Raw genomic sequence first — 72,089 nt, 5'->3', positions numbered from 1 at the left:
ACGACGCCATTTTCAACTAAATATTTCATAAGCAGGTAACTGTCATAGCCTTTAGAGTTGTGCGCTATGAATGTATACCCCTTGTATTTACAGTTGCGGTACTTCTTAAAAAATGCCTCAACACACCCGTCCCCTTTAGCGGACCAGCAATTTCCCACAAAGTCCAAACAGCAGATGTAATTAGCGATGTGCACCCCCTCATCTTGTCTGCATTCAAAATCATAGAACAGATACCTCTGTCAGGTTCTCAGGTGTTACTGGCTTGATAAAATACTGATGTTCACACCCAGGTGTCAAGTCCTCTTTACAAAAAACACACCTCGTATTAGGTGTACATTTATGAGCCTTTGGGTTATTTTTTTTTAGTGATGGTGTACCGTCGGCAACACTTGTCACAATACTTGACTGAATCGCACAAAGTATAAAAACCCCCATCTGGCTGCTGTTTTGGAGATTTTGTGCTGGTCAAAGCAGTACCGCGACCGACAGAAAGAGCCACAGTCCTCACAATGGATGTGCCTTGTGGTATGCTTATGGCACTCGGGACTGAGACATACGTTGCAGTAATACTTGCACTTGTGATGTGCTTTAACATTGAATGCAGCGTAACAATAATCACAGACGTATGATTCCCCAAAAAACGCCGTCAGGCTTTTTATGCCAAAATAATGTTGATCTTGAAGGTACAGAAAGATTGTGTCACGATCGCGGGCAACGGAGCGGTAAAACAGGCGATCTGAGCCAGGAAGTCGGGTACCAATGGGGTTTATTGGCGGAACAGAACAGGGGACGTGCGACGAGCAACATCAATGGTGAGTCTGGGGTACGGAGACGGAGACACGGACTAAATACACCAGACCAGGCAGACAAAACAGGAAACAGCAGGGCACAATCAGGAAACCACACGTGGAGAATCAGGGGCGTGGCACACACTAGGAGCGGACGGAGCGGGGCGCGACAGAACCCCCCCCCAAAGGCGCGCACTCTGGGCGCGCCCGGGAGGAGGCGATGGACGGGACGACGGAACAGGACCTGAAAGACAAGACAGAACGTCAACCAAAACCAGGAAACAGGACGGAGACGCAAAACACGAACAGGGACGAAAAGAAGGACAGGACCTGAGAGAGGACAGGGAAGGCGGACAGACAGACCAAGGAAAGAGGCAGAGAAGAGGAAACAGGCGGAACAAACGGGCCAGGAGAGAACGGAGGAGGAACACAGGGACCAGGAACAGAAACAGGCGGGACAAAGCCAAACGGAGGCGGAAACAGGGGAGCAGGAGGGAGCCCAGGCGGGCGACGGGCAGCGGCCGGAGGGGCCGCAGGGGAGAGGGAGAAGGGAGCAGAAGGGGACCACCCAGGGGCCAAGGGAGTGACGGAGGGGACACGGAGGGAGCAGGAGGGAACACCGGTGCAGGCAGGCCAAAGGGGGAAGCCGCGGCAGGCGGAGGCGCAGCCGAAGCCGGCGAAGGCGCCGTCCGACGCCCAGCCGGAGCAGGGGGGCCCGGAGGCGACCGACATGGAGCCGGAGGAGGGACCGAGGACCGGCACCGAGGATCCAGGGGGGGACCCGGCGGCGACCGCCGACCCCGAGCCGGAGGACCCGCAGGTAGCCACCGAGCCACAGCCAGGGGCCGAACGGGCGAGCCAGGGGGCAGGGAGGGCGGGACCCGGGCCCGACGCCTATGACCCCGTCCCTTGCGGGACACTGAAAGGCGGGGTCCTGGGGGGCGTCGGCCTTGTCGGGGTAAGGGTGAGGGAGTCATGAGGGAGGTTAGTCCTGGGCGGACAAGAGTCAAGGCCTCGAAAGAGGCGGCCGGCGTGGCCGCAGGCGGGGCAGCCAGAGCAGCGGCCTCAGGCGGGGCCACGGGCGCGGCCATAGCAGCAGGCGGAGCCGGCTGGACAGGTGATACAGGCAGGTCAGGTGCCGGCAGGACAGGCGAGACAGGCAGTTCAGGTGCCGGCAGGACAGGCAAGACAGGCAGTTCAGGTGCCGGCAGGACAGGCGAGACAGGCAGTTCCGGAGCCGGCAGGATGGGCGCCGCCGTCACGTGGCTTGCAAGAGGCGCCTCAGCGGGCACCTCCATCGCGAGGCCAACAGGGGGCGCCTCGGCGGGCCTCTCCATCACGCGGCCAGCAGGGGGCGGCGCAGCGGGCGTCGCCATCACGCGGCCAGCAGGGGGCGCCGCCATCACGCGACCAGCAGGAACTGTAGGCAGGTTAGGCGGATCAAACAGGACAGGCAGGACAGGCTGGTCCGCTGGCAAAGCGGCGGAAGCTGCGGCAAGCGGTGCCGCGGGCAGAGCGGCGGCAGCTGCAGCAGGCAGGGCAAGTGGGTCAGGCAGGACAGGAGGAGCTGCTGGCATCGTGGCCTCAGCAGCAGGCGGGGCCGCGGGCAGAGCGGCGGCATCAGCAGCAGGCGGTGCCGCGGGCAGAGCGGCGGCATCAGCGGCAAGCGGTGCCGCGGGCAGAGCGGCGGCATCAGCAGCAGGCGGTGCCGCGGGCAGATCGGCGGCGGCAGCAGGCAGTGCAGCTGCGGGCAGATCGGCGGCGGCAGCAGGCAGTGCAGCTGCGGGCAGATCGGCGGCGGCAGCAGCCGGCGGTGCCGCGGGCAAAGCGGCGGCATCAGCAGCTGAGGGCAGATCCGTGGCGGCGGCAGGCGGCGCAGCCGCGGGCAGATCGGCGGCGGCAGCAGGCAGCGCAGCCGCGGGCAGATCGGCGGCGGCAGCAGGCAGCGCAGCCGCGGGCAGATCGGCGGCGGCAGCAGGCAGCGCAGCCGCGGGCAGAGCGGCGGCAGCTGCAGCAGGCAGCGCAGCCGCGGGCAGATCGGCGGCGGCAGCAGGCAGCGCAGCCGCGGGCATTTCCGGAGCTTGCAGGTCCGGAGCTCGCAGGTCCGGAGCTAGCAGGAGGGATGCCAAGCGTGTAGGCGCCTTCCCTTTACGGGCTTTGGGCACCCGGGGAATGCCGTCCCTCACGGCGCGTATTCCTCCGTGTCCCAGACGCTCCGGCCGGTAGAAGTACGCTTCTAAGGGGGGCGGCTTCTCCGGCGGGAAGCTGGCCAGGCTGGTTGCGGCGGTGTCCTCCCAGGCGGGGAGCAGAGAGCAGGCTCCTAGGTAGAGCGTTGGAGGTGCTTCTGCCAGCCCTCTGCTCCGCTTCTCCCGGCTGCTAGCCAAGCGCTGGCTCAGGCGGCGAAGGCACTTACGTGCCCTCTGCAGCGGGTACTGCTGTCCGGCGGGACGCTCTTCCTTGAGGAGGTCCGCGCCCCGGGTGGCCAGCTCCAGGGCCACCGGATCCTCCAGGACCTCGGGCTGGGATCGCCAATGCACGAACTCTTGCAGGAGACCGAGCCGGTGGTGCTCGGTCTCCCGCGTCGTGTTGTCGGGGAGACTCACCATTCTGTCACGATCGCGGGCAACGGAGCGGTAAAACAGGCGATCTGAGCCAGGAAGTCGGGTACCAATGGGGTTTATTGGCGGAACAGAACAGGGGACGTGCGACGAGCAACATCAATGGTGAGTCTGGGGTACGGAGACGGAGACACGGACTAAATACACCAGACCAGGCAGACAAAACAGGAAACAGCAGGGCACAATCAGGAAACCACACGTGGAGAATCAGGGGCGTGGCACACACTAGGAGCGGACGGAGCGGGGCGCGACAGATTGTTTTATCACAAGGCACTGGGTTTGTCTGAAATTTCTTAATGTCAGACTTGTCACAGCGGTACCACACAACAATTTTGACCCCAAGTATTTGCTCAAACTCTGCTATGTTTGAGAATGATACCATGTCTGACTCAGTTAGACCTACTGCTTCCTGCAAACGCTTAGCTTCTATCTCAGCAACCAGATGTGACATGTCGGGGTTTAACAGACGGGTTACACAGTAAGCAAAACATAGAGTATTGTCAGAGTTTTCAGGAGCAATAAGACAGCTGAGCTTATTTTGCAGAATGTCAGACTTTAAAAGCTTTGTTAATTTCTGTCGATTGGTTGCACCACCATTTTGATTATGAATAATCTGTACGGCCAGCTCCAGCTTTTCATCGCTGAAAACCTCGGCATTGCTCTGCGAAAGGTTGTCTACCATCGATAGCAGATCAATTAGATCGATCTCGCCTCAAACATGTATATCTGTGTTATTGGTTACTGAAGCCCCCTGCAGTTCCACCTGTATGATATCCCCACGCCCCACTTAAGTGTTCACTCTGTCCACCAAATTTTGGAATGTCAACAGTTGAAGACTGGAAAAATGTTGCCTGGTCTGATGAGTCTCGATTTCTGTTGAGACATTCAAATGGTAGAGTCAGAATTTGGTGTAAACAGAATGAGAACATGGATCCATCATGCCTTGTTACCACTGTGCAGGCTGGTGGTGGTGGTGTAATGGTGTGGGGGATGTTTTCTTGGCACACTTTAGGCCCCTTAGTGCCAATTGGGCATCGTTTAAATGCCATGGCCTACCTGAGCATTGTTTCTGACCATGTCCATCCCTTTATGACCACCATGTACCCATCCTCTGATGGCTACTTCCAGCAGGATTATGCACCATGTCACAAAGCTCGAATCATTTCAAATTGGTTTCTTGAACATGACAATGAGTTCACTGTACTAAAATGGTCCCCACAGTCTTCTGCTGTTGTAGCCCATGCTGTTGTGCGTGTTGTGGCTGCACAAATGCTTTGCTGCATACCTCGGTTGTAACGAGTGGTTATTTTAGTCAAAGTTGCTCTTCTATCAGCTTGAATCAGTCGGCCCATTCTCCTCTGACCTCTAGCATCAAAAAGGCATTTTCGCCCACAGGACTGCCGCATACTGGATGTTTTTCCCTTTGCACACCATTCATTGTAAACCCTAGAAATGGTTGTGCGTGAAAATCCCAGTAACTGAGCAGATTGTGAAATACTCAGACCGGCCCATCTGGCACCAACAACCATGCCACGCTCAAAATTGCTTAAATCACCTTTCTTTCCCATTGTGACATTCAGTTTGGAGTTCAGGAGATTATCTTGACCAGGACCACACCCCTAAATGCATTGAAGCAACTGCCATGTGATTGGTTGATTAGATAATTGCATTAATGAGAAATTGAACTGGTGTTCCTAATAATCCTTTAGGTGAGTGTATTTATCGCTTTCTATATTTATATAGTCACAGTTTTTCATTTTTCATTCCATCTACCAATAATCTGTGAAAGGGATTTTATTGTTGCTACTTGCGTTTCAAACTGCCTTTCCAAAGTGATGGGTGTGGGGTGCAGTGACATTCCAGACTGATGGGCCATTGACAGTATGCAAACTACTACAGGTGTGAGGACACCTATCTCATCAATATTCATTGTGAAGGCCACTGACTTTGAGAAAAAGAGTGTCACTCTAAAGTGCTAACACTTTAGTAATCAAACCACATAAAATTTCAGAATGTCACTTTCACCTATGTGTAGCCAACCCCTGTGTCTATAAGCTTCAGAGCTCAAAAATCTTACCTAGAAATGTCTAATGTGATTTTTTACAATTTCTCAGCATGTCTGAAAATAGGTTTTTGAAAAGTATATGTTTAAAGTTGATTTTAACAAATAATAGAATACTAACATTCTAAGAGGTCTCAGATTATTGGTGCTGAGTTTGTGCTGAATAAAAGCAAATGTAACACTTTGGGATAAATGTTTTTTAGAGAGGTGAAATATTTTAAAATGTCAAGGCATGTCAGACTACCCCGAAAGTGGAAAAGAGGCCTCAGACCCCAGGGAATTAAGGGGACTTATTTGAAATAACATGGCGCTCCGTTTGTTGCTACCATTTTGAAATGGGGTGTCTTACGAATCATCATTCTTTGTTTGATGCATGGTTTCGTGTAAACATCCGCGACTGTTTATGACCACACCATATATCCAAAGTGGCCTGGGAACGGATGATTCTATCCCATGTTTAATAGACTGGTCATCCGTTCACAAGCTATCTCAAAGCCAGTGGCCTGTTTGATTCTACCCCCATGTTTCCTCTGGCAGGTGCGAACTTCCGTGCATGCCCGCTGTGATATGCTTAGACACATTTGATGTTTTTAGCCCTTAAAAATAATATACCCATTGCATTATTCTAACATGGTATGTTGCTAAATACCGCTCACTAGTTCCTACAGCTATTAAATGTATTTAAATAAAATCGGGGCATCTTGTTAAAATAAAACTAACAAAATACAACTAAATGCATCTAGGTCGCCATTTGAACGTGTGTCTGCGTCAGTGCGCATATGCAAGCTTTGGATTCCCCCACCGTCGTTCATTTGACGCGCAAGTTTTGAACAGGCCGGTACCACAACCTAAAACTGGTAAATATTGCTAAAAGTTTCTCTTCTTTAAACATGTTGGTTAAATGTAAAGGGTTTAAGTGCTTCCTTCTTTTAAAAACTTGGTTAAAATATTTGTGCTTGTTTAAAACTCAGCATTTGCTCTTGTTTCACTCGGGTATGCCTCTACTTAAATATTGTCTCTAGTTAAAAGACTTGGGTCGTTTGTTTAAAATACGGTGTTTCGCTCGGGCATGTTTGTACTTGTTTTAAATTCTGCCTGCTTTTTCTTTCTTTCTTTTTAAAAGTAACACTAAAGTTTTTCTTGCTTAAAACATTTTGGTGCTTTCTTCTTTTAAAATACGCTGGGGCGCTCGTGTCTACTGCGGACGGACGGAACCCCCAGGACATGTATGCCCTAGCTTACGTTCATCCTGCTTTATGTTTTATTATTCCTTAAAACGTAATTAAAAATAACACATTAATAAAATACATGTAATGTACTTTTATTCTATTAAAGTTTAAACGCCAACCATTAACACCCCAAAACCATATGTCCCCCTATCGGCAACACGTGGCATAAGCATGTATGGTACCGTTTGGCCAACCACCCCCCCGACCAATCAGATCAAAGGATACGCCCACATCCGCTTATGACGTCATAGATGGGGGATAGCTTTAAGCTCCGCCCAATGTACCACCTAACCCCTCTCACGTGTGTTTAAACTCTTCTTCATTTCTTGTTGTCTAAATGATTTATAGGCCCATTCATACTAATTTATAACACAAAGAGCTAAATGTAGCCTAAATTCTTGGCAGATGTACGTTTCTACACCGCCCACCTGCTGTTCGCACGATAAGAAATCACCCCCCCGCCTATCTGTATTGTCATGCAACGATAAGAATATTGTCCCACATGCCCTGACTAACAGACACGAATGATGTTTTTATCCCTTAAAACATTAATATATCCAAGGCATTATTCTAACATAGTATGTTGCTAAATAACATTCACTAGTTCCTACAACTTTTAAATGTAATTAAATAAGGGGTCCAACTCATTTCAAACAAAACTAAGAAAACACACCTAAACACGTCTTTTTGAGTTAGTGTTTTATTCCTTTTGATTACCCGAACATAGATGAATTCAGCTAAATGTCACTAAACAACCCGGGGCTGTGGTGTTAGAGCTCGACTGATTTAAATTAAATAGATTATTTTATACTATTTACAAATAAATCAGATTAACAAATAGAGTTAAAAGTGCATTCTGTCAGGATGGTGGCATGCTTCTCACAATCCAGGGCCATTGGTTAGCATCATGACAACACTTTCCGCTGGTAGCCATTTTGTCCCCAATTTGACAGCGAAGCGGCTCTTTAAAGAAAATAGTCTCTACATGCATGTGCTACAGAAGAGCGAGAGAGAAAGAGAGAGAGCGCATGCGCTCATTTTAACGAGGATTACCCGTGTTCTTCCTTGACTCTTGTTGTCGAAATGCTTGGGGCGTTTACTTTATTATTTACATTGGCAGAAAAGTGCTTCATTACTTAAAAAACGTTATGGTTAAAGGGTTTATTTGAAATATCAGGCGCACCGTTGTTGCCGCCATTTTGAAATTAGGTGTCTGCATGAGTGTGCATGCGCAAGCTTTGGATTCCCTAGGTCGTCATTTCGCCTGCATTGTTCAAACGGAGCGCACGCACATGGCCGAGCTGTGGGTCTATTCCTCCTAAATGTTTGCTGGTTAAATGTTTTCTTCAACCTAACACTGGTAAATACCGCTAAAGTATTTCTTCTTTAAACATGTTAGTTAAATGTGAAGGGTTTAAGTGCTTTCTTCTTTTAAAACGACGTGCTGTATGTTAATTGGTTCTACTTGTGCTTGTTTAAACTCAGCATTTGCTCTTATGACAGTGCTTCATTTGGGCATGTTTGTACTTGTTTAAATTCCACCTGCTTTTCTTTCTTTTTAAGAATAACACTAAATTTTTCTTGTTTAAAACATTTTGGTGCTTTCTTTCAAAATATGCCGGGGCGCTTGTGTCTACTGCGGACAGAACCCCACTGGACGTGTATGCGTTAGCTTATATTCATCCTGCTATGTTTTATTATTCCTTAAAAAGTAATTAAAGAACACATTAATAAATACATGTAATGTATTTTTATTATATTAAAGTTTAACGTCAACTCTTATCTCCCAAACCATATGGCCCCTTATCAGCAACACGTGGTATAAGCATGTATGATACCATATGGACATAACCCTCGACCAATCAGAACAAGGGATATGCCCCCCTCCCGCTGATGACGTCATAGAAGAGGGGAGCTTTATGCTCCTCCCAAGGTACCACCTAAACTTTTTTCTTCATGGTTAACCCTCTGGGGTCTAGGGGTAGGAAACACACTCTCACTGACTGGGGCATGATCACACATTTCTTCAAATATCATAAACTTAATTCATGACAAATAAATTATTTCTTATATATTTGTTTTGTCATCACACTCATCTTTATTTTAATATATTTTGTAAATATGTCAGATTTATGTTAAGTTTGAAATTTGACATCAAAATATAGACATTGCAAAATGCAGTTTGGAAAATTTGCAGAAACATTATAAAAGTACATAGTAAGCAATGCTGGCAGTTTGTTTTGATCCCAGATATCTGATCACCAAAGTCTTGGCTACATGAAGATGACTAAATGGTGTAGTTGCAACATTCATTTGGATAAATAAATAAGAAAAACCTAACTCATGTAACTATTTCTGGCTCCTTTCATTGAATATGTAGCAACTTTCATGTGTATGAATGAGCCATTGTCACCTGGCCACGTCCCCAACCCCCTTTTATGGCGCTGAAGGGGATGTATCTGGATCGCGTTTCACCGTTGCGCTGTTAATCAAATTACCATGCGAATGCGATTTGAATACGCGCTAATGCGGCTATTTATAATGTGAATAGCGATCTTCAGGTGAGAGCGGTATACACGCCCCCGATGCAGGTAAAACAAAGTAAGATGACAAGGTTTACTTTTTTGCCGATTTAACCTAATTAAAAAAACTTTAATACTTCCGACAATGGACGTTTTGAAAAGAAGACAGATTACGGATTTATCCAGCGTTTTTTTCATGATTCTACATTAAGATTTCAGCGAGATATAAACTGAAATAGACGCGAAAAATACGCGATGTCGCCGACAACATACTCGACCCCAGAGAGTTAAAAGCGGAAATATGCGCCTGGAGCTGAGATTCCACCAGCCGCTGGCCAGGACTGTGAAACTGCTAGTTGATGCGTGCTTTGACAACGTAATTGAGATTAACCAACGGAGAAACGTCTTGTATGATTACTACTAGTCATGAACACCCTGAGCTATCGAACATCCTCAGTACAAACCTATGGATGGCAAAACACTTTTATGGCATTTTAGCTTGTGACGAATTACCAGGCGGAAAACTTTATAAATTACCTGCAATCTTCATTGTCAATACACATCCGAGTTCGGCGCCCGGAGAACACTGGCTGGCGCTTTTCATCGGCGACGACACCACCACAGTGTTTTTTGACTCGTATGGGAATCCTCCGGATCATCCCAGCTTTCCGAGAGCCATAAAAGCTTTTATGACCTGGAACTTCGACCGGCTTCTTTACAACACAATCAGCTTCAGGGCGATCTCATTGTGGCCAACATTGCCTTTTTTTAATTTAATTAATCACTGTAGAGGCTTTTCTTTATCAAATTATATCATTTTATAGCAATGATTTAAAGAATGATGCCATGATTTCTCATTTTGCTTCTAATTTCGTGTGAAATGTGTTTACCAAAACGCAAATGGCGAGATGTTGTAAGGCTATGAATAAAGCATGTAACTGTGTCTGTTACATAAAAACCACAGACAAAATATCACTTTTAGTGTTTTGTTAATTATGTACAAAAATACTTTATAACACAAGCCAGTCTGGTTTGAAGAATTTTCGCGGGGTGCTAAGGGACCGTGGAGACAAATACTTCTGGGGGTACTGTCACATGACTCCTCGGTGGGATTCTTGTTCTTGATCGCTTCTGAGACGGCAGACATCTTGGTTGGGTATGAGGGTGCAAGGCATGTTGAGTCTTGCCAATCCTTGTAGAAACTCGCCCCATCCCACAGGTCTTCTTGCATCACATTACACGGGTTGGTAATGTTTTTAAGCAAATCAAGCATATGCGACCCCGGGATAGTCTTTCCAATAAAAGCAAACTCCCCACATGGGTGCCATGCAGTGACGGCAGAGTTTTCAAGCATTTTACCCATCATATATTCAACCTTTTTCTTGTTATGCGGTGCTGCACTTTTTATAACATCATCCATGATGGTGTCACCATCAGCTGTAGCATCAGCAACTGTGGCGCGTGCCGCCCCTGCATTATTCACTACGGTCTCTACAGTGGGAAGTGTCAAAGATAAGGTCTCATTATTAGAGGTCGACCGATATTGAATTTTACCGATACCGATAGCTAGGTTGGTCCGTACTTGCCGATAACCGATTAATTAACCGATAGTTTTTAAAATGGATACTGGATTAAAAAAAAAAAAAACTAAATTAAAACACAACACTACATGTAAAATAGTACTAAACTTTATTACAAAAACCAAACAAAAAAACAGTACTGAATCATGAAAATGTGCTATATGAAATAAATATGAATATATTAGAACATAAGAACATAAGAACTATACAAACGAGAGGAGGCCATTCGGCCCATCGAGCTCGCTTGGGGAGAACTTAACTAATAGCTCAGAGTTGTTAAAATCTTATCTAGCTCTGATTTAAAGGAACCCAAGGATTCAGCTTGCACTACGTTATCAGGAAGACTATTCCATACTCTGACTACACGCTGTGTAAAGAAGTGCTTCCTTAAATCCAGTTTGAAATGTTCTCCCGCTAATTTCCACCTATGGCCACGAGTTCTTGTATTTGAACTAATGCTGAAGTAACTATTCGGTTGAACAGCATCCAAACCTGTTAGAATCTTATAGACCTGGATCATGTCCCCCCTCAGTCTCCTTTGCTTGAGGCTGAACAGATTTAGCTCAAATAACCTTTCCTCGTATGACATTCCTCTAAGACCAGGAATCATTCTTGTGGCCCTACGCTGCACCTTTTCTAAGGCCGCTATGTCCTTTTTAAGATATGGTGACCAAACCTGTACACAATATTCTAGGTGAGGTCTCACCAAGGAATTGTATAATCTTAGCATTACCTCCCTTGACTTAAACTCCACACACCTGGAGATGTACCCCAACATCCTATTGGCCTTTTTTATTGCTTCCCCACACTGGCGAGAATGAGACATGGAAGCATCAACATACACACCAAGGTCTTTCTCATAATCAGCTACCTTTATTTCAGTAGGTCCCATAAAATACCTGTACTTTATATTTCTGCTCCCTACATGGAGTACCTTACATTTGTCTATGTTAAATTTCATCTGCCAGGTGTCAGCCCAGTCACTAATTAAATTAAGATCCCGCTGTAGCTGCTGAGCCGCTAGTTCAGTATCTGCTACACCACCCACCTTGGTGTCATCTGCAAATTTCACCAGTTTACTGTATATATTGGTGTCTATATCATTTATGTAAATTAGGAACAAAAGTGGTCCTAAAATTGAACCCTGCGGTACCCCACTATGAACGCAGGCCCACTGTGACATCGAGCCTCTTATAACTACTCGCTGCTTCCTATCCGTTAACCAGTTATCAATCCAAGTCGCTACAGTTCCTAAAATACCTGTCGCTTTGAGTTTAAGTGAGAGCCTCTTGTGGGGAACAACATCAAAAGCCTTTTGGAAATCTAAATAGATGACATCATAGGCCTTCTTATCATCAACTTCCTGAGTAGCTTCCTCAAAAAACTCCAACAGATTTGTTAAACAGGATCTACCTCTCCTAAATCCATGCTGGCTATCCCTCAAAATGTTATTTGAGTCCAGGTAATCTACCATTTTCTCTTTGATTATAGCCTCCATAACTTTACCAGTTATACAAGTTAGACTGATTGGCCTATAGTTTGACAAATTACTTCTATCCCCTTTTTTGAAAATGGGCGTTATGTTGGCATGCTTCCAATCAGAAGGTACCACACCTTCAGATAAGGATTTCTGAAACAGTAATGTTAAGGGTCGGCAAATAATATCCCTCATCTCTTTTAACACTATAGGTAAGATGCCATCAGGGCCCTGTGATTTATTTATTTTGAGCTTAGCTAGGCTTTGCAAAACATCAGCTTCAGTTATATATATATTAGTTATAGACGATGTTGAATTAGTAATAAGAACTGGTAAGTTACTAGTGTCCTCGACAGTGAATACCCGTGCAAAACTATCATTGAACTCATTTACTATGTCAATGTCGTTTTCAATTATAAGACCCTTACTATCCTGCAGATTAGTAATTTCAGCTTTTAGAGCTCTTTTAGAGTTAAAATACTGGAAGAAACTTTTAACGTCATCCTTAGCCTCCAATGCGATCTTCCTTTCGACATTCCTTTTAGCTCGTCTAATGTCATTTTTTAATTCAGCCTGTAGATTTAGATACTCTTGCTTTATTATGTCATCATCAGTTATTTTCCATCTCTGGAACAAAGCCCTTTTCCTCCTTACTTTATACTTTATGTCCCTATTAAACCACCTAGGTTGCAATTTCCTAGATTTATTCTTGCTAGAAACAGGTATGAAGTCCTCTTGTACTTGCAATAATGTGCTTTTAAAAAATTCCCATGCCTCTTCAACAGTTTTGTTATTTAACTCCATCCAGTTCACGGTTTCTAGTTTTAATCTCATACAATTGAAGTTAGCCTTCCTAACATTATATATTTTTGATTTGGACTTTGCTCTTCGGGCACTAAACTTAACCTCAAATTTAACCATGTTATGATCGCTACTGTCAAGTGGTTCTAAAACATCTAATTTACCAATCCTGTCCTGGTTATTAGACAAAACAAGATCAAGAATGGCATCTCCCCTGGTAGGGGTGTTAACAAACTGAGTAAAAAAACAATCCTGTACTAATTCCACCATCTCAAGTTCATTTTCAGAAGAGCCAGCAACAATGTCCCACTGTATCCCCGGTAGATTAAAATCACCCATAACTACCACATCATTTTTATTGCTCATAATCCTAATATCACTGTATAACAATCTGCTTTCCTCAGCAGCTACATTGGGTGCTCTGTAACAAACACCGACAATTAGGCTATTTGAGTTTGTAGCATCTAATTTTACCCATATAGCTTCCGTACTTTTACTTATATCAGTAAGCTCCCTTGCCTGCAAGATTTCCTTTACATATACTGCAACACCACCTCCCTTCTTACCTATACGGTCTTTACGGAACAATGTGTAACCATCCATATTATATTCTTGTCCATCCTTATCACTCAACCACGTTTCAGTTATTGCTATAATATCATAAGAGTCCGATGAGATAAGAGCCTCTAAATCATGAATTTTATTCCTAATACTCCTGGCGTTTAAATACAGACAACAAAGGGTAGGCTTATTACAGTGCCTACTTATAATATGATTTTTTTGGGCTTTCCGTTTCCCCCCAGTTACATACTTAACTAACCTCCCTGCCCCCCCAGTCCCTAGTTTAAACATTCCTCAACTACTCTACAAATACGCCTTCCCAGTACACTGGTTCCCCTCCGGTTCAGATGCAACCCATCCGGCTTGAACAGGTCCCACCTGTTCCAGAAGGTCCTCCAGTGCCCCATAAACCTAAACCCCTCTTTCCTACACCATCCTTTTAGCCACGCATTTAATCTCCTTATCTCAGCTAACTTAGCCTCACTTGCGCGTGGCACGGGGAGTATTTTGGAAAATACCACCATGGACGTTCTGCTTCTAAGCTTATTGGCGACTTCTATAAATTTATCCTGCAGAACAGCTCTTCTACCCTTGCCTATGTCGTTGGTGCCAACATGCACCACGACAACTGGATCCACCCCAGCTGGGGCCAAAAGCTTGTCCACACGATCTGGAAGGTCTCCTACCTGGGCACCAGGCAGGCAAGACACCGTACGGGACCCTCTATCACGCGTGCACACATAACTGTCTACTCCCCTAATAATTGAATCCCCCACTACCACAACCTCCCTCTTTCTGGGGGGGAGGGGGCTCCTCAGTGCCCAAGGGCCCACCTGCTTCCCCAGTCCCTTCCGGCTCTAAAGCTGGAAGCACCTGAAACCTGTTAGACACAGACACCTCAGGTGATGCCGCCTCTGTAACGTGTGTACGCCTTTTCCTGCGTCTACGACCTACGGTCACCCAGCTCTCTCGACCTCTCTGCTCTTCATTCTCCCTCCCCCCCGTTAGTGGCGTACACACCGTCTCCCTAAACGGCGTATCAACTAGCTCATCTAACTCACTGTTGCATTGGATGCGAGCCAGTTGCTCCTCAAGGTCGCGAACCTTGACCATGAGTGAGTCCACTAGCTTACATCGCTCGCAGATGAAGTCCGACTGGACACTAACGTCCAGAAGGGCAAACATCTTGCAAACGCAACACTGAGCTGGCCCCATAATTAACTAACACACTATGACCCCGTACTCCCAGCCCAGTAAATTTATATAGTGTATTTAACTATAAAGATTAATTTGCGTAACAATAAATGCAGTAACGTGCGGAGTACACTAAAATAAGTTATTACTTGTGTTAAAACGGAACTTAATTATTATTTTATTAAAAATTTTAAACCTGATAAACTTAATTACTACTACTTACCAGAAGAACTTCTGCCTGAACCAAGTATGAACTAAAAACAAGGCGAAATCAAAGTTGCTCTTGGGAGGTCGAAAAACCACAAAAACCCCCTCACAGCAGGCTACTGCCGGAGCGGGAAAAAAGTGGAAAATGTCCTCCCGGCCCCGACTGGCGACCGAGCAAAGCTCAGGAGCAACTGTCCTTTTCCGACGCTTGGTAGCGATACCGACGTTAGATGTTATTAGTTATAATCGCCCCGCGGGTGTTTGTTACGGAGTTTAAACGCGGACAGAAAAACGCCGCGCACGCGACACCCGCAGCTCTCTGTCGGTAATAATCGCGCTGTTGATTAACAGACAGGACAGACAAGCACTCACGCTGACCGAAATAAGAACAATAAATAGAAATAAACAGCCACCCACGTATTAATATTAATATTAATAAATATTGAGGTAAATTAAAGACATGCTTTCAAACTGAAAGAAAAAGTAACACTCCAAATAAAAATAAATGCAAAAAAATAAAAAGTTACATACAAAATGAATTATAATAATAATTATATAATTATATAATATTATAATTATATATAATATTAATTATATAAATGTATATTATATGTGTAGTCTCTCACTATATTTGCTTCTGTTTTGAAAACTTTTTTCTCTCTCCATAGGCAGAGGTTGACCAAACTGTTTGTGTAATCTGTTAACAACGCTCATTATATACCCGTCTTTTTAGGCAAGAACCAGATAATGAGTGTCACGTCATGAAATGGTTTTAATACGAAGGGAGCTGTATTACGTGATAACAAATTTAATAAAAACATCGTAAGTTAGGCCTATAATAGTAATGATTTCATTTCAAACAACAAATATATTATATAGAGAAGGTGAGCAAAGTATCAACAGAGCTTTTTGAAACTCCGAATCAGTAAAACACTGCGTCGCAAAAAGATTCACTGTTTCGAAGCGCTCCAGTCGGATCCCCCCATCCCCCCGGCAAATCGCACCCTGTGCCTGAAGATAAAAAGAACTGAAATCGAATGCATTCCTGATGGTAACAATCATTACATTAAACATTTGGGTCGGACTTGCGTGTATTTTTGCCACATTATTTTAACCGCTTGATGTACTGCTAATGTTAGCGTCCTTGTCGACAAACATACTGCTGTTCTTTCTCCAATGCAGAATCTAATCAACAAATGAATTACTTTTAACATGTACTGTAGTGTACTGTATACATACCTTTTCGCTGTCTGTGTTTTAAACGTGCATTTGAAGTGTCAGCGTTGTCCGTGCACCGCGCTCTCTCCAGGCAGCTTGCGCTCTCCTTGCAACTAACAGTATCACGTGTCAAAACAAAAGCATGTGCTTTACAGCGATTTTCGCCTATAGAGGCGGCTCTTGCCATAGATATATATGTTGGCTCTCGCACTGTATAAGGACAACGGACCGTTCTCAGCCGCTTCAGCTCTGACGCAACCCGGAAAAACTATCGGCGTGGATTTTTGCCGATAACCGATAGTTCCGGGAATCAACTATCGGTGCCGATTATTCGGCAAAACCGATACATCGGTCGACCTCTACTCATTATCACCTTGCCTGACCAGCGTCAAATATCTCTAACACCTCTGTGTACAAGCGTACCTTTTCGTGGTCAGCAACATCCGTTCTTGATAAAATTTTGTGTATTGCAATGTCCAGTCTTTAGGAAATGTAGCATTATGCAGTTTTTCAAGTTGTGATTTCGGTACCAGATACATTTTCCTAGTGTAATCCATTTTACTTAGCCCCGATGAAAAAGACTGGTGAGAAATGGTATGGCGATGCTTAGCAAGGGTAGAATGAAGCCCCCACTTGCTTGGTTAATAGCCTTCTTCTTTCTTTTTAACGATGCCCGTTTGCTTGCAAGTAGTTTAATACTGCTCTTTAAGCACCTGTGATTTGGTTAGCGGGATGTTACCGCACAGTACGTTCAAAGCTATTTCACAAAGAGTGTTCAGCAAACCCGGCAATGCCGTCTTTAAAATTTTCTTTCTCTGTCGAGTTTCTTTTTATACGAGCCGACACCGTTAATATTTTTTCTTGAGTACGTAAGTGACAGGCCACTCTGGAGGAAGCATTCCTGTTCTGAGCCTACAGTTCTCGGGTGTCACGGCTTTTAAATCCATGAGCAGGTACCCATAAGGGACTTTCATGGCGTCTTCGAAAGCTTCTAGAAAAAATTTTGAATGCCGCGGGTACATCTGACATGCCAATACACTCGTCTGTAATTTATCTCTGTGGTTTTTCAATAATACAATGTAATTGGCGTTAAGATTGATGGTCCAACTTTTCTTACCTTGGAAGAAAAGATTCTGCACCAGATATATAACACTTGGAATTCTGTGATGCGTGTACTTGGTGAAAGCTTTTTCGACCTCGTTATTGTCGCAGGCTTTTTTCTTAAGATTGTCAATGATGATTAAGTTGATTTTATTTGGAGGAAGAAGTTCGTCACAGAGACTCCGGAATTCCTTCAACAAATTTAATGTTCTTTATTTTGCACCGCAATTCATCATACATCGGTTGCCAGCCAGAATAGCACCATACATTTTCAGGCACTCTGGATAGTGTACAATCCACATTTTCCAACAGTCTTTTAATGAAATATGACTTGCCAGAGTTACTCGGGCCCGATATAATACAAGAGAATGGATGTTGAAATCTATTGTCGAACCCGTCACTAGTATCCATAAGGTAAGGTCGTGTAATCAGACTGTAGCTGTCGCTTGGTGTACACAACCTTGAAACACTTGCTGACTGCCTTATTTTTCAAAAGGAAGCCCCTTTTATCTCACACAATCTGCTGCGTGCATGTCCTGATCTCTCTAGGGGGATCACGTGAGTTACTCACATAGTCCTGGACCAATCCTGTGAGGGACGGTCAACTAGTTATGAACGGGCCCGCCTGATCAACTAGGTGTGAATGGGGCCGCCGGGTCCACTTAATGTAAATGAGGCCGCCAGCTCAACTAAGTGTAGACGGGGCTGCCGGGGAGGCTTCCCCTCTGCCCGGGCTGGAGGCCCCGCAGTGGCCATTCGCCTCTGGGACATTGGCAGAGTCCGTGGCCTATGCTTAGGCTTGTGGCGTAGACCTGTCCCTGTTGCCCTTGTCCTAAGGTTGGAGCTATGGTTGCCCATCTGGCCTATGCTTAGGGTTTGGAGCTATGGTTGTCACTGCGGCCTATGCTTAGGCCTTGGGCGGAGGCTACCCCTGTTGCCGGAGGTAGCGGGGGTGCTGGGTGCTGATGGTGGGGTGGTGGCGGGGGGGGGTGCTGATGGTGGGGTGGTGGTGACGGGGGGGTTAGGGGGGTGCTGCTGGTGGTGGGGGGCCCTCGCGAACGTTTTGCTCAGGGGCCCACACAACCCATGCTGGTGCTGGTGACGGACTTGGTCGTGCTGGACTGCGTAAAGCGCAGAAACATAAAAACAGAAACATAAAACAGATAAACATAAAATGATAATAACACAGAGCGGACTAATTCTCTATCATACAGATGTAAGGCAATCCACCTTCCTTTTAAAAAGCACTTTTATCCATTTGCTTGTATGTTTATTTGAGTGTGCAGGTAGAAGAGTGGGATGGGTAAGCCACTGCTGTAAACATCGATTATTCCCCGTTTCATTTTTTTTTCTTCTGCTTATTACTTTCAGTTATATTTTAATTTATCCATACTGCTTCCTTGTCAGCCATCGCAGTCTAATGCCTGAGTAATCTGCCACCTCACCGGGCCATCTTGGCTGTCCCCCGTCGGCGGCCGGCTCACCAGCATCTGTACCGGACACATCTTGGCCAGCTGACAGAAGAGCTTGTTCAGATCCAAGGAGTAAGTGCTGGTGACGGACTTATTCGTGCTGGACTGCGTAAAGCGCAACTGGAAGTCCAGGCTCTGGGGTAGTCGGTGGTGGTGGGGACCGTGGAGGAGGGGGGCGCCCCACGTTCAGGGGGCGACACCGAGGGTTGGGGGGGTGTAGCCTCAAATATGCTACCATCAAACAGATTTCCAATGTCAATTTCCAATGTGATGTTGGTAAGTGTGTTGACAAACAGAAAACATGCCTACCTTGAGTCACCTGCCAGCTTCTTCAGCAACTTAGTGGCCAGCACCACATTCCGCGACTGCTTCCGCTAGTGCTTGTCAGCAGGGACGGATTACCCCCAACCCCCCCCCCACCGTGCTAAATTAGGTGTGAATGGGGCCTCCTGGCCCACTAAATGTTAATGAGGCCGCCTTTTCAACTATGTGCAAATGCGGCCGACCTGGTCAAATGCATGTAAATCCGGCCGCCTTTTCAACTGTGAAAATCCGGCCGCCCGGTCAACTATGTGCGAACGGGCCCGCCTGATCAACTAGGTGTGAAAGGGGCCGGCAGGCCCACTGAATGTAAATGAGGCCGCCCGCTGTGCTTCCTTCATTAACCTTATTTATATTGGCATTATCTGTAGATAAAAAAATATGTGCATGTCTATGAAGCTGTAGAGAAGCCTTATTTTTTTTTCCCCCAGGTTTTATTTACTTACTTTTTATTTTGCATGTTCTGAAATATAGTTTATCTTTTCGTTGCCCTAGGGCAACGTTCTGCGATAAGGGGTAGATTTTAAGAGGCTTTCTTGACAGTGTGTTAGTATATTATTGCATGTACTTTTGCACATTGTAAGCACAATGTTTTTTAAATTATTTTCTAATTTAATTTTGCCTCGTTTTAACGCATTTTGGCAGAAAATGGACACAAGATTTTCCTATGGGAGTAAAACTCAGGATCAGCAAGTTAGGGATATCCCATCAGACAGTGAGATAGACTGCAGTGACAGTGAGGAGGAGTGGAATGCAGAGAAAGGTTTGAGCAGAAGTGAAAGTAGGTTTTAAAATATTGCTTCTCTGGTTGTCATTGAACTCATTTCTATAAACAAATCAAATGTGTTGATAAATTTTTAGATGTCATTCAAATGAAATAAAGGTTTGTGCAGCAGACATGGTATTGAGGGGTTAATCATATCATAATTTACTTACTAATTCTAATAATATGTCTAACATAATGTAGACATCAGATTTGGGAACTGATATTAGCCCGGTAGGACGGGGTGATCTCACCCCACCCAGTTTGGAGAAATTGGGAACTGACGGTACGCCAGCAGGTCAGGACGACCTGGCACGAGATACGAGGAAAACAGGAACCCACCATAGAACGGATACTTATTTTTGCTTATGCTTAACAAAAGAAGGAAACACGTACTTACTGATCAATTAGGAACATGTACTCACTGGCTAACTAGAGCGAATGTCAAGATGTGTTGTCGTCACGCGAAGGGAAAATTACAGAGAAGGGGGGCGACACCCCAGAAGGCCTATAAAGGGACAGCCCCGATATTTATGGATTGAGCTGCTTCCTGTACATGCTGAATGTATGTGGGATGGTTGCTCCCGGATTGCAATCTGTCAGAGAATAAACTGGTGACTTGCAACTACTCCTCGACTGTGCAGTGAATCTCTTCTCATCAACGGACCCGGCGGAGCTCAGACTCCAACAATTTGGGGGCTCGTCCGGGATGAGCAGGAGATTCTCCAGGATTCAGATAAAGTGACGGCGCCTACTAGGACACCGAAAACTGCGGGCCCGAGTGAGAGAGGTGAGCAGAGCCAGTTAGGTCGAAATCTGCATATTGGAAATTTCAAATTAAGCAGTTTGAAGTGTCCAGTGGCCCGTCTGTAAATTAGCACAAAGAGGAGGCTGCGGGTACCAGGTGTATATGGGGTTTGTGTACTGTGTCGTGTGATGTGTATGCATTGTGCTTTGGGATAGTATGCAGCAAGAGAGTGTGTGAGAAAGTAGGATTTTAAGGAACGGAGGGTTTGGAACCCTGCCGTAAAATAGGATAATAAGGAACGGAGGGTTTGGAACCCTGCCGTAGAGTAGGACCTTAAGGAGCGGAGGGTCCGAGACCCCCGCGTTGTCCTTGGTGTGGCAACCCCACTACTTGCTAACGAGCGGTAGAGAAGCTGGGTGTGATACCCGGGGAATTCAGGACCCCCGAACCCAAGATTGGCAAGAGGGAATAAGGTCCTCCTCTCTAAAACGGGTAGGAGACCCGAGAGGAATAGTCCTCAAAGTACCGGGTTGGAGTCCCTGGGTTAAAATCTCAAAAGTACCGGGTTGGAGTCCCTGGGGTAAAATCCCCAAAAGTACCAGGTTGGAATCCCGAGACTAGGAGTCTCATAGCAATTGCTGCTGATTTGTGTGGGGCCGGCACCCGCCGAGAGCATGTCTATGGCAGCAGCGGTTTTGGTGTCGGGTGGGGTTGTGGGAGGCGCCGGGGCAGCCGGGAGTCGCTTGCGCGAAGCCCGGCTCGCCGCCGCACGCCCTTGCCCCTTTCCCCACCCTCCACCGGGGCTCACCGGGGGTGTAGACACGACGCAGGGGAGGCGAGCGGGGGGTAAAAGGCTGGGTGGCCCATACCCGCGGCACGCGCGGCCCCGGTCTGCCGTTAATGATCCTTCCGCAGGTTCACCTACGGAAACCTTGTTACGACTTTTACTTCCTCTAGATAGTCAAGTTCGATCGTCTTCTCAGCGCTCGGCCAGGGCCGTCGCCGACCCCGGCAAGGCCGATCCGAGGACCTCACTAAACCATCCAATCGGTAGTAGCGACGGGCGGTGTGTACAAAGGGCAGGGACTTAATCAACGGCGAGCTTATGACCCGCGCTTACTGGGAATTCCTCGTTCATGGGAAATAATTGCAATCCCCAATCCCCAGCACGCATGGGGTTCAGCGGGTTACCCACGCCTCTCGGCGAAGGGTGCGCACACGCTGCTCCACACAGTGTGGCGCGCGTGCAGCCCAGGACATCTAAGGGCATCACAGACCTGTTATTGCTCAATCTCGTGTGGCTGAACGCCACGTGTCCCTCTAAGAAGTTGTACGGCGACCGCACCGAGTCCCGTAACTAGTTAGCATGTCGGAGTCTCGTTCGTTATCGGAATTAACCAGACAAATCGCTCCACCAACTAAGAACGGCCATGCACCACCACCCACAGAATCGAGAAAGAGCTATCAGTCTGTCAATCCTTTCCGTGTCCGGGCCGGGTGAGGTTTCCCGTGTTGAGTCAAATTAAGCCGCAGGCTCCACTCCTGGTGGTGCCCTTCCGTCAATTCCTTTAAGTTTCAGCTTTGCAACCATACTCCCCCGGGAACCCAAAGACTTTGGTTTCCCGGTCGCTGCCGGGCGGGTCATTGGAATAACGCCGCCCGATCGCCAGTCGGCATCGTTTATGGTCGGAACTACGATGGTATCTGATCGTCTTCGAACCTCCGACTTTCGTTCTTGATTAACTCTATGGAGGGCACCAGGGGCCCCTTGCATGGGGGGGGCATTTCTTCCCTCTTTGGAATAATTACCTTATAACTTCAGATATAAAAGTCACAGACACATGCCTGATACCTAAAATCAAAGTTGACCCCTTTACAATTGATTGTAGGAAGTTCAATAACGAAATGAATAACCTGTGTATAATTTATGGACATGCGAATATAACAAAAACAGCTGGAAAAATACAAAAACCTGTCTTTGTGTCTTGGATTTTTGTAAATATTTCAAAAACTACATGATGGAATAGGTCCAATTTTAAAAATCTGGTTCCCAAACTTGTTTTCTACATGTGTGCCCAATTTCATATCATTTGATGCAGCCCAACAGGTTTTACGGAGGAAAGAGCAAATGGTGCAACTGGGAGCCTTTCCTATCCAAAACCTAACCTAAACTAATCTGAAACTTATCCAAAATGGCAATAGTGTAACTAGCAGTGTTTTTTGGGGTAGCAACTTTCTTTCTAAATGCATTACCACTTATAGGTCATAAGTAACAATTTGTCACACATCATCACCACACATTTGTAGGAAAATCTATATTTTATTCACACGACTTGTGCCAAACTTATCCAAAACCTATCCAAAACCTATCCAAACTGGCCACAGTGTAACTAGCAGTGTTTTTTGGGGTAGCGTCTTTCTTTCTAAATGCATTACCACTTATGGGTCATAAGTAACATTTTGTCACACAAAATCACCACACATTTGTAGGAAAATCTATATTTTATTCACACGACTTGTGCCACACCTATCCAAAACCTATCCAAAATGGCCGCAGTGTAACTAGCAGTGTTTTGGGATAGCGTCTTTCTTTCTAAATGCATTACCACTTATGGGTCATAAGAAACATTTTGTTTCTAACCCTAACCCTGCATAACTGTGCCCAAACAAAGCCCGACAAGTGCCCCGCATAACTGTGCCCAAACAAAGCCCGACAAGTGCCCCGCATAACTTTGCCCAAACAAAGCCCGACAAGTGCCCCGCATAACTTTGCCCAAACAAAGCCGACAAGTGCCCCGCATAACTTTGCCCAAACAAAGCCGACAAGTACCGTACATAATGTTGCCCAAACAAAGCCGACAAGTACTGTACATAACTTTGCTCAAACAAGGCCGACAAGTGCCCCGCATAACTTTGCCCAAACAAAGCCCCGCGTAACTTTGCCCAAGTGAAAGCCAAAAGCGCTGCATTACTTTGCACACTTCAAAGCTTGACAAAGGCGATGCGGAACTTTTCCCAATGTACCACAATACAAGTGTTACCAAAGCAAATGTTAATTGTAATTTACTGAATCACGGAATTATAAAAATCTATAGAATAAAAGAGTAAACTGTAAATAAATGTACTTATGTTGAGCGTTGCATCCTCTCCGCGCAAAAAAGCGTCCTCCTCCATCGAATCAATGGATAAAAGCGACACTTTCTTCCCCCGAACCACTCTTCAAAATCATCTTCTGTGCCTTCTCAACAGTGAAAGTCATCCGAGCCATTTTTCTTCAGTCCAAAAAGTTGTTGTCCGAAAATAACTGGGTAAACTCACGGAGACTACGTGCGCAATGCGTAATCGAGACACTCCCACAAATACTGCACCTGCAGAAATAAGTTGCGCATTCATGTCCCCAGCGCGAAAAACAATGCCCAATCAGCACATCCCATACCATTTTGCAAACCTTAGACACACCTCTATTGGATGAAGCAAATGACACTGTAATTTGATGTTCATGTAAAAAGTTTATTATGGTGAAACATAACCATGGGCAAAGGTTCAGTGCGTAAAAAATAATGTGCTAGCAGGGAAGCAGAGCATATATCTGAAAAAATACTTGACAATGAAGGATTACAGTGATTGATTTATGTACATAAGAGATCAAGCTTTCAAACGAGGGTAACTTTGTCATTTTATTCATTGGTTTTCTTCTAAAACTCCGAAGATAAAAAACATTGCACGAATGTACAGAATGCCGACTGACATTTTTCCGCGATGAGTGAGCAAGCTATTTCAGAGCATTACAGTCATATTTATGGAAAAATGCGTGTTTTGTCTTAATACTGTGACGGTTTATGAAGTATTGGCCGTGAAAGAAATAGTTTGAAGTGCTTAGTTTTCATTTTATTAACACTTATATTTTACTTCCCGACACTCGACCCGTTTAAAGATGGCTACCATGGTCATTTTATTTTTACTTGTTACAAAAAAACCATGGCACAAAAATTGCGCAACTTTCTACAGATATTATCTGAAAGGTTTTTTGTAGTGTAACAAGCCGTTTTTGGTTGATTTGATACATTTGTTTCTTTTATTGAACGTCATTTTTTTTTGTTATTGAAAATTTGGACGTATGCGTCCGAACCACTAGGCGGCGACAATGAAAGAGTTAATGAAAACATTCTTGGCAAATGCTTTCGCTTTCGTCCGTCTTGCGCCGGTCCAAGAATTTCACCTCTAGCGGCGCAATACGAATGCCCCCGGCCGTCCCTCTTAATCATGGCCCCGGATCAGGAAACCCACGAAATAGAACCGGAGTCCTATTCCATTATTCCTAGCTGCAGCATTCAGGCGACCGGGCCTGCTTTGAACACTCTGATTTTCTCAAAGTAAACGCTTCGGACCCCGCGGGACACTCAGTTAAGAGCATCGAGGGGGCGCCGACCGGCAGGGGCCGGGACAGGTGGTTGCTCGCCTCGCGGCGGACCATCAGCCCAATCCCGAGATCCAACTACGAGCTTTTTAACTGCAGCAACTTTAATATACGCTATTGGAGCTGGAATTACCGCGGCTGCTGGCACCAGACTTGCCCTCCAATGGATCCTCGTTAAAGGATTTAAAGTGTACTCATTCTCATTACAGGGCCTCGAAAGAGTCCTGTATGGTTATTTTTCGTCACTACCTCCCCGTGTCAGGAGTGGGTAATTTGCGCGCCTGCTGCCTTCCTTGGATGTGGTAGCCGTTTCTCAGGCTCCCTCTCCGGAATCGAACCCTGATTCCCCGTTACCCGTGGTCACCATGGTAGGCACTTATAGTACCATCGAAAGTTGATAGGGCAGACATTCGAATGAGCGAATATTTTTTTTTTTATCAAAAAAAAAACAATAAATAATTACACCTGCATGTTACTAGAAAATTGTTGCTTTATCTCACATTTAAAGAGTTATTTCACATAAAAACTGCATACAAGAAAATAGTACAGTGGGGGCAGTGGGTGGTGAGGTGACCGGTGACTTCTCCAGCCTTACGGCATTACTGGTTGTGGGAAAGAAAAAAAACGTATTTAATACATTTATTTGACTCACTCTGTTTACGTGATGTCAGCCTAATTGTTGCGTTGGGAGATTTTTGGGGTATGGGTAGCCCTGCATATGCATCACAGAGAGGTGCAAAACAGCCATCAAGGAAACAATAGCCCTAGGCTGGCAAGAGCAATGCAGTCATGTGTCCCCTCATTCAGATGGTGATGTTAACCGCTTGAGTAAGTGGCCTGTGGGTCGCACTGATAGAATACTTGAGGCTTTTTTACCTTAATTGTAGACATTTTCAAACAGGAATAATTTTTCACTGCTTGCAAGATTCACCATGGATGTTTAAATATAATATCATGAATATGTATATTGAATATATATATATATATATATATATATATATATATATATATATATATATATACACTCACCTAAAGGATTATTAGGAACACCTGTTCAATTTCTCATTAATGCAATTATCGAATCAACCAATCACATGGCAGTTGCTTCAATGCATTTAGGGGTGTGGTCCTGGTCAAGACAATCTCCTGAACTCCAAACTGAATGTCAGAATGGGAAAGAAAGGTGATTTAAGCAATTTTGAGCGTGGCATGGTTGTTGGTGCCAGACGGGCCGGTCTGAGTATTTCACAATCTGCTCAGCTACTGGGATTTTCACGCACAACCATTTCTAGGGTTTACAAAGAATGGTGTGCAAAGGGAAAAACATCCAGTATGCGGCAGTCCTGTGGGCGAAAATGCCTTGTTGATGCTAGAGGTCAGAGGAGAATGGGCCGACTGATTCAAGCTGATAGAAGAGCAACTTTGACTGAAATAACCACTCGTTACAACCGAGGTATGCAGCAAAGCATTTGTGAAGCCACAACACGCACAACCTTGAGGCGGATGGGCTACAACAGCAGAAGACCCCACCGGGTACCACTCATCTCCACTACAAATAGGAAAAAGAGGCTACAATTTGCATGAGCTCACCAAAATTGGACAGTTGAAGACTGGAAAAATGTTGCCTGGTCTGATGAGTCTCGATTTCTGTTGAGACATTCAAATGGTAGAGTCAGAATTTGGCGTAAACAGAATGAGAACATGGATCCATCATGCCTTGTTACCACTGTGCAGGCTGGTGGTGTAATGGTGTGGGGGATGTTTTCTTGGCACACTTTAGGCCCCTTAGTGCCAATTGGGCATCGTTTAAATGCCACGGCCTACCTGAGCATTGTTTCTGACCATGTCCATCCCTTTATGACCACCATGTACCCATCCTCTGATGGCTACTTCCAGCAGGATAATGCACCATGTCACAAAGCTCGAATCATTTCAAATTGGTTTCTTGAACATGACAATGAGTTCACTGTACTAAAATGGCCCCCACAGTCACCAGATCTCAACCCAATAGAGCATCTTTGGGATGTGGTGGAACAGGAGCTTCGTGCCCTGGATGTGCATCCCACAAATCTCCATCAACTGCAAGATGCTATCCTATCAATATGGGCCAACATTTCTAAAGAATGCTTTCAGCACCTTGGTGAATCAATGTCACGTAGAATTAAGGCAGTTCTGAAGGCGAAAGGGGGTCAAACACCATATTAGTATGGTGTACCTAATAATCCTTTAGGTGAGTGTATATATAATGTAGTTTTAAATGTAGTGTAAATGTGATTTTGATACAAGACAGAAGTCTGGTGTATTACTGGGACAGCTAGTTTGGTAAGAATCAAAGTGTGGTGTATATATCGATCTCGGTTTATATGATTTATATGCATTTATATTTTGCCTTAGCTGTATTTATGTTTCGTTACAATCACCCTCATGTCAGCAGTGGGCAATTTGTGTGTGCATATATATATATCAATCTTGGTATATATGACTTAGGCGTTACTGTGGCCGCCTGGTCCACTGAATGGAAATGCACCCCCCCGCCTGTCAACTAGGCGTGGATTTAAATTTTTGAATTAGCTGTATATATATATATATATATCAGTCTTGGAATATATGACTTAGGCGTTACTGCACCCGCCTGGTCCACTGAATGGAAATGCACCCCCCCCTGTCAGCTAGGCGTGAATTTAAATTTTGGGTTAGCTCTGTTTATTTTTTTCGACATTATCTCCCCCTCTCCGCAGTGGGTAATTTGTATGTGGATTATACGTACCAATTTTTAAGATATTTAGATATTTGTATATTTAGATATATCTATATCGATATCGGTTTGTATGATTTATATACATTTATTTTTGACTTAGTTGTATTTTTATTTTTTGTGTACTACTACTTTATGGCCACTTGACTCATTATATTATACCCAGCTGTATATAGTGGTGCCTTTTCAGGAGCAAAGAGAAAATGTTTATGCACATCTATTAAACATAAAACAGAAACATAAAACAGATAAACATAAAATGATAATCACACAGAGCAGACTCATTCTCTACCGTGGAAGAAATGAGGTAAACTGGGGTGCAGGGTTAGCAGCAAAACACCACCCTCACCTAAGCCCATGGCTGCGTGCCACTTATGTTTTTTTCCAGACACCTCGGTCACGCTGTGATTTGGTCTGTGCACATGCACCCGTCAGCCTCTCTCTCACAGCATGGAGAGAGGGCCTCCCTGGTGGACAACACTCGACCTGGACCCATCAATGGAGGGAGGAGCCTCCTCCTATGGAGACTCCTCCATCCAGGGTCACGGGGTGGGTCCGCCGGAGCTGGTCGAATGCTGCCTGGACATCCATCTCTTCAGACGCCAGGGCAGCATCCCGTGTGGCCCCACGGGCAGAACAGCTGGGTCCTTCCTCGGCGGAGTCAGCGCTGAGATAAAAAAAATACACAAAAAAAAGTTGAAGGTTAGTGTTCAGTGGTTAGGTCTTTGGTTGTGTGTCTTGATATTGGTTGGTTTGTTGACAAACAGAAAACATGCCTACCTTGAGTCACCTGCCAGCTTCTTAAGCAGCTTACTGGCCAGCACCACATTCCGCGACTGCTTCATTCGGTAGTGCTTGTCCGCCGTCGCAGTGGAGTGAGTGAGGTAATCGGCCACCAAGGACTTCTCTTGGTCCGTCAAGTCCTTGGTGGCCGTCTCAAAGGTGCGCCGGGCCGTCTGGCTGGTGACTGGATCTAGCTTGTATCTAAAATACAAAAATACATTTATTAATATGTCTCACACAACACCTTACAACATGTATGTAGAACATATTATAGGGGGAATGAATCATGATGATTAGCTCACTTTTGGTGCAGCCGGTTGAGGTCATTGGAAGCGTTGAATACCGGCCTGCCTGCGGTGGAGACGAAGAACCTTTTCTTTCCATCCAGGTCGTCCGGCGTTGTCTGGCTCCTCTTTGAGGTCAGGAGCTGTGGCCGTACCCGGGTAAAGTAGATGTCGAACCACTGTTGGCAGAGGAAAACGGATTTAATCGCTGCTCTTGAAATAAACTATGAAATAAATCTTATCAAACTTAATTTACTTACCGTCTCCTCCTCAGAGGACAGTGCAAACGTGGCCACTTGCTGCGCCGACGTCTTATGCTCCTTCACCCCAATCACCGCATGGCCGGACCTGGACGTGCTCCTGGTCATCCACTCCTGGACCTGCACAATACAATGATGTCCCACTGATCAATAAGAGTATCGGCAAAAAGGAAAAGTGAAGACAAAAAGAATACAATACTTACGGTCATGTGCTACACCACGCCTGGTCGTTGGAGATGCTTTAGAATGACCGTGGCCTCCAGGTAGTACAGGACAAGGCAGCACTCTGTAGACTCCAGGGGGCTTTCCTTCGGATACACCTTGCCAAGGACTGCCAAGAAGTCATTCTTGGCAGCCCTCAGCACGGCCCAGCAGTCCTCTGGAGTTAGTGGGTTCTTCTCCATCAGAATGGCATGCCTATGTGGGGGGGGGAGAAGAAAATTCAATTACTGTCAATCCTAATCAATACAGTCCACATTTTAATAAAATGTGCTCACAGTGTAAAATGGCTCTGGTTCTCCATGCAGTACAGTCCAGGCGCAGTGAGAGAGATAAAAAAAAAACATTGAGTGTGTTAAACATGGTAGAGGAGATGTATAATCAAATCATGATATGGAATTTAACGGGTGTTGACAGTTGAACTTACCTCCTTTGCGTCATCTCCTTACTCACCAACTTTGCACAGCTCTGCTGTAGTGAGCCCAGGTACTCCACGAAGAACCTTGCCTCGTTCCACAAGGCAATGTCGTCACGCCGGAGGTCGGTGGTCACGGTGTGGTACTTGAGGAATCTGTCAGAGGAAGGACAGGTATGTAATTATCCATATGGATATGGATGACAATAGCGGGAGGACTGAACTTCCTTGAAGAAAGAGATACGACAATACAACACAAACCTAAAATATACTTTTCTACATGCTACCAACCTCTTCAGGCTCTTCATGTAGTTGACCTGAGTCTGCCTGGAGAGACCAGCCCCAGTCAGCTCCCGAAAGAAGAGCTTCGTCTTCTCCCTCTCTCTCACAAATTCAAGTGAAGGCTCTTTGGGGTTCACAAAAAACATGAACCTGCTGACGTTTTCCACCTGGAAAATAAAATCAGCATGACTTAATGAATATATTGCTTAGATATAAAGCTTCAAAAAAATAATAATAGAGTGAACTTTTATGGGAGACCTCACCTCCTGCTTGAAATTCTCATTCAGGAGATCCTTCTCCAAGTATATGGCGAAGCCCTTCAGGAGGGGATGGTCCAGAGAATGTTTCCGGTACAGTCCCTTCTCCTGCATCATGTGCCTGGAGGTCTGTGGCCACTGCACTTCCCGGGTACTGCCATGAGGAAAACATATTTCGTCTTAAAATTGCACATTCAATTGGCTCTCAAGCAAGAGCAAAAGCTATCAATGAAGCTGTAAAGCCGAGATACTCACTCACACTTGAAAGGTCTCGCCGCTGCTGACACTGACTGCCTCCTCCGACTGCTCAGTCGCAGAGCTCTCCGGTTGCTGCACAGTTGTACCAGCCACCACTGGAACACTGCTGGTCTGCGCCGCTACTGCTGGGGAGGGGGTGTCGGTCACCACCATGTGGCGACGCTCCAGCTCCTGGATCAGCCTTTCAAATAAGTAAATTAAAAAACTGTTTGTAAATGTCATACAGAAGAAACGACGTGAGATGTGTAAAAAAAAAAGACTGAAAAGTTTTCCCACCAACCTGCTAATAGGATTAGCATCATCCATCATGTCTCGTAGGTGCCTGTAGCTGAACACCCTGCCCCACTGCAGAACTTCAAAAACATCCTGCTTTGCCTTCTCCACTACTTCTTGGATGGCTTCTTTCGAAGACCTCTTCATGCACACCCGAGCCAGATGCACCGAGAGGGTTGCCTGTGTCTTCTTGCACAGGGGGCAGAGCAGGAAATGCCTGTTGGAAGTACTGCGGATAAAAAAAAACAAAACAATGAACAGTTATGTAACAGTAGAGGAAGTGTTACTTAAGATTAGATTTAATTCATGATTTTCAGGACCCATTCCAGTCATCATCATCAACATTGTTCATTGCTCAGTGGATAAATAACATTTGCAGATCTATTGTCATCCTGATGGGTCCCAGACTGAGAAAAGTAATTAGTAAACTACATAATCACAACTACTGAAAGATTTTTACTAATTACAGTCGAACTTCGTTACAACGTACCTCGGGGGACATTAAGAATTTGTACGTTATAACCATAGTATGTTGTAACCAGGTCCCTCAAAATGAATGGAACGGGGGCTGCATGCAAGAAGTGCGGCCGGCGTGGAATGCTTCGTGAGGATAGGTTCATACAGTTAGGCGTTGCTAAGCGACGTAGATGGCCGGCAAAAGCCGATTCTGAATTGTGCGCGCGCTCGGAAGATGAGGCTGTACGTTGTAACGATGGTCAGTTTGCCTATTTTCCTCTGAAAATCATACGTTATATCGAAGTTTACGCTGTAAAGGTGTATGTTCTAAGCGATACCGGCAAATGGAATAATGCAATACGCGAATTCGGGACATCGAAATTTGAACGTTGGATTGGTGTAAACGTTATAAACGGGGTATGTTGTAACGAGCTTCGACTGTAGTTACATTTATATCAAGCAATATAAGCCCTTATATTTTAGCAATCTGAAAGTGCTACAGAGTAAAAATAAAGAGATTAAACAGGAGAATCTATAAAATGTCTTTCTAAAAAGATGAGTTTTTGTAATTAAAAAAAGTTGCTTCGAAATATTGTTTTAGTTTTGTAGTGGATGCAATTTAAGTTTAAACAATAGTACTGTAGTCAGTTTAAGAGACTTAAGCAGTGTCAGTAAACTACATACAAAGATGAACAACACAGTTTCTACACATTCAAAAGCAATAATAAATTGATCGTAATTACTTACGCCTTGGAAGCCATTCTTCACGAGTTGTTCGACAAAAGATGAAATCTTGAGCAGAAGCTGGAGCTCTTGTCTCGCTGGAAGCAGAGGTAGAGTGACTGTACATGCGGAGGTCTCCTCTTAATATACGATTCTGACCGCCCCCCCGCCCCCTCGTAGCCCCGCCCACCGCATCCCACCCCACTCCACCCCCGGTGTCATTCTGAGGGACACTTCCACTGGAAGACAGTTTCAAACAATATAACTTTTAAAAAGGATAAGAACTGAATTTTTATTTCTAAATAAGGTGATAAATCGATAGTGCAGTTATAAAACTTCTGCACGATTTCGCCACCACACCACAAAAATATAGTAGCCTATTTAATATAATATAATCTACCCAAACAACAGATCCCTTATGTTGCTTGCTTATATACATTTAATTTCTGTCTGTCTTTGCCATTTCAAAACCATGTTGTGACTCTTGGGTGACTTTAATATAAGCTATTGGAGCTGTAATATTGTCCGTTTTACAATCTCTTGATTAATGTGGAAGATCATAATTTAACATACATAGGATGATAATAAATAATGTTTGCTTTCTTATGTGTCGGTCACGGTAAGCAACCGCAACGGCCCGCATACCATCGGAAAGCTACAGCGATTCTGAGCAATATTGGCAGTATGATCCAATTTCGATTTCGCCGTTTTTACCCTGAAATTTCTGCCTGAATTTGCCCCCCCTCCCCGCCGCCTTGCTCTAACCCACTCTCGCACTCGCTCACTATTTGGAGCGAGCCAGCCTTAAAGGGGCCAGATCGCATTACTGATGGTACCATATATTGTTCTAATCCGTACTGTTGTGACACAGACAAATTGACATACAGTGACTACTAATATTAGCAGGATAGACTCAGTGTATAATGTTCCGAATATTTTGGTGTATTGCTCGGCATTACTGGTTGTTTAATACATTTATTTTAGTCACTCTGTTTACCTGATCTCAGCCTAATTGTTGCGCTGGCAGATAGTTGGGGGATGGGTAGCCGTGCATGTGCATCGCAGAGAGGTGAAAAACAGCAACCAAGGAAACAATAGCCCTCATCTCAGAAGCCGATGTTAACGGCTTGAGTAACTGACCTGCTTGATTCAAATGCTGATGACTCCCAGGCTGAGGCATTTGTAACTAAATACTTGGATTAAAAATATTGGCTCACAACTCCAGCTAACTTGCCTGTGTGGCCTGTTCCCTGTCCCTTGTTTTTTTCTGCTTATCAGTTACTTTCAGTTGAATTTCCAATTATCATCTCCATTGTTTAGTGCTCAATGCATTTGATAAATAACATTATATATATATAGTGTAATATAAGTTTAATAACTTTAAAAAATAATATAAGTTAGGACAAGCTTAATACTAATTGTATTCCCCATCATGATCCTATTTAGATTTCCCCGTCTTTACCGTGAAATTACAGCCCAAACTGCACCCCCCCCCGCCCCAACCCACGACGCCACGCTCTAATGCACAAACGCGCTCGCTCACTTTCTGCAGCGAGCCGGCCTTAAAGCACCAGCATCTGATAACCCTGTGTGTTACAGACTTGGGACATGACTGAAATCGCTGCGAGTTTGTGAAATTGGGATTACATGAATGTCTGCATAAGCAGTATTGCTGAAACCTGAAAGGTGGCCCTAATATACTGAAGCTTTTAAATAAATAACTAACAAATAATCCCCCGGTGTAATACGGAGGGTCCGTTGCAACCCTAGGTGAATCTACCGGTCGGCCCCGGTAACCCTAGCCGGCTTTCGGCGCACCTTCCCTGGGTACAGTTTCACCGATGGTCCGCTTGAACCCTAGGTCAATCTTCCGGTCGGCCCCGGTAACCCTAGCCAGCTTTCGGTGCACCTTCCCTGGGTACAGTTTCACCGAGGGCCCGCTGGTTCCCGGACTCCCCTGTGACTTATGGTTATGGTTTCAGCTGGCACTTAGGGTTACGCTTGCAGCTGGCACTTAGGGTTATTCTTGCACCTGCTACTTATGGTTATGTAAAGGGCCCTTTGTGCCCAAGACAGTCAGGCCCAGTCCGGCCTGCAGGGCCCTTCGGGCCCAAGACAGTCCGCCCAGGGGAGAGGGCCCTTTGGGCCCAAGACAGTCCACCCAGGTTGCCCTCTGGTCCCAGGAACCTGACCTCCATTGGACCCTTGCTGCCCGAGGTTTAAGCCCCCCCCCCCCCGACCGCCCACCCCCAGAGGTTTAAGCCCTTTAAGCCCCGCAAGATGGAACTGCGGCCATCTGGTCAACCATTTACAAGTTCGGCCATCTGGTCAACCATTTGCAAGTTTGGCCATCTGGTCAACCTTCTGTAAGATGCAGCACAACCGTGATGGCCGTCTGGTCAACCATTTGCAAGTTTGGCCATCTGGTCAACCTTTTGTAAGATGCAGCACAACCGTGATGGCCGTCTGGTCAACCATTTGCAAGTTTGGCCATCTGGTCAAGATAGAGACAGTTGACTAGATAGCCCTATTTAACTTAATGTGACTTTGGCCATCTGGTCAACTATTATAAGTGAGGCTGTCAAATTCAGTGCACCATCCCTGGGTAGATATGCAGACAGGGACCGGTGCTGGAGTTACTTATTACACATATCATTCCTGGATTGATGACTAGCAATCTTGGATATTTCGGTTGTCCACGGTACCTCCGCGGAATTGTACCCAGGATTCGGTGCACCTTCCCTAGGTAGACATGCAGGCAGGGCAGGGCCCGAGGTAAAGGGCCCTCGGGGGCCATTGACTAACTGTCCGACAAAGCATCGTTTAATATCAGAAATAATAGAAAACCAAAGAAGCATTGTTTAATATCAGAAAACAATAAAGACCATGAAAACAATGTTTAATACTGGAAACTGTGTAGAATCGGGAAGTCCCAATGCATAGCTGAAATTGACTCACAGATGCCTCCTGGTGTTTGAAAATGGGATTTTATGCCGTTTTTAGGAAATCAGTGTTAATCCGGCAGTGCAAAGCTGGAAAAAAGCCAGGTTTGCGTCAATGTGTATTTCTTGGCAGTGAATAGGGGATTGTAATTGACAGTTCAAGAACTCCGCTTTTTTTGCCATAAAAAACCTCTTCGTTCAGTAAATCATTAAAGCGCATGTATTCGGAAAATGTTTTCTTGTAAAATGACAAGAAAACAACATTTTTTTCTAGAAAGGGGTCTAACCCTAACTCCCTCCCAGCCCTAAACCTAAGGTCAGTGTACCGGATTCCTAACCCTTAACTTCCCTAACCCTAAGGCCAGTGGCCGGGTCCCTAATCCTAAATCCCCCTTCCTAAGGCTATCTAGCTGGATCCCTAACCCTAATTCCCCATAAAATATTTACTTTGACCCTTACCTCTTTATATATAAAAATCCCCCCACTGTGTTCCCTCACTATCACCCTGACTTCCGTGGAGGAAGGAAGCGGGACACAGTGGTGGTGAGAAACTTTATTTGTCTCTTATTCGGCCAGGATGGAGGCGGATTGACCTGGTGGGGGTCTTGGGCACTGGGGGTGCCTCCGGGGGACACCGGGAGTAGCGTCGACGCCGGACACAGGAGGGCGCCATAATGAGGGGGAAAGTACACCTCAGTGAGGACAAAGCCCGAAATGGGAACATTAAGCCCTAGTGGGGATAAATATTCATGTGTCTGGCAGCTTACGCCCTAGTGGGCCGATTATAATGTGTCTGGGAAACTTACGCCCTAGTGGGCCGATTATAATGTGTCTGGGAACTTACGCCCTAGTGGGCCGTGGCTTATACCTACCTGTCTGCGTTGCTGCTCCTCCAACTGCTCCTCCGGACCACTTACCTTGTTTCTGGGATTCCTCTGGATCTTCTTCTCCATCGCCCCTGCAAAAAGAAAGGACATAGTTTATATTTGAAGCCCCAGTTGGGGGACGGACAGGGTGCATGTAAGCGGGTGGTTGCTTACGATGGACCCGGATTGGCCAGTGCATTTCTGTGGCCCTGGGACGCTGGGGTCACAGGCCTTGGGGTTCCTAACCCCTATCTATATCCCTATCCCTAACCCTAGACCCCCACTAGGCCCTAATCTTAACCCTTGGACCCTAAGGCCATTCCTGCCTAGGGCCCTAACACTTAAGAATGCCCCTGACTTGACCTTAAGGCTGTTAGAGCCTAGGGCCCTAACCCTAAGGCCTATTTTGGCCTAGGCCATAACCCTAAGGGTGTTTAACCCTAGGGCCAGTATGGTTATTTAATACCAATTTGGAGAGTCATTGTGCCCCCCTATAAAAGGGAGTCCGCCTCCTGTAATCCCATTCATTTCCCTCTGACCACCGAGGAGGAAGGATGTGCTTTGCAGTGTGAGAGCGAATTGGATGTCAGGAATGTGCTTTAATGTGGATGGACTTAGATTGACTTTGGGGGGGGATTGCGGCGCCAGGAGGTGCCTTCCTGGGGGGCCCGAAGGAGTCTGCGGCAACAACGCAGGTGGGATGCCAGGGGGGGTACGTAAGTCCCTGAAAGAGATAGGGCAGTCTAAAAGGCAGAACCTGATATAAGGTCATTAGCCATTGTTGAGCCTGATGATAGGCCATAATTACGGCAATACTTACCTGCTGGTGGCGTCGCTGCTCCGAGGTCCCTCCGGGTTGGCTGCCTGGTGCTGTGGTACTTACCTGAAGTCGTCCTGTCCTCACGTCGCCATTCTCTGTAGGAAAGATCAGTAGATAGGGGATGGTTAAATTTCAGAGGGCAATTATATGATACCCCGATTTGTGGGAAGGCTGGGGTCATGGACTGGGCGGACTGACCCAGATAGGCCCGTGCCAAACTGTCGCCTTCGTGCGCAGACTTTGTGGCTTGCCACTACTAAAAAACCTAACCATAACCGTAACCATAACCGTAACCGTAACCCTGAAATTACCTTCCCTAACCATAAAACCCCCTTCCATAATGCTGAAACCCCCTTCACTAACCCTGAAACCCCCTTCCCTAACCGTAAAACCCCCTTCCCTAACCGTAAAACCCCCTTCCCTAACCCTGAAACCCCCTTCCATAACCTTAAAACCCCCTTCCGTAACGCTGAAACCCCCTTCCCTAACCATAAGACCCTCTTCCCTAACCATTAGACCCTCTCCCCTGACCACATACTATAACCTAAACCCTGAAATCAGTAATTGGACCTAGCAAATCTGGCTAGGCCTTGCGTAACTATCAAATCCATAACTTGACATTAGCAAATCTGGACAGCCTTTGCATAACTATCAAATACATCAATTAGACCTAGCAAATCTGGCTAGGCCTTGCGTAACTATCAAATCCATAACTTGACATTAGCAAATCTGGGCAGCCTTTGCATAACTATCAAATACATCAATTAGACCTAGCAAATCTGGCTAGGCCTTGCGTAACTATCAAATCCATAACTTGACATTAGCAAATCTGGGCAAGCTTTGCATAACTATCAAATACATCAATTAGACCTAGCAAATCTGGCTAGGCCTTGCGTAACTATGAAATCCATAATGTAGGATCACACATGCACATATCACAGGGCCTAAATTCCAGGTGGCCTGAGACAAGGCCGAGCCTGGTACGAGAGGCACCAAAGGGGGGTTACACACACAAACACACACACACAGATAACCAGGGAGGCTAGCACTCCAACTTTTATTGCCCAAAGATTTAGGGACCTACAGACAAGCAGAGTGGACTTCACGGACAGGGGTCCCTCGACTTGGCACACAACCCCCTCCCCATACATTCTGCCTTACATTTCACTCACCCAACAGACAAACACCCTAAAGGAAATTTCATTTAAGTTGGGCTTTTGTATACCCTGTATATTGATTTACTCACGACTACTAGTCTCAATATACAGATACGTTATGTTTGTATGTGTCCTTAGACAATCTTAGTGTTTTGTGTGCCACCCTTATAACCATGTTCACGGAGTATCACCTATTTCACCCCTTTGCTCTTGAACACATATAAATTTAAATAAATAGATTGGTATAGCTACCATTGTATATATGTTCTCATGGTATACCAGAAGAATCTGGAAAGTGAATGTAACCAATGTGTCCTAACTATAGTCTTCTTGGTTAACCCCGCCCCCTTCTCTTCCAACATTCCTTTGCGGTCCTTATCTGATCTTGGTGGACCTCACCAAGTTTCTTTGTTTCTACCATGCTATGTTAAAAGAACTGAATTAAGGTGTATTTTATCCATTCTGGAGAAGATGAATTGGCATAAGCCACACCAAACAAAATATGTTGTTTCCAGATGTGCAACTTATATTGTTATTACCACAAACTAACGGCCACGCCTATCTATGGATAAGATGTGCTGTTTGTAATATGAATATTTGATGTAATATCTGCACAAAGTGTAACATCTGTTGAGGTGCAACCCAAAACACCTGTATCCCATACTGATGTGAATGAGTCACATGGATAAAATAATTAATTGTTTAATCAATTAATGCAGATGGTATGAGGTATGTACCTGTGAAGCTGGTATGGCATGTTTGGTATCAAACTGATTGTTAATCACCGCTGATTCCGAATCTGGTCAGTGATTACGATAAAAGTGGATGTATCAAAAGTGATAACAGCTTAATGAAAATCATCAGTAAAGGTATAATCAGGCGGGCCATAAATCCCAAAAGGACTGATACAGACCCCCTTCCGAAAGCCCGCCAAATGGATGGCCAGCCATTGGGCCAGGAGTCGAATTCCTGGTCATCCCTATTCATGAACTTTAGACCATAAAAATCTAGCACCTCAGAACAAAAGCTGAGCAGAGAACAACCAGCAGCAGCGCAGAGAATAACCGTCAGCCCGAAGGAGAACATCAGCCCGGGAGGAGAGAAGCCCACAGAAGTCCTCCGGTGAAGGCCCAGCTGAACAGAGAACAGCACCCAAGACAAAGCTTCACCAGGAGAGAGAATCTAAAGGGACTCCACTCCACTGCTCCAAACGCCGCGCCTTCCTGAGTGCCATCAGCTCAGCAGCTCTGCCATCAACTGCCAAGACCTCCCCCCCCACTCTTCAACCAAGTAAACCAACTTCCTTTCATTCTAACAACTTAAGCTGTTCTGTTAACCTGCTATAAGACTTTAGGGTCGTGTTTCCACAAACTGTGCTTGCTTTGCAGAACAGTATTTCCCATTTCAGGTTACTCATTTAAATCCGGTCATTGCATTTTCATAATTACATTGTTTGTTTTATTCCGTTATTTCGTGTTTGTTGTTTGTGTTAGGTGTAATGTCTGTCTTATGTCAGTTGTAGTGTTAGCTAGGAATAAATGCATGTCTTTTACACAACTTTAGCCTCCGTCATTGTGTGTCTCATAATGAGTTCCTGCCTTTGTGCGATCTTGCTACACGCTCTGAACCTCAAACTCGCCTGAAACATCGCGAGACTCTCTCTCATTGGCCGTGAGGGGAGCTTCGGTACCAATCGTGTACATTACCTGGTGATGCAGCTCGCTGGACGAGCCTTCTAACCCAGGTTACTAAGCGATACTGGTAATTAGTGAATCACATTTAAGTCTCACATTAACAGACTCACAGGGATACCGCAATTGAGTTTGGAGGAGCCGACCATTAGGCATAACAATTGATTAATAATCAGCATTAAATAATAATTAATTAAACTTTAATTAATTGAAACATATTGGTGGAGAATATTAAAATTTATTTGAGCTAATAATTCCTACAATAACTTGACATTAGCAAATCTGGGCAGCCTTTGCATAACTATCAAATACATCAATTAGACCTAGCAAATCTGGCTAGGCCTTGCATAACTATCAAATCCATAACTTGACATTAGCAAATCTGGGCAGCCTTTGCATAACTATCAAATACATCAATTAGACCTAGCAAATCTGGCTAGGCCTTGTGTAACTATCAAATCCATAACTTGACATTAGCAAATCTGGACAGCCTTTGCATAACTATCAAATACATCAATTAGACCTAGCAAATCTGGCTAGGCTTAGCGTAACCAACAAACAGCTTAGGCAGGAGTGCGGGAAAGGGACTGGGACGCACTTAGCCCCATCGCATTCTCAAGTTAGCGTCTTAGCATTTGTGTTAGTTTGTCATGATTTCTTCATGTAAACACATTTTCTTATAATGGTAGGTCGAACTGTTATAGGGGAAGCACAGGTTTCATGAAATGAAGTAAGAATTTCAAGTTATAATGAAATCTTCATTTCGTGTTAGTTTGTCATGATTTCTTCATGTAAACACATTTTCCTATAATGGTATGTCGAACTATTGTAGGGGAAGCGCAGGTTTCATGAAATGAAGTCAGAATTTCAAGTTATAATGAAATCTTCATTTCGTGTTAGTTTGTCATGATTTCTTCATGTAAACACATTTTCCTATAATGGTAGGTCGAACTCTTGTAGGGGAAGCACAGGTTTCATGAAATGAAGTCAGAATTTCAAGTTATAATGTAATGTTAATTTCGTGTTAGTTTTTCATGATTACTTCATGTAAACACATTTTCCTATAATGGTAGGTTGAACTATTATAGGGGAAGTGCAGGTTTCATGAAATGAAGTCAGAATTTCAAGTTATAATGAAATCTTCATTTCGTGTTAGTTTGTCATGATTTCTTCATGTAAACACATTTTCCTATACAGGGAGTGCAGAATTATTAGGCAAGTTGTATTTTTGAGGAATAATTTTATTATTGAACAACAACCATGTTCTCAATGAACCCAAAAAACTCATTAATATCAAAGCTGAATATTTTTGGAAGTAGTTTTTAGTTTGTTTTTAGTTTTAGCTATTTTATGGGGATATCTGTGTGTGCAGGTGACTATTACTGTGCATAATTATTAGGCAACTTAACAAAAAACAAATATATACCCATTTCAATTATTTATTTTTACCAGTAAAACCAATATAACATCTCCACATTCACAAATATACATTTCTGACATTTAAAAACAAAACAAAAACAAATCAGTGACCAATATAGCCACCTTTCTTTGCAAGGACGCTCAAAAGCCTGCCATCCATGAATTCTGTCAGTGTTTTGATCTGTTCACCATCAACATTGCGTGCAGCAGCAACCACAGCCTCCCAGACACTGTTCAGAGAGGTGTACTGTTTTCCCTCCTTGTAAATCTCACATTTGATGATGGACCACAGGTTCTCAATGCGGTTCAGATCAGGTGAACAAGGAGGCCATGTCATTAGTTTTTCTTCTTTTTTACCCTTTCTTGCCAGCCACGCTGTGGAGTACTTGGACGCGTGTGATGTAGCATTGTCCTGCATGAAAATCATGTTTTTCTTGAAGGATGCAGACTTCTTCCTGTACCACTGCTTGAAGAAGGTGTCTTCCAGAAACTGGCAGTAGGACTGGGAGTTGAGCTTGACTCCATCCTCAACCCGAAAAGGCCTCACAAGCTCATCTTTGATGACAGGTCAGGAGGGGACGAAAAGCCGAACTGGCTCAGGTCTGAAGGCGGTTCAGCAGACTCTGGCTCCTTTTGCCTGGGCTCAGGTAGAGGGGCGGCTGTTGTCAGGCTGGTGGTGGGGAGAGGGATGTCCATGGACAGCACAGCACATTCTTGCCGCTTGACTAACTCGTTATGCCTACGGGAAACGAGACATTTTTTTAAATAAGAACATAAGAAATTTACAAACGAGAGTTAAATCAGGCCATTCGGCCCATCAAGCTTGTTTGTGGAGAACTTAACTCAGAGTTGTTAAAATCTTATCTAGCTCTGATTTAAAGGAACCTATGGTACCTATTGTAAATAACTTTAGTCAGCATTTACCATTAAGCTGTAAAAAAAAAATGATCCCAAATGGTGGCTGAACACACTTACCAAACAGACAGCGTACGCTGGTTTATCTTGAAAAGCTGCAGCGACGTGGCCTGCATGAGCCCCGGGCTGCTCAGGACCAGCCATCTGATCCTGCCGTAGTCCTGCAGGATGGCAGCCTAGCGGTTCAGCTTCACCCTAGCGATCTTCTGGCCAGCTGGGTGAAGTGAGCAGAGCTCCAAGCAGATGGCCTCCACGAACCTGCTCGCATGAGGCCACTGTGCAGGCCCGGTGCCTTGGCCCAGCAGGCAGCTGCTCAAAAAAAATGTAGAAGTTAGGCCAAGTGTAACACAGCAGCAAAGGAGTGCATGCCTGGAAATCTGTAATATCACTGTCTACACAGACAATTCACTCACCGCTTCAGGCTTTCCTTCCCTGCGCACACTGACGTTTTCTAGTGGCTGGCCTTGAACCTGCCCTGAAGGAGCCGCTCCCTGTGCCTCGGTGGGTACGAGACACGCTGCCTGTCTCTCTCCGGCAGGTTGTTCCAGAGAGAGACGATCCTGGCAACGTGACGATCCGAGAGACAGAGCTCGTGGCGCAGCCCCACCAGGTACCTCGCCAGCCTGACCACGTGGTCGTACCCTGGGGCTCCATCGGGGCCTCTGAAAGCCTGACAGGATGACAAAGGGAGCAAAGTGTGAGTGGAGTGAAACAGCACTGCAAATATCCATTAAGTGAATTGAAAAAAATTAAATTAATTTAAAAAATCAGTGAATGTAGATTGTGCGTCGCCAGTTTTGGCCTTACATGATCGCCATCATCATCCTCATCATCACCAGTGCCAGGAGTCACAGTGCTGGGGCCTTGGTCCATGGGCAGCTCTGCATGAGCTGAGAGGACCTCTGCCACAGCAGCGGGTGAGGAGTGCAGAGGGAGGGAGCCATCAGGGAAGTGCAGAGAGGAAATGGTGTGGTCATGTTCCTCTTCCGGGTCTGCCTCTTCAAAGCCTTCGTCCTCCAAGCTCTCCAGGACATCGGGGGTGCCATCTGCACTGCTGGGAGTACAGGTACTCCACCCCGATGAGTTCTCCTGCAGCGAAATCGGGCTTACAGAATTATGGCAGATCATACAAAGCCGTAACCCTTACATAACCGGGGAGATGGTCCATGGTTAGAACATGGTGATGGTCCACATAACCACACCTACCTGTGTACTCCCCCCGGGTTTGTATAGTCCTCAACCAGCTTGAGGCCCAGGAGCTCCTGGCTGAGGTGGTTGAGGCTGTGCTGCAGCTGCCCACTGTAACAGCGCAGTACCTGCTCCGGCTGGTCCACCGCTGCCGCCGCTCTGTCCTCGTTCCACTGCACCAACCCTTCCAGCAGGTAGGCCTGGAAATTTTCAGCGTTGGCGGAGGTGCCTGTAAAACAAAGGAAACGCGCATGTTAAGTCGCTCAGTATGCACACACGTGTACTCATTCAGTAGCAAAGGCACATGCAGAAAGTGTAAGGAGGACATACTCACCAGGGATGAAGCGGTTGAGGTGGAGGTGGAACGACTACAACGACGTGGAGCCGCGCGCGCAGCGGTAGGTGTGGAGGACGATCCCTCCCTTGGTCAGCTGCCCCGTCTCCGTGTAAAGCCATAATCCAGGAAGGTCTTGGATGCAACCAAGGTGGCGCCTCTGGGTGTCCCATATGACGTCCATCCTCTGGCTGTCCAGCAGGGTGATGCCCATAGTGTCCTTCACGTCCCTGAAGGCCTCTAGCAGCTGGGCGATGAGCCGCTCGGTCTCCTGGGCTCCGCGTGTACGGCTGCGACAGAGCCAAGCCAGCATCTTCGCAGTCAGCCTGCCAGTGAGCTGGTCTTCGGTCAGGCCCACGATGCCCTGCTTCCCCTCCAGTTCCGCCCGAACAGCGTCCCTCAGGCGAGCCACGTCTGCACTGTCCCACTAAAAAATGCAGGACGACAGCTTCGCCATGAAGAGGCCGTAGAGCTGGTGACTGTCCGTGGTGACGCCCACCGCGAATCTTCGCATCAGGTGCCACACGTCCAGCCTGACGACCAGCTCCTCCCACTCGCAGAACATGGCGGCCACTCTGGACTTCCCCACCGACGAGCAGCAGTCTCTGTCCACGTACAGGAGCTTGGGCGGAGGGACTCCAGCCTCACGGTAGCGCCGCATCAGCCCCGTTGCCATGGGCAACAGCCCGTCGCCCTCATGAGCAGTGAGCACGGACATGAGGACTTGCCCGTGCTCATTGCCCACGTTGGTTGACCAGGCCATTGTTCCAGCCGCTGCACCTGCCAGCTTCTTGGTCACCTAAAAAGAAAAAGGTTACCATCAATCCACTTTTGTTGAAAGCCTGTGTGTGTGTGAGAGAGAGAGAGGTGGTGAAAATTACCTTCTTTGTGGAATCCATCTTCAAGACAGATCCAAAAATGCAGGTGATCCTGGCCTTCATCTCCCCAATCCGAGACCTGACATCCTCAGCATGGACTGTGAGGAGCCACTGGGCTGAGGGGACGGGCGCCATGGGTGGTGGTGGTGCCACCTGCTGCACAACAGCACCAGGGACCTGAAACTTCCTGCACACTGCCAGATATCGCAGTGTGCGTGCCATCCAGGTCTCACTGTGCTGCTCCTTCAGCTTGTTGTGCAGCATGGAGACACTGTTGCCGAGCGAACGCTGACGCATCAGCCTCACCACCTTCAGGTCGCAGGACAACCTGTAAGAATAAAAACACACACACAAAGTTAAAGGATTTAATTCGAAATGACCAACCTTTCAACTACACTAAGAGGTAGGCGTGTGTTTGTGTCTCTGTCGGGGGAGGGGGGGGGGGGTAATTGGGGGGGTGTAAAAGAGCACAGTAGGGGGTGATTCAAAGGTGCGTGGGGCCCAGGCCAGAGCAATGGGTGCTAACGACTTCACACACAAAGAGGCCAAGCTGCCAGATCAAAGAGATTCTCAGACACCGTGGCTCCGAGGTGACATGAGTGATTGGCAATCTAGCAAAAGGTCAGAGCAGGTCAAAGAGGCCAAGCTGCCAGATGTCAGATCAAAGGGACTTTTTCAGACACTGTGGCTCCGAGGTGACATGAGTGATTGACCTGCTCTGACCTTTTGCTAGATTGCCAAAGTGGCCAAGCAGCCTCACGTCAGATCAAACAGACACCGGGGCTCCGAGATGTTTGTTACAGATAGAGAAATGCTTACCTGTACGTCAGGACGGCCGGAAACTGTGCACGGTGCGCAGGGTCCAGCTGCCCCAAGATGTCCTGTGACCAGCCTGCCACCTTCTTCTTACACAGACGGCATTCGAGGTACTCAGTGGCCATGAAGTACCAGCCGTCTATGTCCAGCACCCTCCTGACTGTCTTGTACAGGCCGCAGGACGTCAGGCGCTGCGCGACCCGGTAGCAACTGCAAGGAGTAAATAAGGACAGGCCTCCCATCCTTATTCCTCCTGAACAGGGCGCGGCTGAGCCACTCGTGCTGCTCCTTTGGCAGCTGGGGCTTCCAGGCTTCCGGAAGAGGGGCGTCCTTCAAAAACAACAATAATGTCAATATCTGATTTGGAACTCGTTCTATTCCTCATTTTTAGTATAAAATAAATGAAGCAGGATGCAGTTTTGGCTACATCTCACCTCAGAAGCAGCACGAGAAACGTCTGCCTTTGCGGAGGCTTTCCGGGGAGAGGAGCGTGAAGCGACCGCTTTGGGGGTGGGGGGCGGGGGCGGGGGCGCGGACAGACTGACAGCTACATGGCCAGTGTTGTTGGAAACATGACATACAACATTTTTTGTTAGTTTACTGTGAGCAGTGTTACAAAGCAACTAGCAGAAGCCATACTGTTATTTGATTTCTACTAAATGATTAAAAAATGAATAGAGATTAAATGACAGGATGAGCAAGACAATGAATGAATGAATGAATGAATTAATGAAAGGCAAGCTTAAGCACAGAGTCATAGGCATGTAAAGAAAAGTTGGGGTTAAGTATTAAGTTCCCTATGTAATTATCCTACTATGGCAGACAAGCAGACAGGACATGCAGGCCAGTGCAGCGTAGACCACCAGCACCAAGGACAGTGAGACTAACATTCAGCTTAGCTGCTTACCTTATCCCACTTCAGCATTTACGGCTAACAAAGATGAATAATAACAACAACAACAACAGTAAATATACAGCTCATATGTTTGTATAATTTGGCAAATTTGTATGTACAACGCATCATTTTATTTATTCAAAATATATTTAGACTCACCTGACGTCTCAAGCTCCACTGCACAGGCCAGGAGGTCTGCATCTGAGGGCTCTGACAAACACGAATGGAAAATATCTGAGTATATAAGTCTGAATAAAAGAACACTGTAGTTGTTAGTTCTGCGTAAACTGTATTTAAAGCTGACCAGGAGCTGTGCTGGTCATCGCCTTAGAGGAACCCGGAACGGCAAGGGGGACCTCGGAGGGCACAGAGCTGGGCGGTGCCCGCTGTGCATCCCTCATCTGGATGTACTTCTTCAGTGCATCCATTTTGGTCCCTGGCTTGCTGGGCTGCTCCCTAACCCACTGGACATAGCTGGATGACGGGCAGGGTACCGGGGGGGGGGGGGACATTAATCATCAGTCATTATTACAAAAATTACAATCATTACTATTACAAGCACATTTAGCAGGCTACTACTAAGAGTGAGTGCTCATGTCCTATGCATGAACTTTAAATAACTTTGCAAAAACTACAATATGTAAAGCAAAAACAGAGACTTTACCTCCTCCTCTCCCTGCCCTTGCACTCATACAGCTCCTTGTAGGTGCAATGCCGGTGTGCACCAAATCCCACAAGTGACTTGTGTGATGGAGCCTCCACCCGCCGCCGCTGCCTGATGGCCTCACTCATCTTGGGGAAGGAGCTGGCATACCTATGTGCAGAAATGAAATGAGGGATTGGTTAACACTGTATCAATGTTGGAGGGATGTGGTGATTTTGTGCCTTGTGGGTTAATGGCTTACCTGAAGAACACATCCTTATTTCGCATAACACTGCTCGCTGCTGCAGTGTCGCTCAGGTTGCCAGACTCCTTCTCCGCCTGATGCCCAGCCAGGACCATGGCAGCATAGCCAGCGTCGTTGGACAGAAGCCACTTGAAGGTTTTCCCCCGGTACTGGCCAAACTGGATAGCACACTCGCTTGCTACCAGCAGGTGGTCCCGGGCGTCTCCTCCTCGAGCCGCCACTCTGCTCCTGGCCTCCATCAATACCGCCGCTGGATCCTTGGCTTGGCTCGGGGTCGTCCCAGTCTGGCCCACACGGGCTCTCTGGGTGGCCAGTGCCTCGGGTGAGGGGCGCAAAGTGAGCTCCCCACTGGGCTCAAAACGGAAGACTGGTGCAGAGTCCATTCTGATAGGAAAGAAATAGAATTTAGAGATCAGTGGTCATTGTCAACACACCACAGCGCGCAACAATGAAATGTGTCCTCTGCATTTAACCCATATGTGACTTTTTTGTGACATAGCAGGGGGCAGCTAATTCAGCGCCCGGGGAGCAGTGCTTGGGGGTGGTACCTTGCTCAGGGTACCTCAGTGGTGCTTTGCTGGTCAGGGATTCGAACCTGCAATCTTTCAATTACAAGTGCGCTTCCTTAACCATCAAGCCACCACTGCCTATTGAACATATTGAAATATTGAACAGCTCAATAAATGCAAACATAAACCAAGACATACTGAAATGAAAATATATATTGATATATTCTCTCCGTGGAGAATTTTGGATCTTTAAGTAAACAGAGCTGTGTCCATGTTATACTTGCATTCTCAGCAAAAAATACTGAACAGCTCAATAAATGTAAACATCTCTTGGACATAATAATACTGAACTATTGGAGATACTGAACTAGCGGCTCAGCAGCTACAGCGGGATCCAAATTTAATTAGTGACTGGGCTGACACCTGGCAGATGAAATTTAACATAGACAAATGTAAGGTACTCCACATAGCGGCCTTAGAAAAGGTGCAGCGTAGGGCCACAAGAATGATTCCTGGTCATAGAGGAATGTCATACGAGGAAAGGTTATTTGAGCTAAATCTGTTCAGCCTCAAGCAAAGGAGACTGAGGGGGGACATGATCCAGGTCTATAAGATTCTAACAGGTTTGGATGCTGTTCAACCGAATAGTTACTTCAGCATTAGTTCAAATACAAGAACCCGTGGACATAGGTGGAAATTAGCGGGAGAACATTTCAAACTGGATTTAAGGAAGCACTTCTTTACACAGCGTGTAGTCAGAGAATGGAATAGTCTTCCTGATAACGTAGTGCAAGCTGAATCCTTGGGTTCCTTTAAATCAGAGCTAGATAAGATTTTAACAACCCCAAGCGAGCTCGATGGGCCGAATGGCCTCCTCTCGTTTGTATAGTTCTTATGTTCTTATAATGCAAGACATAATGAAATGAAAATATATATATTGATTTAATGTTCCCTGGAGAATTTTGCATCTTTTTAAGTAAACAGGGCTGTGAAATTTATTGATGCATTGATTTAATGTTCCCTGGAGAATTTTGCATCTTTTTAAGTAAACAGGGCTATGTTTATGTTAAATTACTGGCAAGAAGTATTACTAATGACAAAGACTACATAACTTTTCTGTACAAAATATTTTTAAAATTACATTCTGAGCATCGGCATTCGTATGCAATATGACATATCGGATCGACATCATCAAACTAACGATCTGCAAGACACGAAATCAATCGGTTAAAGGACCGAAAAAAAAGAATAAGCAGCTTCTCGGGCTTACTTGTTAGAGCTGTGTAGGACGCCGGAGACGAAGCAAAAGGAGTGACAGATGCGACGATAATGTCCCCGCAACCGTGGTCTTCATTTATATTAGCGTGCCGGCGGGCGGGCGGAGCTAGTCTCGCGGCTCGGCCAATCGCGCGGGGTCATTTCGGCGAAACAGTTCTTTCAGCGGAGGAGGCGGGCTGAAACAATTCTTTCCCAGGGTGGGCGGGATATAGCCGCGCCGGCCAATCGCGCGGGGTCGATTTGGAACAGTTCAGCGTCGCCGGCCAATCGCGCGGGGTCGTTTTGAAACAGTTCAGCGGCGCCGGCCAATGAAAGCTGGAACAATTGTTTCACTTAAAGCAGAAGATCGTCTGCCGTGAAGCGCAAGGATGACACGCAAATTCGTGAAGCGTTCCATATTTTGCATGGCTTTCCTGGTCCTCAACTTAATCAAACTGCATGCTGTGAAAAAGACATGTTCCTAAATGAAACTATTGTAATATTTCTCTTGCAATGGACCTTAACAGGAAACCTGCTCATAATAGATGATTGTAATAATCAGAGAAATATAAACCAGCGTGAAAATCTTTCATTGGCAAAGATTTAGCCCAGTCCAAAGCATATCATGCTTATACGTGAAAATGAGAGAAGTGTCAGATGACTATGCTGACTCGAATGTGATTGACTTTTGTCTGAAAAGAACCCAGCTGGAATTCTTGGGGAACATTTTTGATGCCATTAAAAAGCAAGTTTGATGTCAATAATGAGTGCAATAACAAAAATTGTGATTTGGTAGAAGTGTGTCTCAGAAAGCAATACAAACCAATTGACTGAAGGTTTCAGGAAGAGATGGAAGCCAGATTGTACCACACTTTTAAATTTTGGTCTTTTAATCAAAAGCATCTTATACAGAAAAGAGGACCTGGGACCTGTAGAATTCAGACTGCAATGAAAATACTTGCACTTTCACCTTGATTCATTGTTGAAACATGCTAAAACACATAATTTAGTCTATAAGAGAATATGCTTAAAATTTAATCTAATCTGCATTTTAAAATAGGCATGCCCACTAGCACTTTGACCTTGTTTGATCATTAAGTTGATTAATACGTTTTGAGGCAGATTATTTTTGAGAACTACATGTTAAGGTCAGCGTAAAATTTAGTCTTTTAATCAAAAGGCTTTGGTTCAGAAAAGATGACCGCGGACCTTTAAAATTTACTTTCCAGGACAGAATGCTTAAATTTTAACCTAATCTGCATTTTTCAAATGAGCACGCCCACTTCCCCCACTTCCACTTTGACCTTGTTTCATACGGTGTTCATTTTAGGACATCCTCAGGTCTTATGAAAAAAACCGTCAGACTTCAGACAAAACGGCATCAGACATCGAACTCAGGCAAAACGGACTCGGGTGTCAGGAAAAAAACCGTCAGACTTCAGACAAAACGGCATCAGAACAAACGGACTCAGACAAAACGGACTCGGGCGTCAGGAAAAAAACCGTCAGACTTCAGACAAAACGGCATCAGAACAAACGGACTCAGACAAAACGGACTCGGACAAAACGGCATCAGAAAAAGCTTATTATTATTATTTTTTAATACATTTAATATAAAAATGTAGAACTATGATTTACTTTTTTTCCTGACATTTGTTCAAGATGTCATCTGGCAAGGAATGCTCCAACTATGGCAGTTTGACACTGGCTTTGTTTGAAGCTGTTATCACAGTGTAAAATCTAGTAGTCTGATAGCAGAGGTGGAAAGAGTGCTGAAAAATCCTACTGTCACTACCTGTATATATTATTATTATATGATGTAAAGTTACTAGTCCACTAAGTTATTGAGAAGAAAAGTAGCCTTTTGAAAAAATGTTGAAATAAAATACATTTGTCTTACTTATGTGGTAATTATTTTTAATTTTGAATTTGGGGTGTAATTAGATTTAAATCCCATAACATGTTTGGCTGGTAGAGGTGGTAATAGAAAGGTGGTTGTCACATTTAATTTTGTAGATGCAATGATAATGTTGTTATTCAACCAGGGATTTAAAGGGAAATTAGCTGTGTACTGGGCTCACAAGGACATCAAGTTAGGTAAGCCTACATTTAGAAAAGTGTGTTGCTGTATCAGCATTGATATGGCACATCTAGCGTGACCACCTAATCCATGTCAGGAGGGACACTATGAGCTACTCCAGGTTTTACAAATACTTTAAAACTGAAAGGCTCCTTGGCTAATTAGTTCTTCTAGTTCTAAATAATAATTTTTGTGCTTTTACTGGTTTGTTTCCTTCATTCAAAGACTCATCCAGCTGTTTCACATTAACATTACTGACACATGCATGACTGAAGGAGACTGACCAATCAGCACACAGCAAGAACTCCTTGCTCAAGTGAAATTCAGGTCCTTTTAATTGAAATGATTGAAATGGTAGTTTGCAAACCCTGTCATAGCTCATAGTGTCCCTCCTGACGTGGATTAGGTGGTCACCCTAGACACATCTCTGAGACTGGACAGGATGTAGTGTCTTTTGATAAAAAAAAAGTCTATGTTGTGGTTGGTTTGTGGCATAACAGTGAAAGACACTTGAGAAGAATTTTAGAACGTTTGGGGTTGAAGCGGAGATGCCCCCAGCGACCTGTCACTTAAATCCTCAAAGCTTTTTCTTTATTTGAAGCTGCAGTAGCTTTTTGGCTTTTCCAAAAGCCTGTGCTGCACCTGTAATGCATATATATATCGTACCTGAAACCTATGCAAAGTGACTACTTCTCACAGTAACAATAGTAGAACTCACAAATGGGAATAATTTGGGCTTTCCTTACTGAAAAATGCATTGGCACTCCTTAAGCTGGAGTCATCTGCAATATAAATGGGACAGTGCATTGTAGAATCCTACTACTGCCACAGACGTCTCTACAGTAAACTTGTGAAAATGTGTTGTCTCAAGGTAATACATTTGCTTGTCTGACACTAAATACTAACCAGATCATTAAATTAGGAGTCAAAATATTTTACATGCTGTGCAACAACCATCACTAGAAAAGCCTACCTGTTTTGTCTGCTGTCAATAGCTTTTTCACGTTGGTATCAAAGCCTTTTTGAGTAAGCTCACCTTCAAATAGAATTTTAAGAGGTAAGGAGTGAAAATAATGTAGTACTAAGCAGTAGTCACGAGGTCTTACATCTGATTTACCTTTGATATTCTAAACACACACACAGAGACACACACACACAAATTAACGTTAGTGAAACCTGTTTATTATAGCTTGACGGCTCGACTTTTCTGAAAAAAGCATTTGCAACTGTAAACATGAAGACTGCCATTCTTACTCAAGTGGTAATCTGTACAGTCAATTAGATAGGAATGCTTAATTATCAAATTTAAATTAGCCCAGAACATCCTGTTAGCCTTATGAGGCAGTTTACATCGATAGCAAGAATGTGCCAACATTAGGCAGAATAAACAGTCGTTACCGTTTTCGAGGTCTTTTTTAAGATCCTCATAGGCCTTTACTGACAAATATACGGATCGTCAATTAAACTTAACATCATTGCCACTACTTAAGCTAGCTAGCACGGATTCGGTCCACAAAATAACATCCAAATATTACAATTTTGAAATATAATAAAAAGCTAACTCTCTTCATCATCCGCTGTCGTAGCTTGATGACGCTTCATCAGGCTTTGAGGTCGAAAATTTTTTTTAAAAGTTTTTTCTGATGCCGTTTTGTCCGAGTCCGTTTTGTCCGAGTCCGTTTTGTCTGAGTCCGTTAGTTCTGATGCCGTTTTGTCTGAAGTCTGACGGTTTTTTTCCTGACACCCGAGTCCGTTTTGCCTGAGTTCGATGTCTGATGCCGTTTTGTCTGAAGTCTGACGGTTTTTTTCATAAGACCTGAGGATGTCCTAAAATGAACACCGTAGTTTCATGGTTCAGTAGACTAAAATAATCTGAGGCAGATGTTATTTGACATCTACAAGCTACAGGAAGTGTGTATTTTAGTCCTTCAATCAAAAGCCATTGGTTCAGAAAAGATGACTTATAAAATTTACTCTTCAGGAGAAAATGCCTGAAATTTTACCTAATCTGCATTTTTCAAATGGGCACGCCCACTTCCACTTTGACCTTGTTTCATCGTTCAGTAGACTAAATTATCTGAGGCAGATGATTTTTGACACCTACAAGCTACAGCAAATGTGAAATTTAGTCCTTGAATGAAAAGCCATTGGTTCAGAAAAGAGAACTGCCGACCTATAAAATTTACTCGTCGGGAGAAAATGCTTGAAATTTAATCTAATCTGCATTTTTCAAATAGGCACGCCCACTTCCACGTTGACCTTGTTTCATCGTTCAGTAGACTACAGTAATCTGAGGCAGATGATTTTTGACACCTACAAGCTACAGGAAGTGTGAAATTTAGTCCTTTAATCAAAAGGCTTTGGTTCAGAAAAGATGACCGCGGACCTTTAAAATTTATTTTCCAGGACAAAATGCTTAAATTTTTATCTAATCTGCATTTTCCAAATGGGCACGCCCACATCTCCACATGTCCAATCCTAGTCCATCAATATATCCACAACTGAGGCTTTGTTTAATTAAATTTAAATTATTTTTATGTAATTTTCCAGGTTTATGGTTACGGTATCGCGAGAGGCTGGTGCAATGGGTGTGGCTGCACCACCCCTGGCCCCGCCCCCCGGCCGGTGCAGTGGGCGTGGCTGGGCGTGGCCTGGCGCATAGGCGCCATATGCGTGCGAAGGAAGGCCGTATCTCGCTCCCTTTGCGAGATATTGCGAAAAAACGTTGTAACTTTTTTTCCATGTAGGTGGGCTTTGATTTGGTTGGTGCAGGTGGCCTCTACTGGTGCAGAGGGATCTGAGGAACTTTGTTGCAATTGTCTACGACGTTCCCAGGCGGAGACACGCCCACTTCCGGTTTGGATGCTAACATGCTAACTTTTGCGATAAGAGCAGATTGCGTGCATAGGACGCGCAGAACGTGTAGATCCAAAGTTCGGGCCCGATCCGGGCATGCTAAGACATGCGAAATGCTAACATGCTAACACGCTAACTCTCGAGACGACGGTGGATTGCACACCTGCAGAAGGTGTATATCAAGATCTGAGCATGCCAAGACATTTGTGCATTTGTGTTTACATGAAGAAATCATGACAAACTAACACGAAATGAAGATTTCATTATAACTTGAAATTCTGACTTCATTTCATGAAACCTGCGCTTCTCCTACAATAGTTCGACATAACATTATAGGAAAATGTATTTACATGAAGAAATCATGACAAACTAACACAAAAATGAAGATTTCATTATAACTTGAAGTTCTGACTTCATTTCATGAAACCTGCGCTTCCCCTATAAGAGTTCTACCTACCATTATAGGAAAACGTGTTTACGTGAAGAAATCATGACATACTAACACGAAATGAAGATTTCATTATAACTTGAAATTCTGACTTCATTTCATGAAACCTGCGCTTCCCCTACAAGAGTTCGACATACCATTATAGGAAAATGTGTTTACATGAAGAAATCATGACAAACTAACATGAAATGAAGATTTCATTATAACTTGAAATTCTGACTTCATTTCATGAAACCTGCGCTTCCCCTACAAGAGTTCGACCTACCATTATTGGAAAATGTGTTTACATGAAGAAATCATGACATACTAACACGAAAAGAAGATTTCATTTTAAATTGAAATTCTGACTTCATTTCATGAAACCTGCGCTTCTCCTACAAGAGTTCGACATACCATTATAGGAAAATGTGTTTTCGTGAAGAAATCATGACAAACTAACACAAAATGAAGATTTCATTATAAGTTGACATTCTTAGTTCATTTCATGAAACCTGCGCTTCCCCTATAAGAGTTCGACGTAACATTATAGGAAAACGTGTTTTCGTGAAGAAATCATGACAGACTAACACAAAATGAAGATTTCATTATAACTTGACATTCTGAGTTCATTTCATGAAACCTGCGCTTCCCCTATAAGAGTTCGACGTAACATTATAGGAAAACGTGTTTTCGTGAAGAAATCATGACAGACTAACACAAAATGAAGATTTCATTATAACTTGACATTCTGAGTTCATTTCATGAAACCTGCGCTTCCCCTATAAGAGTTCGACCTACCATTATAGGAAAACGTGTTTTCGTGAAGAAATCATGACAACTAACACAAAATGAAGATTTCATTATAACTTGACATTCTGAGTTCATTTCATGAAACCTGCGCTTCCCCTAAAAGAGTTCGACGTAACATTATAGGAAAATGTGTTTTCGTGAAGAAATCATGACAAACTAACACAAAATGAAGATTTCATTATAACTTGACATTCTGAGTTCATTTCATGAAACCTGCGCTTCCCCTAAAAGAGTTCGACCTACCATTATAGGAAAACGTGTTTTCGTGAAGAAATCATGACAGACTAACACAAAATAAAGATTTCATTATAACTTGACATTCTGAGTTCATTTCATGAAACCTGCGCTTCCCCTAAAAGAGTTCGACGTAACATTATAGGAAAATGTGTTTTCGTGAAGAAATCATGACAAACTAACACAAAATGAAGATTTCATTATAACTTGACATTCTGAGTTCATTTCATGAAACCTGCGCTTCCCCTATAAGAGTTCGATGTAACATTATAGGAAAATGTGTTTTCGTGAAGAAATCATGACAAACTAACACAAAATGAAGATTTCATTATAACTTGACATTCTGAGTTCATTTCATGAAACCTGCACTTCCCCTATAAGAGTTCGACCTACCATTATAGGAAAACGTGTTTACGTGAAGAAATCATGACATACTAACACGAAATGAAGATTTCATTATAACTTGACATTCTGAGTTCATTTCATGAAACCTGCGCTTCCCATGTAACAGTTCGATGTAACATTATAGGAAAATGTGTTTTCGTGAAGAAATCATGACAAACTAACACAAAATGAAGATTTCATTATAACTTGACATTCTGAGTTCATTTCATGAAACCTGCGCTTCCCCTATAAGAGTTCGACCTACCATTATAGGAAAACGTGTTTTCGTGAAGAAATCATGACAAACTAACACAAAATGAGGATTTCATTATAACTTGACATTCTGAGTTCATTTCATTAACCTGCGCTTCCCCTAAAAGAGTTCGACGTAACATTATAGGAAAATGTGTTTTCGTGAAGAAATCATGACAAACTAACACAAAATGAAGATTTCATTATAACTTGACATTCTGAGTTCATTTCATGAAACCTGCGCTTCCCCTATAAGAGTTCGACCTACCATTATAGGAAAACGTGTTTTCGTGAAGAAATCATGACATACTAACACGAAATGAAGATTTCATTATAACTTGAAATTCTGACTTCATTTCATGAAACCTGCGCTTCCCCTACAAGAGTTCGACATACCATTATAGGAAAATGTGTTTACATGAAGAAATCATGACAAACTAACATGAAATGAAGATTTCATTATAACTTGAAATTCTGACTTCATTTCATGAAACCTGCGCTTCCCCTATAAGAGTTCGACCTACCATTATAGGAAAACGTGTTTTCGTGAAGAAATCATGACAAACTAACACAAAATGAAGATTTCATTATAACTTGACATTCTGAGTTCATTTCATGAAACCTGCGCTTCCCCTAAAAGAGTTCGACGTAACATTATAGGAAAATGTGTTTTCGTGAAGAAATCATGACAGACTAACACAAAATGAAGATTTCATTATAACTTGACATTCTGAGTTCATTTCATGAAACCTGCGCTTCCCCTATAAGAGTTCGATGTAACATTATAGGAAAATGTGTTTTCGTGAAGAAATCATGACAAACTAACACAAAATGAAGATTTCATTATAACTTGACATTCTGAGTTCATTTCATGAAACCTGCGCTTCCCCTAAAAGAGTTCGACCTACCATTATAGGAAAACGTGTTTTCGTGAAGAAATCATGACAGACTAACACAAAATGAAGATTTCATTATAACTTGACATTCTGAGTTCATTTCATGAACCCTGCGCTTCCCCTATAAGAGTTCGACGTAACATTATAGGAAAATGTGTTTTCGTGAAGAAATCATGACAGACTAACACAAAATGAAGATTTCATTATAACTTGACATTCTGAGTTCATTTCATGAAACCTGCGCTTCCCCTATAAGAGTTCGACGTACCATTATAGGAAAACGTGTTTTCGTGAAGAAGTCATGACAGACTAACACAAAATGAAGATTTCATTATAACTTGACATTCTGAGTTCATTTCATGAAACCTGCGCTTCCCCTATAAGAGTTCGACCTACCATTATAGGAAAACGTGTTTTCGTGAAGAAATCATGACAGACTAACACAAAATGAAGATTTCATTATAACTTGACATTCTGAGTTCATTTCATGAAACCTGCGCTTCCCCTATAAGAGTTCGACGTACCATTATAGGAAAACGTGTTTTCGTGAAGAAATCATGACAAACTAACACAAAATGAAGATTTCATTATAACTTGACATTCTGAGTTCATTTCATGAAACCTGCGCTTCCCCTATAAGAGTTCGACCTACCATTATAGGAAAACGTGTTTTCGTGAAGAAATCATGACAAACTAACACAAAATGAAGATTTCATTATAACTTGACATTCTGAGTTAATTTCATGAAACCTGCGCTTCCCCTATAAGAGTTCGATGTAACATTATAGGAAAATGTGTTTTCGTGAAGAAATCATGACAAACTAACACAAAATGAAGATTTCATTATAACTTGACATTCTGAGTTCATTTCATGAAACCTGCGCTTCCCCTAAAAGAGTTCGACCTACCATTATAGGAAAACGTGTTTTCGTGAAGAAATCATGACAAACTAACACAAAATGAAGATTTCATTATAACTTGACATTCTGAGTTCATTTCATGAAACCTGCGCTTCCCCTAAAAGAGTTCGACCTACCATTATAGGAAAACGTGTTTTCGTGAAGAAATCATGACAGACTAACACAAAATGAAGATTTCATTATAACTTGACATTCTGAGTTCATTTCATGAAACCTGCGCTTCCCGTATAACAGTTCGATGTAACATTATAGGAAAATGTGTTTTCGTGAAGAAATCATGACAAACTAACACAAAATGAAGATTTCATTATAACTTGACATTCTGAGTTCATTTCATTAACCTGCGCTTCCCCTAAAAGAGTTCGACCTACCATTATAGGAAAACGTGTTTTCGTGAAGAAATCATGACAGACTAACACAAAATGAAGATTTCATTATAACTTGACATTCTGAGTTCATTTCATGAAACCTGCGCTTCCCCTAAAAGAGTTCGACCTACCATTATAGGAAAACGTGTTTTCGTGAAGAAATCATGACAAACTAACACAAAATGAAGATTTCATTATAACTTGACATTCTGAGTTCATTTCATGAAACCTGCGCTTCCCCTAAAAGAGTTCGACCTACCATTATAGGAAAACGTGTTTTCGTGAAGAAATCATGACAGACTAACACAAAATGAAGATTTCATTATAACTTGACATTCTGAGTTCATTTCATGAAACCTGCGCTTCCCCTAAAAGAGTTCGACCTACCATTATAGGAAAACGTGTTTTCGTGAAGAAATCATGACAGACTAACACAAAATGAAGATTTCATTATAACTTGACATTCTGAGTTCATTTCATGAAACCTGCGCTTCCCCTAAAAGAGTTCGACCTACCATTATAGGAAAACGTGTTTTCGTGAAGAAATCATGACAAACTAACACAAAATGAAGATTTCATTATAACTTGACATTCTGAGTTCATTTCATGAAACCTGCGCTTCCCCTAAAAGAGTTCGACCTACCATTATAGGAAAACGTGTTTTCGTGAAGAAATCATGACAAACTAACACAAAATGAAGATTTCATTATAACTTGACATTCTGAGTTCATTTCATGAAACCTGCGCTTCCCCTAAAAGAGTTCGACCTACCATTATAGGAAAACGTGTTTTCGTGAAGAAATCATGACAGACTAACACAAAATGAAGATTTCATTATAACTTGACATTCTGAGTTCATTTCATGAAACCTGCGCTTCCCCTAAAAGAGTTCGACGTAACATTATAGGAAAACGTGTTTACGTGAAGAAATCATGACATACTAACACGAAATGAAGATTTCATTATAACTTGACATTCTGAGTTCATTTCATGAAACCTGCGCTTCCCATATAACAGTTCGATGTAACATTATAGGAAAATGTGTTTTCGTGAAGAAATCATGACAAACTAACACAAAATGAAGATTTCATTATAACTTGACATTCTGAGTTCATTTCATGAAACCTGCGCTTCCCCTATAAGAGTTCGACCTACCATTATAGGAAAACGTGTTTTCGTGAAGAAATCATGACAAACTAACACAAAATGAAGATTTCATTATAACTTGACATTCTGAGTTCATTTCATTAACCTGCGCTTCCCCTAAAAGAGTTCGACCTACCATTATAGGAAAACGTGTTTTCGTGAAGAAATCATGACAGACTAACACAAAATGAAGATTTCATTATAACTTGACATTCTGAGTTCATTTCATGAAACCTGCGCTTCCCGTATAACAGTTCGATGTAACATTATAGGAAAATGTGTTTTCGTGAAGAAATCATGACAAACTAACACAAAATGAAGATTTCATTATAACTTGACATTCTGAGTTCATTTCATGAAACCTGCGCTTCCCCTAAAAGAGTTCGACCTACCATTATAGGAAAACGTGTTTTCGTGAAGAAATCATGACAGACTAACACAAAATGAAGATTTCATTATAACTTGACATTCTGAGTTCATTTCATGAAACCTGCGCTTCCCGTATAACAGTTCGATGTAACATTATAGGAAAATGTGTTTTCGTGAAGAAATCATGACAAACTAACACAAAATGAAGATTTCATTATAACTTGACATTCTGAGTTCATTTCATGAAACCTGCGCTTCCCCTATAAGAGTTCGACCTACCATTATAGGAAAACGTGTTTTCGTGAAGAAATCATGACAAACTAACAAAAAATGAAGATTTCATTATAACTTGACATTCTGAGTTCATTTCATGAAACCTGCGCTTCCCCTAAAAGAGTTCGACCTACCATTATAGGAAAACGTGTTTTCGTGAAGAAATCATGACAGACTAACACAAAATGAAGATTTCATTATAACTTGACATTCTGAGTTCATTTCATGAAACCTGCGCTTCCCGTATAACAGTTCGATGTAACATTATAGGAAAATGTGTTTTCGTGAAGAAATCATGACAAACTAACACAAAATGAAGATTTCATTATAACTTGACATTCTGAGTTCATTTCATGAAACCTGCGCTTCCCCTATAAGAGTTCGACCTACCATTATAGGAAAACGTGTTTTCGTGAAGAAATCATGACAAACTAACACAAAATGAAGATTTCATTATAACTTGACATTCTGAGTTCATTTCATTAACCTGCGCTTCCCCTAAAAGAGTTCGACCTACCATTATAGGAAAACGTGTTTTCGTGAAGAAATCATGACAGACTAACACAAAATGAAGATTTCATTATAACTTGACATTCTGAGTTCATTTCATGAAACCTGCGCTTCCCCTATAAGAGTTCGACGTAACATTATAGGAAAACGTGTTTTCGTGAAGAAATCATGACAGACTAACACAAAATGAAGATTTCATTATAACTTGACATTCTGAGTTCATTTCATGAAACCTGCGCTTCCCCTATAAGAGTTCGACCTACCATTATAGGAAAACGTGTTTTCGTGAAGAAATCATGACAAACTAACACAAAATGAAGATTTCATTATAACTTGACATTCTGAGTTCATCTCATGAACCCTGCGCTTCCCCTATAAGAGTTCGACGTAACATTATAGGAAAATGTGTTTTCGTGAAGAAATCATGACAAACTAACACAAAATGAAGATTTCATTATAACTTGACATTCTGAGTTCATTTCATGAAACCTGCGCTTCCTCTATAAGAGTTTGACCTACCATTATAGGAAAACGTGTTTTCGTGAAGAAATCATGACAAACTAACACAAAATGAAGATTTCATTATAACTTGACATTCTGAGTTCATTTCATGAAACCTGCGCTTCCCCTATAAGAGTTCGACCTACCATTATAGGAAAACATGTTTTCGTGAAGAAATCATGACAGACTAACACAAAATGAAGATTTCATTATAACTTGACATTCTGAGTTCATTTCATGAAACCTGCGCTTCCCGTATAACAGTTCGATGTAACATTATAGGAAAATGTGTTTTCGTGAAGAAATCATGACAAACTAACACAAAATGAAGATTTCATTATAACTTGACATTCTGAGTTCATTTCATGAAACCTGCGCTTCCCCTATAAGAGTTCGACCTACCATTATAGGAAAACGTGTTTTCGTGAAGAAATCATGACAAACTAACACAAAATGAAGATTTCATTATAACTTGACATTCTGAGTTCATTTCATTAACCTGCGCTTCCCCTAAAAGAGTTCGACCTACCATTATAGGAAAACGTGTTTTCGTGAAGAAATCATGACAGACTAACACAAAATGAAGATTTCATTATAACTTGACATTCTGAGTTCATTTCATGAAACCTGCGCTTCCCCTATAAGAGTTCGACCTACCATTATAGGAAAACGTGTTTTCGTGAAGAAATCATGACAAACTAACACAAAATGAAGATTTCATTATAACTTGACATTCTGAGTTCATTTCATGAAACCTGCGCTTCCCCTAAAAGAGTTCGACGTAACATTATAGGAAAACGTGTTTTCGTGAAGAAATCATGACAGACTAACACAAAATGAAGATTTCATTATAACTTGACATTCTGAGTTCATTTCATGAAACCTGCGCTTCCCGTATAACAGTTCGATGTAACATTATAGGAAAATGTGTTTTCGTGAAGAAATCATGACAAACTAACACAAAATGAAGATTTCATTATAACTTGACATTCTGAGTTCATTTCATGAAACCTGCGCTTCCCCTATAAGAGTTCGACCTACCATTATAGGAAAACGTGTTTTCGTGAAGAAATCATGACAAACTAACACAAAATGAAGATTTCATTATAACTTGACATTCTGAGTTCATTTCATGAAACCTGCGCTTCCCCTAAAAGAGTTCGACCTACCATTATAGGAAAACGTGTTTTCGTGAAGAAATCATGACAGACTAACACAAAATGAAGATTTCATTATAACTTGACATTCTGAGTTCATTTCATGAAACCTGCGCTTCCCGTATAACAGTTCGATGTAACATTATAGGAAAATGTGTTTTCGTGAAGAAATCATGACAAACTAACACAAAATGAAGATTTCATTATAACTTGACATTCTGAGTTCATTTCATGAAACCTGCGCTTCCCCTATAAGAGTTCGACCTACCATTATAGGAAAACGTGTTTTCGTGAAGAAATCATGACAAACTAACAAAAAATGAAGATTTCATTATAACTTGACATTCTGAGTTCATTTCATGAAACCTGCGCTTCCCCTAAAAGAGTTCGACCTACCATTATAGGAAAACGTGTTTTCGTGAAGAAATCATGACAGACTAACACAAAATGAAGATTTCATTATAACTTGACATTCTGAGTTCATTTCATGAAACCTGCGCTTCCCCTATAAGAGTTCGACGTAACATTATAGGAAAACGTGTTTTCGTGAAGAAATCATGACAGACTAACACAAAATGAAGATTTCATTATAACTTGACATTCTGAGTTCATTTCATGAAACCTGCGCTTCCCCTATAAGAGTTCGACCTACCATTATAGGAAAACGTGTTTTCGTGAAGAAATCATGACAAACTAACACAAAATGAAGATTTCATTATAACTTGACATTCTGAGTTCATCTCATGAACCCTGCGCTTCCCCTATAAGAGTTCGACGTAACATTATAGGAAAATGTGTTTTCGTGAAGAAATCATGACAAACTAACACAAAATGAAGATTTCATTATAACTTGACATTCTGAGTTCATTTCATGAAACCTGCGCTTCCTCTATAAGAGTTTGACCTACCATTATAGGAAAACGTGTTTTCGTGAAGAAATCATGACAAACTAACACAAAATGAAGATTTCATTATAACTTGACATTCTGAGTTCATTTCATGAAACCTGCGCTTCCCCTATAAGAGTTCGACCTACCATTATAGGAAAACATGTTTTCGTGAAGAAATCATGACAGACTAACACAAAATGAAGATTTCATTATAACTTGACATTCTGAGTTCATTTCATGAACCCTGCGCTTCCCCTATAAGAGTTCGACGTAACATTATAGGAAAATGTGTTTTCGTGAAGAAATCATGACAAACTAACACAAAATGAAGATTTCATTATAACTTGACATTCTGAGTTCATTTCATGAAACCTGCGCTTCCCCTATAAGAGTTCGACCTACCATTATAGGAAAACGTGTTTTCGTGAAGAAATCATGACAAACTAACACAAAATGAAGATTTCATTATAACTTGACATTCTGAGTTCATTTCATGAAACCTGCGCTTCCCCTAAAAGAGGTCGACGTAACATTATAGGAAAATGTGTTTTCGTGAAGAAATCATGACAAACTAACACAAAATGAAGATTTCATTATAACTTGACATTCTGAGTTCATTTCATGAAACCTGCGCTTCCCCTATAAGAGGTCGACCTACCATTATAGGAAAACGTGTTTTCGTGAAGAAATCATGACAAACTAACACAAAATGAAGATTTCATTATAACTTGACATTCTGAGTTCATTTCATGAAACCTGCGCTTCCCCTAAAAGAGTTCGACCTACCATTATAGGAAAACGTGTTTTCGTGAAGAAATCATGACAAACTAACACAAAATGAAGATTTCATTATAACTTGACATTCTGAGTTCATTTCATGAAACCTGCGCTTCCCCTAAAAGAGTTCGACCTACCATTATAGGAAAACGTGTTTTCGTGAAGAAATCATGACAGACTAACACAAAATGAAGATTTCATTATAACTTGACATTCTGAGTTCATTTCATGAAACCTGCGCTTCCCGTATAACAGTTCGATGTAACATTATAGGAAAATGTGTTTTCGTGAAGAAATCATGACAAACTAACACAAAATGAAGATTTCATTATAACTTGACATTCTGAGTTCATTTCATGAAACCTGCGCTTCCCCTAAAAGAGTTCGACGTAACATTATAGGAAAATGTGTTTTCGTGAAGAAATCATGACAGACTAACACAAAATGAAGATTTCATTATAACTTGACATTCTGAGTTCATTTCATGAAACCTGCGCTTCCCCTATAAGAGTTCGACCTACCATTATAGGAAAACGTGTTTTCGTGAAGAAATCATGACATACTAACACGAAATGAAGATTTCATTATAACTTGAAATTCTGACTTCATTTCATGAAACCTGCGCTTCCCCTACAAGAGTTCGACATACCATTATAGGAAAATGTGTTTACATGAAGAAATCATGACAAACTAACATGAAATGAAGATTTCATTATAACTTGAAATTCTGACTTCATTTCATGAAACCTGCGCTTCCCCTATAAGAGTTCGACCTACCATTATAGGAAAACGTGTTTTCGTGAAGAAATCATGACAAACTAACACAAAATGAAGATTTCATTATAACTTGACATTCTGAGTTCATTTCATGAAACCTGCGCTTCCCCTAAAAGAGTTCGACGTAACATTATAGGAAAATGTGTTTTCGTGAAGAAATCATGACAAACTAACATAAAATGAAGATTTCATTATAACTTGACATTCTGAGTTCATTTCATGAAACCTGCGCTTCCCCTATAAGAGTTCGATGTAACATTATAGGAAAATGTGTTTTCGTGAAGAAATCATGACAAACTAACACAAAATGAAGATTTCATTATAACTTGACATTCTGAGTTCATTTCATGAAACCTGCACTTCCCCTATAAGAGTTCGACCTACCATTATAGGAAAACGTGTTTACGTGAAGAAATCATGACATACTAACACGAAATGAAGATTTCATTATAACTTGACATTCTGAGTTCATTTCATGAAACCTGCGCTTCCCATATAACAGTTCGATGTAACATTATAGGAAAATGTGTTTTCGTGAAGAAATCATGACAAACTAACACAAAATGAAGATTTCATTATAACTTGACATTCTGAGTTCATTTCATTAACCTGCGCTTCCCCTAAAAGAGTTCGACCTACCATTATAGGAAAACGTGTTTTCGTGAAGAAATCATGACAGACTAACACAAAATGAAGATTTCATTATAACTTGACATTCTGAGTTCATTTCATGAAACCTGCGCTTCCCCTAAAAGAGTTCGACCTACCATTATAGGAAAACGTGTTTTCGTGAAGAAATCATGACAGACTAACACAAAATGAAGATTTCATTATAACTTGACATTCTGAGTTCATTTCATGAAACCTGCGCTTCCCGTATAACAGTTCGATGTAACATTATAGGAAAATGTGTTTTCGTGAAGAAATCATGACAAACTAACACAAAATGAAGATTTCATTATAACTTGACATTCTGAGTTCATTTCATGAAACCTGCGCTTCCCCTATAAGAGTTCGACCTACCATTATAGGAAAACGTGTTTTCGTGAAGAAATCATGACAAACTAACACAAAATGAAGATTTCATTATAACTTGACATTCTGAGTTCATTTCATTAACCTGCGCTTCCCCTAAAAGAGTTCGACCTACCATTATAGGAAAACGTGTTTTCGTGAAGAAATCATGACAGACTAACACAAAATGAAGATTTCATTATAACTTGACATTCTGAGTTCATTTCATGAAACCTGCGCTTCCCCTATAAGAGTTCGACCTACCATTATAGGAAAACGTGTTTTCGTGAAGAAATCATGACAAACTAACACAAAATGAAGATTTCATTATAACTTGACATTCTGAGTTCATTTCATGAAACCTGCGCTTCCCCTATAAGAGTTCGACCTACCATTATAGGAAAACGTGTTTTCGTGAAGAAATCATGACAAACTAACACAAAATGAAGATTTCATTATAACTTGACATTCTGAGTTCATTTCATGAAACCTGCGCTTCCCCTAAAAGAGTTCGACCTACCATTATAGGAAAACGTGTTTTCGTGAAGAAATCATGACAGACTAACACAAAATGAAGATTTCATTATAACTTGACATTCTGAGTTCATTTCATGAAACCTGTGCTTCCCGTATAACAGTTCGATGTAACATTATAGGAAAATGTGTTTTCGTGAAGAAATCATGACAAACTAACACAAAATGAAGATTTCATTATAACTTGACATTCTGAGTTCATTTCATGAAACCTGCGCTTCCCCTATAAGAGTTCGACCTACCATTATAGGAAAACGTGTTTTCGTGAAGAAATCATGACAAACTAACACAAAATGAAGATTTCATTATAACTTGACATTCTGAGTTCATTTCATTAACCTGCGCTTCCCCTAAAAGAGTTCGACCTACCATTATAGGAAAACGTGTTTTCGTGAAGAAATCATGACAGACTAACACAAAATGAAGATTTCATTATAACTTGACATTCTGAGTTCATTTCATGAAACCTGCGCTTCCCCTAAAAGAGTTCGACCTACCATTATAGGAAAACGTGTTTTCGTGAAGAAATCATGACAGACTAACACAAAATGAAGATTTCATTATAACTTGACATTCTGAGTTCATTTCATGAAACCTGCGCTTCCCGTATAACAGTTCGATGTAACATTATAGGAAAATGTGTTTTCGTGAAGAAATCATGACAAACTAACACAAAATGAAGATTTCATTATAACTTGACATTCTGAGTTCATTTCATGAAACCTGCGCTTCCCCTATAAGAGTTCGACCTACCATTATAGGAAAACGTGTTTTCGTGAAGAAATCATGACAAACTAACACAAAATGAAGATTTCATTATAACTTGACATTCTGAGTTCATTTCATTAACCTGCGCTTCCCCTAAAAGAGTTCGACCTACCATTATAGGAAAACGTGTTTTCGTGAAGAAATCATGACAGACTAACACAAAATGAAGATTTCATTATAACTTGACATTCTGAGTTCATTTCATGAAACCTGCGCTTCCCCTATAAGAGTTCGACCTACCATTATAGGAAAACGTGTTTTCGTGAAGAAATCATGACAAACTAACACAAAATGAAGATTTCATTATAACTTGACATTCTGAGTTCATTTCATGAAACCTGCGCTTCCCCTATAAGAGTTCGACCTACCATTATAGGAAAACGTGTTTTCGTGAAGAAATCATGACAAACTAACACAAAATGAAGATTTCATTATAACTTGACATTCTGAGTTCATTTCATGAAACCTGCGCTTCCCCTAAAAGAGTTCGACCTACCATTATAGGAAAACGTGTTTTCGTGAAGAAATCATGACAGACTAACACAAAATGAAGATTTCATTATAACTTGACATTCTGAGTTCATTTCATGAAACCTGCGCTTCCCGTATAACAGTTCGATGTAACATTATAGGAAAATGTGTTTTCGTGAAGAAATCATGACAAACTAACACAAAATGAAGATTTCATTATAACTTGACATTCTGAGTTCATTTCATGAAACCTGCGCTTCCCCTATAAGAGTTCGACCTACCATTATAGGAAAACGTGTTTTCGTGAAGAAATCATGACAAACTAACACAAAATGAAGATTTCATTATAACTTGACATTCTGAGTTCATTTCATTAACCTGCGCTTCCCCTAAAAGAGTTCGACCTACCATTATAGGAAAACGTGTTTTCGTGAAGAAATCATGACAGACTAACACAAAATGAAGATTTCATTATAACTTGACATTCTGAGTTCATTTCATGAAACCTGCGCTTCCCCTAAAAGAGTTCGACCTACCATTATAGGAAAACGTGTTTTCGTGAAGAAATCATGACAAACTAACACAAAATGAAGATTTCATTATAACTTGACATTCTGAGTTCATTTCATGAAACCTGCGCTTCCCCTAAAAGAGTTCGACCTACCATTATAGGAAAACGTGTTTTCGTGAAGAAATCATGACAGACTAACACAAAATGAAGATTTCATTATAACTTGACATTCTGAGTTCATTTCATGAAACCTGCGCTTCCCCTAAAAGAGTTCGACCTACCATTATAGGAAAACGTGTTTTCGTGAAGAAATCATGACAGACTAACACAAAATGAAGATTTCATTATAACTTGACATTCTGAGTTCATTTCATGAAACCTGCGCTTCCCCTAAAAGAGTTCGACCTACCATTATAGGAAAACGTGTTTTCGTGAAGAAATCATGACAAACTAACACAAAATGAAGATTTCATTATAACTTGACATTCTGAGTTCATTTCATGAAACCTGCGCTTCCCCTAAAAGAGTTCGACGTAACATTATAGGAAAACGTGTTTACGTGAAGAAATCATGACATACTAACACGAAATGAAGATTTCATTATAACTTGACATTCTGAGTTCATTTCATGAAACCTGCGCTTCCCATAAACGAGTTCGACCTACCATTATAGGAAAACGTGTTTTCGTGAAGAAATCATGACAGACTAACACAAAATGAAGATTTCATTATAACTTGACATTCTGAGTTCATTTCATGAAACCTGCGCTTCCCCTATAAGAGTTCGACCTACCATTATAGGAAAATGTGTTTTCGTGAAGAAATCATGACAAACTAACACAAAATGAAGATTTCATTATAACTTGACATTGTGAGTTCATTTCATGAACCCTGCGCTTCCCCTATAAGAGTTCGACGTAACATTATAGGAAAATGTGTTTTCGTGAAGAAATCATGACAGACTAACACAAAATGAAGATTTCATTATAACTTGACATTCTGAGTTCATTTCATGAAACCTGCGCTTCCCCTATAAGAGTTCGACCTACCATTATAGGAAAATGTGTTTTCGTGAAGAAATCATGACAAACTAACACAAAATGAAGATTTCATTATAACTTGACATTGTGAGTTCATTTCATGAACCCTGCGCTTCCCCTATAAGAGTTCGACGTAACATTATAGGAAAATGTGTTTTCGTGAAGAAATCATGACAAACTAACACAAAATGAAGATTTCATTATAACTTGACATTCTGAGTTCATTTCATGAAACCTGCGCTTCCCCTATAAGAGTTCAACGTAACATTATAGGAAAATGTGTTTTCGTGAAGAAATCATGACAGACTAACACAAAATGAAGATTTCATTATAACTTGACATTCTGAGTTCATTTCATGAAACCTGCGCTTCCCCTAAAAGAGTTCGACCTACCATTATAGGAAAACGTGTTTTCGTGAAGAAATCATGACAGACTAACACAAAATGAAGATTTCATTATAACTTGACATTCTGAGTTCATTTCATGAACCCTGCGCTTCCCCTATAAGAGTTCGACGTAACATTATAGGAAAATGTGTTTTCGTGAAGAAATCATGACAGACTAACACAAAATGAAGATTTCATTATAACTTGACATTCTGAGTTCATTTCATGAAACCTGCGCTTCCCCTATAAGAGTTCGACGTACCATTATAGGAAAACGTGTTTTCGTGAAGAAGTCATGACAGACTAACACAAAATGAAGATTTCATTATAACTTGACATTCTGAGTTCATTTCATGAAACCTGCGCTTCCCCTATAAGAGTTCGACCTACCATTATAGGAAAACGTGTTTTCGTGAAGAAATCATGACAGACTAACACAAAATGAAGATTTCATTATAACTTGACATTCTGAGTTCATTTCATGAAACCTGCGCTTCCCCTATAAGAGTTCGACGTACCATTATAGGAAAACGTGTTTTCGTGAAGAAATCATGACAAACTAACACAAAATGAAGATTTCATTATAACTTGACATTCTGAGTTCATTTCATGAAACCTGCGCTTCCCCTATAAGAGTTCGACCTACCATTATAGGAAAACGTGTTTTCGTGAAGAAATCATGACAAACTAACACAAAATGAAGATTTCATTATAACTTGACATTCTGAGTTAATTTCATGAAACCTGCGCTTCCCCTATAAGAGTTCGATGTAACATTATAGGAAAATGTGTTTTCGTGAAGAAATCATGACAAACTAACACAAAATGAAGATTTCATTATAACTTGACATTCTGAGTTCATTTCATGAAACCTGCGCTTCCCCTAAAAGAGTTCGACCTACCATTATAGGAAAACGTGTTTTCGTGAAGAAATCATGACAAACTAACACAAAATGAAGATTTCATTATAACTTGACATTCTGAGTTCATTTCATGAAACCTGCGCTTCCCCTAAAAGAGTTCGACCTACCATTATAGGAAAACGTGTTTTCGTGAAGAAATCATGACAGACTAACACAAAATGAAGATTTCATTATAACTTGACATTCTGAGTTCATTTCATGAAACCTGCGCTTCCCGTATAACAGTTCGATGTAACATTATAGGAAAATGTGTTTTCGTGAAGAAATCATGACAAACTAACACAAAATGAAGATTTCATTATAACTTGACATTCTGAGTTCATTTCATTAACCTGCGCTTCCCCTAAAAGAGTTCGACCTACCATTATAGGAAAACGTGTTTTCGTGAAGAAATCATGACAGACTAACACAAAATGAAGATTTCATTATAACTTGACATTCTGAGTTCATTTCATGAAACCTGCGCTTCCCCTAAAAGAGTTCGACCTACCATTATAGGAAAACGTGTTTTCGTGAAGAAATCATGACAAACTAACACAAAATGAAGATTTCATTATAACTTGACATTCTGAGTTCATTTCATGAAACCTGCGCTTCCCCTAAAAGAGTTCGACCTACCATTATAGGAAAACGTGTTTTCGTGAAGAAATCATGACAGACTAACACAAAATGAAGATTTCATTATAACTTGACATTCTGAGTTCATTTCATGAAACCTGCGCTTCCCCTAAAAGAGTTCGACCTACCATTATAGGAAAACGTGTTTTCGTGAAGAAATCATGACAGACTAACACAAAATGAAGATTTCATTATAACTTGACATTCTGAGTTCATTTCATGAAACCTGCGCTTCCCCTAAAAGAGTTCGACCTACCATTATAGGAAAACGTGTTTTCGTGAAGAAATCATGACAAACTAACACAAAATGAAGATTTCATTATAACTTGACATTCTGAGTTCATTTCATGAAACCTGCGCTTCCCCTAAAAGAGTTCGACCTACCATTATAGGAAAACGTGTTTTCGTGAAGAAATCATGACAAACTAACACAAAATGAAGATTTCATTATAACTTGACATTCTGAGTTCATTTCATGAAACCTGCGCTTCCCCTAAAAGAGTTCGACCTACCATTATAGGAAAACGTGTTTTCGTGAAGAAATCATGACAGACTAACACAAAATGAAGATTTCATTATAACTTGACATTCTGAGTTCATTTCATGAAACCTGCGCTTCCCCTAAAAGAGTTCGACCTACCATTATAGGAAAACGTGTTTTCGTGAAGAAATCATGACAAACTAACACAAAATGAAGATTTCATTATAACTTGACATTCTGAGTTCATTTCATGAAACCTGCGCTTCCCCTAAAAGAGTTCGACCTACCATTATAGGAAAACGTGTTTTCGTGAAGAAATCATGACAGACTAACACAAAATGAAGATTTCATTATAACTTGACATTCTGAGTTCATTTCATGAAACCTGCGCTTCCCGTATAACAGTTCGATGTAACATTATAGGAAAATGTGTTTTCGTGAAGAAATCATGACAGACTAACACAAAATGAAGATTTCATTATAACTTGACATTCTGAGTTCATTTCATGAAACCTGCGCTTCCCGTATAACAGTTCGACCTACCATTATAGGAAAACGTGTTTTCGTGAAGAAATCATGACAGACTAACACAAAATGAAGATTTCATTATAACTTGACATTCTGAGTTCATTTCATGAAACCTGCGCTTCCCCTAAAAGAGTTCGACCTACCATTATAGGAAAACGTGTTTTCGTGAAGAAATCATGACAAACTAACACAAAATGAAGATTTCATTATAACTTGACATTCTGAGTTCATTTCATGAAACCTGCGCTTCCCCTAAAAGAGTTCGACCTACCATTATAGGAAAACGTGTTTTCGTGAAGAAATCATGACAGACTAACACAAAATGAAGATTTCATTATAACTTGACATTCTGAGTTCATTTCATGAAACCTGCGCTTCCCCTAAAAGAGTTCGACCTACCATTATAGGAAAACGTGTTTTCGTGAAGAAATCATGACAGACTAACACAAAATGAAGATTTCATTATAACTTGACATTCTGAGTTCATTTCATGAAACCTGCGCTTCCCCTAAAAGAGTTCGACCTACCATTATAGGAAAACGTGTTTT

General features: G+C 42.6%; 3 protein-coding genes and 2 long non-coding RNA genes across 7 annotated transcripts; all 5 read right to left on the bottom strand.

Moving 5' to 3' along the window:
* Positions 1-18,425: 18,425 nt before the first annotated feature.
* Positions 18,426-32,137, bottom strand: LOC111844373 (uncharacterized). The gene is made up of 12 exons (XM_072707085.1): positions 32,069-32,137; positions 30,873-31,094; positions 30,594-30,773; positions 30,341-30,488; positions 30,087-30,244; positions 29,808-29,951; positions 29,527-29,578; positions 29,162-29,281; positions 28,920-29,080; positions 28,615-28,818; positions 18,804-18,963; positions 18,426-18,479 (listed from the first exon to the last, which is right to left on the bottom strand). Exons 1-12 carry the CDS (start codon positions 32,080-32,082, stop codon positions 18,426-18,428), a joined length of 1,617 nt encoding a protein of 538 aa, XP_072563186.1. The 5' UTR covers positions 32,083-32,137.
* Positions 32,138-40,851: 8,714 nt separating this feature from the next.
* Positions 40,852-42,500, bottom strand: LOC140583116 (uncharacterized). The gene is made up of 3 exons (XR_011985905.1): positions 42,268-42,500; positions 41,915-42,163; positions 40,852-41,678 (listed from the first exon to the last, which is right to left on the bottom strand). It is a non-coding gene; the product is annotated as an uncharacterized lncRNA (long non-coding RNA).
* Positions 42,501-42,685: 185 nt separating this feature from the next.
* On the bottom strand, positions 42,686-45,312 carry LOC111837076 (uncharacterized). Its single transcript, XM_072707084.1, has 5 exons — positions 45,074-45,312; positions 44,258-44,582; positions 43,377-44,175; positions 43,061-43,271; positions 42,686-42,943 (listed from the first exon to the last, which is right to left on the bottom strand). The coding sequence occupies exons 1-3, from the start codon at positions 45,310-45,312 to the stop codon at positions 43,804-43,806; spliced, it is 936 nt and encodes a 311-aa protein (XP_072563185.1). The 3' UTR covers positions 42,686-42,943; positions 43,061-43,271; positions 43,377-43,803.
* A 455-nt stretch (positions 45,313-45,767) lies between these two features.
* LOC140583010 (uncharacterized) lies at positions 45,768-49,242 on the bottom strand. 3 transcript variants are annotated; one of them, XM_072707584.1, is made up of 5 exons: positions 46,871-47,322; positions 46,630-46,779; positions 46,270-46,439; positions 46,125-46,175; positions 45,768-46,001 (listed from the first exon to the last, which is right to left on the bottom strand). In XM_072707584.1, the coding sequence occupies exons 1-5, from the start codon at positions 47,254-47,256 to the stop codon at positions 45,979-45,981; spliced, it is 780 nt and encodes a 259-aa protein (XP_072563685.1). In that variant the 5' UTR covers positions 47,257-47,322; the 3' UTR covers positions 45,768-45,978. The 3 variants fall into 3 exon arrangements, with proteins under 3 accessions (XP_072563685.1, XP_072563684.1, XP_072563683.1); XM_072707583.1 differs by lacking the exon at positions 45,768-46,001 and adding an exon at positions 48,653-49,242 and having other exon boundaries at positions 46,028-46,175; positions 46,871-47,257; XM_072707582.1 differs by lacking the exon at positions 45,768-46,001 and having other exon boundaries at positions 46,028-46,175.
* A 1,580-nt stretch (positions 49,243-50,822) lies between these two features.
* On the bottom strand, positions 50,823-52,061 carry LOC140582888 (uncharacterized). Its single transcript, XR_011985698.1, has 3 exons — positions 51,693-52,061; positions 51,466-51,501; positions 50,823-51,361 (listed from the first exon to the last, which is right to left on the bottom strand). It is a non-coding gene; the product is annotated as an uncharacterized lncRNA (long non-coding RNA).
* Between the last annotated feature and the right edge of the window lie 20,028 nt (positions 52,062-72,089).

This window comes from Paramormyrops kingsleyae, chromosome 25, assembly GCF_048594095.1.
Source record: "Paramormyrops kingsleyae isolate MSU_618 chromosome 25, PKINGS_0.4, whole genome shotgun sequence".
In the NCBI taxonomy this organism is placed as follows: domain Eukaryota; kingdom Metazoa; phylum Chordata; class Actinopteri; order Osteoglossiformes; family Mormyridae; genus Paramormyrops; species Paramormyrops kingsleyae.
This window is presented reverse-complemented; position numbering and strand designations above follow the sequence as displayed.

Bases quoted from the DNA above. Each gene is read 5' to 3' on its own strand.
- LOC111844373 (XM_072707085.1), bottom strand. The intron at 29,579-29,807 runs GTAAGTTCAACT...CCCCCCACATAG, and splicing joins AAGGAGATGACGCAAAGGAG to GCATGCCATTCTGATGGAGA. The intron at 18,964-28,614 runs GTAGGCATGTTT...ACTACCCCAGAG, and splicing joins AAGCTGGCAGGTGACTCAAG to CCTGGACTTCCAGTTGCGCT.
- LOC111837076 (XM_072707084.1), bottom strand. From the start codon at position 45,312: ATGGGAGGCCTGTCCTTATTTACTCCTTGCAGTTGCTACCGGGTCGCG. The intron at 44,583-45,073 runs GTAAGCATTTCT...TTATTCTTACAG, and splicing joins CCGGCCGTCCTGACGTACAG to GTTGTCCTGCGACCTGAAGG. The intron at 44,176-44,257 runs GTAATTTTCACC...TTTTCTTTTTAG, and splicing joins AGATGGATTCCACAAAGAAG to GTGACCAAGAAGCTGGCAGG.
- LOC140583010 (XM_072707583.1), bottom strand. From the start codon at position 47,256: ATGGACTCTGCACCAGTCTTCCGTTTTGAGCCCAGTGGGGAGCTCACT. The intron at 46,440-46,629 runs GTAAAGTCTCTG...CCCGTCATCCAG, and splicing joins AAGGGCAGGGAGAGGAGGAG to CTATGTCCAGTGGGTTAGGG. The intron at 46,176-46,269 runs GTCAGCTTTAAA...CGTGTTTGTCAG, and splicing joins GATGACCAGCACAGCTCCTG to AGCCCTCAGATGCAGACCTC.